Source organism: Microtus oregoni, unplaced genomic scaffold (genome assembly GCF_018167655.1).
Source record: "Microtus oregoni isolate MIOR12 unplaced genomic scaffold, Mior012 000001F_ref0000356, whole genome shotgun sequence".
NCBI lineage: Eukaryota > Metazoa > Chordata > Mammalia > Rodentia > Cricetidae > Microtus > Microtus oregoni.
The window spans coordinates 1,305,910-1,370,593 of record NW_024543060.1 but is presented as its reverse complement, the minus strand read 5'-3'; the positions used below and the strand labels follow the sequence as shown (position 1 = coordinate 1,370,593).

Genomic DNA, 64,684 nt, shown 5'->3' with positions numbered 1-64,684 from the left:
AAATACATAAAAGTACAGACAGGCATAGATTAAAGGAGTAACAAAAACAAGCCACACAAAGATAAAATATACACAGAGAGTCTGGATTATGTATATTATTGTGTTTTCTTTAAATTTTTGACTGCAGAAAAACATTTAATTCTGGGGGCTGCTAAGCTAAACCAACATAAAGGTAAACTGAATTCAAAATTTGGATCTAAGGATATGTTGCTTTGAGAAAGAGGTTCTGCTTTTGTTTCTACTTATTTATTTATTTATTTATTTATTTATTTATTTATTTATTATGTATACAACATTCTGCCTCCATGTATGCTCCCATACCAGAGAAGAGCGCCAGATTTCATTACAGATGGTTGTGAGCCACCATGTGGTTCCTGGGAATTGAACTCAGGACCTCTGGAAGAGCAGCTAGTGCTCTTAACCACTGAGCCATCTCTCCAGCCCCCTCTGCTTTTGTTTCTACAAAAGATGAGAAACTATGCCAGGCAGTGGTGGTGCACGCCTTTAATCCCAGCACTTGGGAGGCAGAGGCAGGTGGATCTCTGTGAGTTCAAGGCTAGCCTGGTCTACAAGAGCTAGTGCCAGGACAGGCTCCAAAGCTACAGAGAAACCCTGTCTCGGAAAAACTAAAAAAAAAAAAAAAAAAAAAAAAAAAAGATGAGAAACTATGGATTCCTTCCAGGCTAATATGGTGTGATAAAACAAGACCTCCTGAAAGGTCTCTATAAACCCTAAAAATACTTCACCCAACAAACAGAAGAAAGCAGTTTGAAAAAAAACTGTGACCAAGTTCCCAAAATGATTGTTTATAAATGTTTATTTTCATTTTAGAAGGGTTGGTTGTAAATGTCTAATGATCTCTGCTAATTTCTAAAAAAGAAAAAAATATGGGGGATATGATATAGAAATGAATACTTTGCATTGGTATGGCCTTTGGTTTATTGATACAAATTTAAGGTCAATTTTGTTATATGTATATTTCTACTCTTGCTTAAGGTATCATGTGTTTGTACAGCTCATTTAAAAATACAATGTATAGGGAGCTGGAGAGATGGCTCAGTGGTTAAGAGCACTGCCTGCTCTTCCAAAGGTCCTGAGTTCAATTCCCAGCAACCATATGGTGGCTCACAACCATCTGTAATGAGATCTGGTGCCCTCTTCTGGCCTGCAGGCATACACACAGAATATTGTATACATAATAAATAAATAAAATATAAAATAAAATAAAATAAATAAAAATACAATGTATAATTAAAAATATGGATTAATAGTCATTTATAATAGTCAAACTTGTCATGGTAGTTAGGTTTTCTAGATGTAAAGAGATGTATAGGTATACTAAGAAATATGGCATTTAAAATGTTTTTAAAATTTAGACTTTTCTCAATAATGAGCTATGTCTGCTTCTAGCAGCACCAGTTACTTCAGAGAGGTTGATGGGCAGCTGGGAAATGAAGGAGCAGTCTCTGTTTACAAGGGAAATTAACAGTAAAAACTCTTTATAAAAGATGAGATACACAACTGGAGAGATGGTTTAGAACACTTGTTGCTCTTGCAGAGAATCAGGTATGATTCCTAGCATCTACATGGTGGTGGCTTACAATGTTGTAATATTTTGTTTGTGTTTAAAAAATAAAACTTGCCTTTACTAAAGATCATAGTGCAGAGCTAAGCCACTAGAGGCCACATGGTGGTGGCCCACACCTTTAATCCTAGCACTAGGGAGGTGCAGACACAAAAGGATATGGCTGGGCAGAGAGAGGAATATTAGGCGGAAAGAGACAAGAGCTCATACAGTTTGGAAACACAGTCTGAGGATAGCATCGCCCCTTTGGTCTGAGGATTTGGTAGAAGTAAAAGGTCTCTAGTGGCTCCACTGCTTCTCTGATCTCTCAGCTTTCACCCCCTAATATCTGCTCTGGGTTTTTATTAAGAACAATTAGAATTCATGCTACAGACAACCATCTGTAGCTCCAATTCCAGGGGATCTCATGGCCTCTTTTGAACTTTTTAGGCATCAAGCCTGAAGTGCCTCCTTATAAAGCCCTATTTCAAATTCTAACCATTAAAATAAGAAATAAGGTTTGGTTATGTTTATAAGGACTGTAAAGTTCTGACTTCTAACAAGTCTAAGCTCTTGTTTCTATCACTGTTATTTGTATTGTCACAGTAATAAAAGACAATCTTGTTCAAACAAATTAAAAGAATACTATATTCTTCTGTAATTTCTTCTACAATGTAGTTTTTCACTTTTCCAAATTAAATCTGGTATAATACCAATATAAAACAACGGCCAAATCAATATCCACAGGTAAGAATTAAGATAATTTAAAAATTAAAGACTAACTTTTTTCTAGGAGAGCTAGCTACACCACATGCAGTTATGTAGACAGAAGCTTCTTTCCTACCTAGTCCTGTAGCCATTCAGTTGCAAAGAAACATACAGAATCTTATATTAATTATAAACTGTTTTGCCTATTGCTCAGGCTTATTACTAATTTGCTCTTACAACTTAAATAAACCCATAATTCTTATCAATGTTTAGCCACGTGGCTTGGTACCTTTTCTCAGTAAGACATTCTCATCTTGCTTCCTCTGTGTCTGGCTGATGACTGTGTCTCTGCCTTTCCTCCTTTCAGAATTCTCTTAGTCTGGTCGCCCCAACTATACTTCCTACCTGACTACTGGCTAATCAGCATTTTATTAAACCAATACAAATGATAAATCTTTACAGTGTACAGCAGCATTATCCCACAACACAGTTACAACTATAAGATCAAGCTGAATGAAAGAAAAACTGAAATGAAAACCTAACAGTTTATTTACATACTCCAGTGTAAGTAAGATGATCTCTTACTAGCAACCATCAGGGTAAAGGAAGAGTGAGGGACCTCTGGGGTGCTGTTAAAAAGGACAGAAATTAGTAAAAAAAACTAATTCCAACATACGAAAACATTTGGAAAGTTAAGAAATAACAACACAATCCCCAATCCTTAACTATGTGTCTTAGTCGGGTTTCTATTGCTATGATAAACGAATGACCAAAAGCCACCTGGGGAGGAGAAGGGTGCATCTGGGCTTACACTGCCATGTCATGGGTCATCATTGGAGGAGTCACGGAGCGCATGTGACTGCAATGCAGGGGACAGAATCAGTCTAATCTCTTAAAGAGCTTACTTTTTGATTGATTGTTTGGGTGGGTGGCTGATTGTTTGAGACAGAGTTTTACCATGTAGGTCAGGCTGGCCCGCGTGGAGCCCGTGCAGTCTGGAGCTCACTGTGTAGGTCAGTCTGGCTACTCCATCCAGTAGTTTTTTTCAGTGTGCAAATTGTGGTTCTTTAAATGCCTGTTTCCTTTACTTGTTACCTTCACTCCATTAGGCCAGGCAGTATTCTTGATTATTTTAACTTTTGGTATATTACTCTTAATATATGTCATGTTATATCAAATCAAAAGAATTAAAAAAATACAATGTGGCCCACAAAGGCTGATAGATTTTAATGATATAAGCCAGAAGTTTCTTCCTTCATCATTTTACCAGTTATTCTTCCCTCCTGCAGGCTGCTTTCCTGCCCACCACTCGGCCTCATCTAGATGTAAAATGGATCATTCGTATTTGTCAAATAGTATTATATCTCCCCTGGCCGCACATGCCCAAAATGTGATGTCCACTGGGGATCAGAGAATATGAGCAGAAGCTCTGGGGCCTTCAGCTGACTGTTCTAGAAGACTGATGGACTCGTTCGCACTCCAGGGACACCAGAGGGGTTAGCATGCTGCAGAGAGCATCTTCATCCCCACAACCATCCCCACCCACCTGTGTCTGCTCCTCAGCTCACATCCTGTGCCTAAAAGATAAAACCCTCATTTCCACCAACCAGATGGTAAGAATGTAGCCAGACAGCACCTGAGGCAACACCAGGGAGTTTCTCTGCTGTGCTGTAACCTCCTACTTTATATTTCCACAAACGTATAGGAGAAGCACCTTGATTTCTTTGTTCTGTTACTAAAAACTTCATCAAACTGTTACCGTGTAGAAATATGGAATTTGAGGTAACCTGTGTTCCCAGACCAAGGCCACTCATATTTAGTTCCAGAATAAACTCTTTTATCTAACCCTCTGAGGCAGAGTTATGCTTTTTGTGTCAGTAGTTCATAAGGTAGGAAGTGATCAAGAAAGACACCCCACATCAACCACATGTACACCCAGGCACACGCACACATAAGCACACATGCATGTGCATGCACAAACATACACATGCACACATGCCCTAAGGCAACATCCCCCCAACCTTGCAAAGTCATAGAGGGATGTCCTTGACACATTGGCTCACGCCTTTAATCCCAGCACTCGGGAGGCAGAGGCAGGCTGATCTCTGTGAGTTCGAGACCAGCCTGGTCTACAAGAGCTAGTTCCAGGACGGGCTCCAAAACCACAGAGAAACCCTGTCTCGAAAAACCAAAAAGAAAAAAAAAGAAAAAAAAATAAAGAACTCCACAGACCTTGGAGGCAGAAAATCTGCAGTAAGGACCTGGGAATAGATATTTTAAGATAATGCCAGTTATCCTTAAATTCCTGTAAGCTTGAGTTTCACTAGCTTGGAAAGTAACAAAAAGAAATGAGCATGTTCTTATGGCTCTCTGTGGTCTGGCTCACAAGAAAAGCCTTCCTATGACTCCATGCTGGGATCTCAGCCTAGCCTGGCTTCCACGTCATCTCGGCACCTGCGAGCTATGCTCGTCTCCTCAGAAAAACCTGGGCCCACAGACAGGCCTGTTACCAAATTACAAGGTGGGAGGAGGAGGGAAAAAAATGCCTTTCTTTCCCAGTATTTTCAAAGAGGAAGTTCCTAACTAGCCAACAGCAACAGTTACCACAGGGATACATCCGCCACCCATCTGCTTCTTCCCTGTTCTCCAGCATAAGGGACCATACACCAGTCCCATAGACAGAGTCCTGTCCTCTGTCCTGTCCCGCAGCGTGTGTCTGCCATTCTCTTTCATTCAGTCCTAATGACAGTGAGTTAGAGTCAGGATCTGGACTTTAAACAGATGAGCTCTGCCAGGGACTCTCACCTGCAAGCTGCCCTGCGACAAAAACGCAGCCTTCCAGTTTACCACAGGGATCCCACCATTGGAGACACAAATTTCACAGATTAGGAAAGTAACAGGCCAAATAGCTTTCTGCCTCTGAGTGATCCACTTCAGGATGTTAATGGGACCTCCCTGACTCCTTGCTTGGGCTGTGTGTTCACCCTACTCCCAGGATCCTGTATTAAGAAATAGAACTTAACCAAGTTGGTTGGTTTCAATATGGAAGCTATCCTCTGAACATTCATGGTTTTCATCTTGTCTGGAAGAAGAATGCTTTCTGCAGCTGCAGCCCTTGGCTCTGGCTTCTGAAGCCTCTTTCAAGGAAGAAATACTTCCAAAAGAAGCAAACAAGTCTACAGAGACAGGATTCAAGTGCATCTAGCTGATAGCCCAGGAAAAGCAGCACCTGGAATTGGCTCTGCACTGAAGTAAGAGCAGCCTTAGCTCCCCCACCTCACCCCCACCCCGGGCCAGGAGCACCGAAGGAAGCTGAAGATGTCCTAGCAGGCTGGTGGGGTGGAGGGCACAGGTCATGGGAGGTTGGTGTTGGAGCCTCAATCTTCTAATCTAGGTTCTCTCCCATGAAGGATAACTTAAAGTCGCATCCTGTGTGTTTTCTTTTTTGTTTATTGCATTCCCTTGAAAACGAATCACACACAGGCCAACACTCAAGTCTCGGGACTGTACCCTGTCACACAGAGTGCTTGGTTTTGTTTGTTGTTTTCAACCTAACACAAAGCTAACTGGGAAGAGGAACCTTAACTGAGAGGAGGTCTCATCATTGATGATTGCTGGGGGAGACCCCAGCTCACAGTGGGTGGTGCCACCCCTCAGCCAGTATCCTGGCTGCTAAAGGAAGTGGGTTGAGCAAACCATGAGGAGCAAACCAGAAAGCAGCACCCCTCCATGGCTTCTGTGTCAGCTTCTATCTGAGTCCAATGATGAACTGTGGTGTGGAAGTAGAAACTGAAATAAACCCTTTCCTTCCCAAGTTGCTTTTGATCATGGTGTATATCACAATAGAAGGCAACTAAGACACATAGTTAGGGATTTGGTTTTAGTTGTGTTAGTTTGAAAGAAAATGGGCCCCATAGGCCCATAGCAAGTGGCACCATTAGGAGGTGTGGCCTTGTTGGGGGAAGTGTGTCACTGAGGGGTGGGCTTTCAGGTCTCAGATAATCAATCTGCACCCAATGCAACACAGTTGATTCTGCGGCCTGCAGATGAAGAGCAGAACTCTCAGCTCCTTCTCCAGCACCATGTCTGCCTGTTCCCTGCCATGATGATGATGGCCTAAACCTCTGAACTGTAAGCCACCCAGTTAAATGTTTTCCTTTCTAAGAGCTGCCGTGGTCATGGTGTGTCTTCACAGCAATAGAAACCCTAACTAAGACACAAGTTCTCTCTCTCTCTTTCTCTTTTTTTAATCTTTCCTACTGTTTTTGTCTTGGAATTAGTTTTCTACTTCTGTCTTTTCCAACAGCATCTCAGAGGCAGGAAGCTTCTGAACTCCTCGGCCTTCTTAGTCTTCTTTTAGCACAAGGGTGGCCTTTTAGCACAAGGGTGGCTGAGATCAAGGGCTGATAGGCAGCTGCATGAGCGAGCATCTTGGCTCCATCACTGCGGGCGGGGGTGGGGGGAGCAGCACAGACAAGTCATCTGTTCACTATGCTCTGAGCCACATCCCAGCCTTCTCTCCTTCCCCCAAACCACTCTGGCCAAGACACAGGTATTGCTCTGACTGACATGCTGAGCCTGTCTGCAGCCATGCCTGCCCTGCTTCACGATCTCACAGTGTCTCTGCTCAGATTCTCCCACCTCCCTCCAATTCAAAGTCCAAGGCCCTGGTTTGAGAGTGGCAGGAGGGACTGTAAGCTCCTCCCTGTTCTATCCTCTCTCCAGTGTGTAGCACGATTCATAAAAAACTCAAGGATAGAAACTGGGATTCAACTTGAAGACCCACAAAGCAAAACAGCCAGTCACTGGCTCTCACCTCTACCTCAGTCCAAAATGGCGATCCTGCCTACAGGAATCTCAGAATGATACTGTGTCTGAGAGCTGTCTCCTCTCATTTTATATCCTCTCTAGTTCTGGGATTAAAGGCGTGCACCTGGTTTCTGTAGCAAACTAGTGTGGCTACTGGGACTAAAGGTGTGTGTCATTGCTGCCTGGTCTGTAAGGCTGGCCCGTGTGGCTGTTTTATTTTCCCAGTCCCCAGGCAAGCTTTAATTATTAAAATACAAATGAAATGCCATTATATTTCCCCTTTTTGTCTAAAATAAAAAAGGCTATAACTAATAAATGAAAACTATATACAATAAGTACAATAACTATATACAATATATAAAGGCAATAAATACATCAACAATGTCACCAATTAAAGCAAGATTGATAAAACTCAGGGATAGAAATTGGGGTTCAACCTGAAGGTCAGAAAAGCAAAGTAGTGAGCCACTGGCTCTCACCTCACCCTCAGTCTAAAATGGCGATCCTGCCTCCAGGAATCTCAGGACGAGACTGTCTGAGGGCTGTTTCTGTTTATATGTTACTTTCTTGGGAAGACCCCCCACCTGCCACTCAACACTGCCCGTTCTCCCTCCGTGATCCTCACCTGCCACTCAACACTGCCCGTTCTCCCTCCATGATCCTCACCTGCCACTCAACACTGCCCGTTCTCCCTCCGTGATCCTCACCTGCCACTCAACACTGCCCGTTCTCCCTCTATGATCCTCACCTGCCACTCAACACTGCCTGGTTTTCATACCTGCTTCATTTACTTTGGAGGAAATGTTCTCAGTGGCAGTTGCACTTATCTCAATTCCAGTCTCTGCACCGGAACGGCATGCCCGTGTCTGGAACAGCACCGGAACGGCATGCCCGTGTCTGGAACAGTACCCGGCACAAAGCAGGCCCTCAGCAAGCATCTGGTGAGTGAAGATGCTAATGGACTAATGAGGAGGAGTTCACACAGCAACAGGAAGCGGCCTAGAGGAGAAATCCTCACAAATGAGACAGGACAGAAAAACAGGAAACTGTGGAAATATGATAATAAAAGGGCTTCCTCTGGGGTCCTAGGAGAAGCCTCTCTTCCGCTGGACTCTCCAAAACTGGAAAAGTCTAAAATAAATAGATGAGTTTCTTGATATATTCAGCCTAGCAAAGTTAAATCAAGGTCAAATAGGCCATTTAAAGAGACCTATAATCTCTAGTGAAAGCAGAGCAGCAAGGGAAAGTCTCTGAAGGAAACAAAACAAAACCCAAGGCCAGATAGATCTAGAGCAGAATTCTACCGGACCGGACCGTCAAAGAAGAATTAGTGCTAATACATCTCAAGTAGTCTGCAAAGTAGAAACAGAAGGAAAATTTTCTAACTCTTTTTAAAAGGCCACAATCACCAATATCTAAACCACACAATGGTCCAACAAAAACAAAGAAACTTATGGACCAATATCCATTATGAACACAGATGCACAAATTCTCAACAAGATTCTTGCAAACAGAATCCAAGAGCACATCAAAACAATTTTCCACCATGAACAAATAGGCTTCATGCCAGAGATATTGGGGATGGTTCAACATATGCAACTCAGTAAGCATAATCTATCACATTAAACAGAAACAACACATGAACATCTCATTAGATGCAGAAAAGACCTGTGACAAAATCTCATACCTCTTCATGATAAAAGTCCTAGATAAGGATTCAAGTGACATACCTCAATATAATATAGCTGATTCAATTCCATAGTTAAAATCATCTTAAATGGATAGAAAATCAAAACATTTTTACTAAGATCAGGAACAAGGCAATGTCCACTCTCTCTACCTATTCAATGTAGTATTTGAAGTCTTAGATAGAGCAATAAGACAATGGAAGGAAATCAAAGGGATACAGATAGGAAAGAATGGAGTCAAAGTATCTTTATTTGCAGATGGTATTATTTATACATAATAAAAGACTCTGAAAATTTCACCAGAAAATTTCTATAGCTGATGAACTCTTGCAGCAAAGTAGCAGGATACAAAATTAGCTCACAGAAATCAGAAATCTTATATAAAAGATAAGCATCCTGATAAAGAAATCAAGGAAACAATACCTTTTACAATAGCCTCAAAAAATATCTTGGGATAACTCTAACCAAGCAAATGAAAGACTTATATAATAAAAACTTAAGACTTTGAAGAAGACACCAGAAGATGAAAAGATCCCCCATGCTTGTGGGTCAGTAGAAAGCATATAATAAAAATGGCCATTCTACTTAAAAAAAAAATCTGCAGATTCAACACAACCCCAACAAAATTCTAACACAATTCTTTACTGAAATTGAAAAAACAATTTTCAATTCACATAGAAACATAAAAAAAACCAGGATAGCTAAAACATTTCTGAATAATAAAAGAATTAATGGAGAATAATAAAAGAGCTAATAATAAAAGAACTATCACCATCCCAGATTCCAAGTTGACTACAGAGCTATAGTAGTAAGAATAGTATAGCATATATATAAAAACATACATATTGATCAATGGAATTAAATTGAAGACAATACATAAGTCAGTACATCTATGGACACCTGATTTTTTTTTTACAAAGAAAGTAAAAGCTACACACTGAAGAAAGGACAGCACCTTCACCAGATGGTTCTTGTCAGCCTGAATGGCTGCATGTATATGTATCTGAAAAGATGCATACTTATCACCATGCACAAAACTCAACTCCAAATGGAAAATCCTCAACGTAAGACCAGACACCCTGAATATGACAGAAGTGAATAAAGGGAACAGTCTGGAACTCACTGGCACAAGAAAGGGGTTTCTTAGCAGGACACCAGTAGCACAGACACTAAAACGTCATGAAACTGAAAAGCTTCTGAAAAGCAAAGAACACCATCAGTCAGGCAAACCAACAGCCTACAGAATAAGAAAAGATCTTTACCAATTATACCTCTCACAGAAGGTTAGTATCTATAATATATTAAAAAACTAAAAAAGTGAGCATCAAAAACCCCCAAATAACCCAATTTAAAAACAGGGTACAGAACTAAACAGAGTTCTCAAAAGATGAAACACAAATGGCTCAGAAATATTTAAAGGAATGTTCAACATCCTTAGTCATCACGGAAATGTAAATTAAAACTATTTGAGGATTTTATCTCACACTAGTCTGAAGCACGCTTAATAAAAACTCAGAGACAGAAATAGGGGTTTAACTTGAAGGTCAGAAGAGCACAACAGCCAGCCACTGGCTCTTACCTCTACCTCAGTTCAAAACAGAGTCCCTGCCTCCAGGAATCTCCAAATGAGACTGAGCCTCAGAGCTGTCTCCTCCTGGTTTATAATCCTCTCTAGTTCTGGGATTAAGGACATGCGCCACTACCAACTGGTTTCTATGGCAAGTTAGTGTGGCTACTGAGATTAAAGGTGTGTGTTATTGCTGCCTGGTCTGTAAGGCTGGCCCGTGTGGCTGTTTTACTTTTCTGATCCTCAGGCAAGTTTCACTTATTAAAATACAAATGAAGTACCAGTCAGAATGGTCAAAGCCACTAAAACAATGACAACACATCCTGGTAAGGATGGGGGGGGGAGAACAACATTTATCCCTTGCTGGAGGAGTACAAACTTGCACAGCCACTAGGAAATCAGTACGGTGGTTCCTTGGGAAGGATGCAGCTGTACCACTTCCGAGCACCCAAGGACTCCACATCCTGCTATAGAGACACTTGTTCATCCAGGTCCATTGCTGCTCTACTCATAACAGTCTGGAACTGGGAACAGCCTAGCTCTCCAACTGAGGCATGGCTAATGAGAGTCTGGTGCATTTATACAACAGAACACCACTCATCTGTTGAGGAAAACGGGCTTATGAAATTCGTAGGTAAATGGAAGGAACTCAAGAAAATCATCCTGAGTAAGGGAGCACAGAGCCAGAGAGCCATTATCGCATGTTTTCTTTTGTATGCGGACATTAGATTCTAAGCTTTAGAGACGCGTGTTACAGTCCAAATAACTATGGAGAGTAGGTGCATAGGAAGGGACTACAAGGGATGAGAGAGTCTCCCGGTGACGTGGAAATGGAATAATATTGTTACAGAACTAGAATAAGGGGACTGAATAGGGAGGGGGTGGGAGAGCAGGATAAAGGGGAAGACAAGTGCCATTAAAGAGCATTTGAAAACCACATGAAAGCCGCCTACTCCATAGTTTCCTAAAACATATGCATGTATGATAGGAATCTAAATGGACTCACCAAATAATAGGGGTGACAACGTACCAATCAGACATTTTAGGCCACAAAGTAAAACCTCCAGTGCCAGGAATAGGTTTTGTCTTGTTGAGGTGCTGACCAAAGGAGCCCCCAAACATCACAGGATATTGCCAAGCCTACTGGTTACTCTCCGCAACCATAGGTAAGGCCCTACTGCTGAAAACAACACAGATGCCACCGAGCATGGGCAGTAGAGCTAATAGGGCCTTACTATGAGCTTCACCCCTATTGACTGGTGTTCACAGTACTGGACGGTACTCTGCAGATTATGAGAGGAAAGGGTAATCCTCAGTACCTCCCAGCTACAAACCCTGTAACCTGCAACAGTGACTAGGTTGCTAGACATACTGGTTCAATAGTGACACAAATGTTATTGGAGCAACCAACCACTTTCTGACTGGATTGAAGGCCTACTTCATGAAATAGAGTCTATACCTCACACTGCTACGGTGGTCAAGAACCTGAGACTAGATAGACACAGGCCTAGGGGAAGAGCTAACACCACTACTCTACTAAAGGGACATAGCAACAGAACAACTCCTAATGAGATTCTGATAGAGCCATAAATGAAGGCTCCACTCAGCCCTCACCAGAGAAGCTTCTCCTTGCCGTAGATGGCAACCACAGAGACCCACATCTAGACACTGTGGAGAGGGAGGGACTTTGGAGCACTCAGTCCTAAACGGAATGTCGTCATCAAAGCCCTCCCCTCAAGGACCTATGTAGAAGAGGAGCTGGAAAGACTTCAAGAGTCAGGTAACGGATGACCTCAAGGAGACAGCGTCTTCCAGACACAGCAGGACACATACACATATGGATTCACAGAGTCTATGGCAAGCGCATAAAAGGCCTACATGGGTTCAAGACACTAGGGTCTTAGCACTGAGGGAGGAGTAAGCACGGGCTCCCACCTCAACCAAGAAGCAATCTCCAATTGACATCCACTGACAAAGAAAAACTCATTTTTCTGCAATGGAATCTCACTATGGATATATATGGGATCTTTCCAGACTTTAGGGCAGATCCCATGCCGTGCAGGAGACGGACAACACAAATGAACTCAGCGGTATTTCTGTAGACTTTTTGTCTCATATTGCTTGGGGAGGGGTATTTTTTTTATCTTATTCTTTTGCTTGTTTATTTTTATTTCTGCTTTTGAGTTTTTGTAGAGATTTGTATATGATTGATTAATTTTGTTTTTTTTAAGAGAGAAAAAACAATATAAAGTTGTGTGGGTAGGTAGGGAGATGAGAAAGATCTGGGAGCAACTTGGGGAGGGGAAAAACATGATCAAAATATGTTATATGAAAAAACTTTTGTCAATTAAAAAAAGAGTAGTAGTAGATTAGAAGAAAATTCCATACAATTATCATTTGTTGTGACGGTTGCTGACACAGAGATAGTGTTTCTTTTATATATAGGTAGGTATTTTATATTAAAATACTAACAAAACAGGCTTAACACCTAAATGCACACAACCTTGAGTGGGGCCTCACTCCTTTCCCCAGGAATTTCCTGGAAAGTTTGAAACCATTTGTGTGTGTGTGTGTGTGTGTGTGTGTGTGTGTGTGTGTGTGGTCAGTTTTCTCTTTTCACATACAGGTTCTAGGAATGGACTCAGGCTGCCAGGTTTATGTGGCAAGTACCTCTTACCTGCTGAGCCATCTTGTGAGCCCGAGACGGCTTCCAACTAGACATGTCTCCTTTCTGCATCCCTGTGAGCAAGAGTGTTGCACTAGCAGGTGTAACTCCATCAGACGCTCCTCTGGAATTCACTCTGTGATCTCATTTAGGTTCCGAACAAGCCATTGAAGACAACAGCCTCAAATCCTTTATAAGGCCCTGTCCCAGAGAAGCCCATGCCCATGCTCTGACATGTCACTTTCTTCCCAAAGCTTCTCTCTTTCTCCTAATCTTCATGCTTAAAATCCAGATTAAAAATATTTTTAAGGAGGCTGGAGAGAAGGCTTAGCAGATACGAGCAACTGATGCCCTTGCATAAGATCTAGGTTTGCTTCCCTGCACCCACGTGACAGCTCACAACCCCATTACTCCAGTCCCGGGGATCTGATGCCTTCTTCTGACTTCTTTGGGATCCTGTACACATGTGGTGCACAGACATATCAGGCCAAGTTTGCGTACAAGTAAAATAAAAATAAACATCTGAAAAAATCTTAATAAACCCCAACACACTTCACACTGGCTCATCTTGGAGTTCTTTTCTGTGTCCAAGCCAAGGAGCCAGTTCTACTTGGTCGAGGGGCCTAAAAGATGAAGGAGCTTTTCAGGCCACCAGGCAACAGAGTGCTATGTCTGTCTCTCACCCTTCGGCCCTGTTCCTATTGATGGCTTTATTTTTGCATGTGAAGGAAGGTATCAAGGCAAATGAGCAGATTACAGCTTAAAAGACCTCTCTGGCCAAGGGGAGAGGGGATGCTGAGGGCAAGGGCAGCATGAGCAGCAGCTTGGAAAATCGGAAAACAGCAAGAAAGGAAGGAAGGAAGGAAGGAAGGAAGGAAGGAAGGAAGGAAGGAAGGAAGAAAGGTGAAGTCCCCATGTTGTGTTTTGAGGTGGCGACTGCCAGAACTTGTGAGGATGTTGACCGGGGCCTAAGAGGAAGAGAAAGAGCTACCGCCATCTTCCAGCTGGGTCTCCTCCTGAGCCTTGATGAGCTTGACGCCGTGAGAAAGGAGGTGGGGCACACGGGCCAACCTTCCCTTCCGGAGATGCCGCTGCCCCAAAGAGAAATGTGTTTTCCCTGCTTTGTCAGTAAACAGGATGACAGAAATACTCATCCCACACTGGCTGAGGGGACAACGCGGCTGTTCTGTGAGCCCTCCCCTCCTGAGGAGGACATTTCTGCTGTGTAGTCGGGGAACACGGAACTTTCATACAGATAAATGAAAGGCCTCCTCACATTGCAAAGGGCTCTGGAGGCTCCTTCAGGTCATGCTTGTTCACTGAGCACTTCGGAGGGATGACTCAAAGCTGAAATTACAAACTTCTGCTGATTAAAAAAAAAATCAGCCAAAACAGATAACATACACCTGGAATCACAACGAGACTTTAAAACAGGCCTCGGCTGCACTGAGTAGGCTAAGAGCTAAAGCAGCCCCGGCCAGGTCAATACCGGATAGCTACCTGTTCCTGAGAATCTGCCTGCCTGCTGCTCTCCATCGCCCAGCCCTCCCTGGCTGCTGTTGTCCTCATTTGCCCTGAACGCTGGTCTAAAGTTAGTGCAATTGCTTGCAGCCTGTGTTGCCATTAGCTCCTTCTCAGGAGGCAGTCTGGCTCGGCAACAGTTGACTGGGGTAACCCTGGAAGTTTCAAACCTCCCCACGGTGGCCTGTATGGACTTTTAGCAGTATTTGGGCCCTTGAGGGATTTCCTCTCTCTTCCATTCTTTCTTTCTGAGAGACGGCTCTTGAAAGGGCTTTACCCACTCCCTCTATTTTGGAGACAGGGTCTCACATTACTGTCCAGGCTGTCCTCAAACTCTTGATCCTCCTGCCTCAGCTCCTCTCTCTTCTCCCAGCTGGGATTGCAGACACCAGCCAGCACGTCTGGCTCTGACATGTTTTCTCTGTCTCACCAGATCTCGCCGATTATTGGAGATCTGGGCCCCCACTGCAATGAAAGATGCTCTTTTTCTTTTCAGCCCCAGGGAGGTGGCAATGGGACTCAATAAATCTAGGATCCCTTCTTGTACTTGCTTGGCCCTCTCAAATCTTTTGAAAATGGCCGGTTAGAACCGGCTTTGGCTGGAAAGTGCTGATTCCTTACAGGAACCCACGAGGCTGAAAACCTGACGTGGCTGCCTTCATTTTTAAATCTCTGTTTAGGGTCAGTCACCTGCCTGTCTGCCTGTAGCATCTGCCTATACTGCTGGCATGCACTGAAAGCTAGGCTGCCTGTCCCGGAAGTTCCTCCTTCCTCAAGGCTGGCTTACCTCAGGGTTTTCAGGGCTGCACTTACCTTGGAGTGTAGGAGTAGCACAGCCTCACGGACAGATCTCCATATTCTATCAGACAGATCTCCATATTCTATCAGCCCAAGCTGCACAGTCATCCTACGGGAACCAGGCTGCGCCCCAAGTGATGACAGAGACAGCCTCTTTGGACCACGTGCGGAGGATCCACAGACCACACCTTGAGCCGGGCTGCTTACTTATGCGCACTTCTTGCCCCTGCGTCTCATCTTTAAAAACAACTTTTAGGTACCATCTCAAAGTTGGCACCTTTACGGAGTCTCGGCCTTTTGACTGAGATCAAGTCCATACCGCGTCCATGTCTTATCTGGGGTCACTGTCCTTCACTATCAATCCCCTCTTTAGTGGCATAGTGGGTTGGGTTGGGTGCCGCGCCTGCTCTTTTGGGACTCCTGGAGTTGGGGCTTTCACGCTAAGACTCCTATAATCCTTTTGACTATTTGGGACTTTGGAAGGCAGCCTTGAGTCTGTGCTTCAAGGTCCCCCCTCCACATATTTGCTTCGTGGCTGAATCTCTATCATGGCCTCTATCGTTCAGTTCTCTCCATCCTGAGGTAGGAACGACAGGAGTTTAAGAAGCAGCAGCCTCAGGAGTTTGTTGGCAAAGCAGTAATGGAGAATTCTGGTTCCTCCTCCCAGCATGGCCATTTACTCTGGCCCTAGAGAGTCAGAATCCTAACAAGATATTAACACCATCCTCAGGGGATTCCTGGACGACACCCCAGGAATGTCAGGAAAGGGCAGGTCTACTTAAATGCACATATATAGAGAAACAGCGGGAGAACTTGGTTGACTTCCTCTCCCGCTAGCCACCTCTCCACTTCAGAGAGCAGCTTCTCTTTTTTTGCACTTATATCCTTTCGAGTCTAAAGGACCAGTTTCATAAACCCCATTTCCCTCTGCAAGATGAAGGGGCTCACCAAGAGAACCTCGAGAGCTTTCCAACTTAGAAATTAAAATCTCCAGGAGGAGTGACCTGGAAACTTCATACTGCACTTGGTGAGATGTTATGGCTTTGTGTTCTCTAAGATAATCCTATGAGGGTCTTGTGTCTTTTAGAGGAATCATAATTTGGGTTTTTTATGTACACAGATTATTCTAATGCATTTGTGAAGGTTTACGTTGGACAGCCTCAGCCTGTTGGATTTGACCTGCTCAAGTAGCTCCTCCGCCACCGGTGCAAGCGCGCCCTCTGCCGGCCACGAGCACACACTCGGCAGCAAGGGTCCTCGTTCCCTGTAGAGCAAAGAATTTTCATTTTGCCTTCAAGCAACAGCGACTTACTGCTCCCAAAACTAGGAAGGCAGATTTAGGGCTGGGCATACAAAGACAAATTGACAGCTCCCCAGCTCTAAGAGGTCTCATAGTGTGATGGGGAACGCCCAATCCAAGCATCCTGACACTTGAGAGTTAGGGCGAGCACTGCCTCGCGAATTCCCATTAGTTTTCTATCCCAAGTTATACAAGAACCATACAGCTCAATACAGGGCTCTGTCGCTAGGAATGACTCATGCTGCCTAAGGGCAACACAGTTCATGGGTGCTACCCTGCAGACCGAGGCTACCCTGCAGACCGAGGCAACCCTGCAGTCCTGGCAGCTGCCCCCCAGGAAAGACAAAAGCACTGCAGAGAAAGGTTAGATGTAGGCTCAGTCATTAAGAGTTGTGTGAGTGGATGATGAATAATCTTGGTGTCAACTTGAACATCTGGAATAAACTAAAAGGTAACCTGGGCACATCTTGATCAGATTATTTGATGTGGGAAGACCCTTCTTAAATGTGGGCGGCGCTTCTGATGGCAACCCTGATCAAGACATGGAAGACAGAAAGTGTTGCTTTTTGCCTGCTTGCCCTCACTCTTGCTGGCAAATTCATCTATTCTGTTGTGGCTGCATCCTTCCATAGATGGTAGAACCAACTTCTTTGGGCTTCTACATAGACTAAAGATAAGCAGCTAAGGATCCTCCATGTCGTCAGCACAATATTGGGACTTCACTGGCTGTGGCTTCTCGGCCTCTCAGTGTGAAACAACCATTGCACGACTGCCTAGACCACATTGTGTAAGCCTTTAATGTATGGATTTATCAGTTCTGTTACTCCAGAGAACCCTGGCTAACACACTTTAAAAGGGAGAGAGAACAACTGGGTATGATGATTTACATTTTAACCCCAGGACTCCAGAAGCAGGAGCAGGTGGGACTCCGTGAGTTCAAGGCTAGCCAAGTCTACAAAGCAAGTTCCAGGCCAGTCAGGGAGACACAGTGAGACCTGTCTGAAAAAAAGCCCCCAAACACCTTTTTTTTTTTTTCAAAAAGAGAGAGTGTCAAAAATAAGGAGAGGGTTGGAAAATAGAAAGGTAGGGATATGGATAGTTAAAGTAGGAAGGAAGGAGAGAGATGGAAAATAGAGAAGTGGTAAATACAGGCAGTTAAAGAATGAAGAAAGGAGGGAGAGAGCTGCCAAACAGAAGAGTGGAGATACATCAGCAACATCTTAAATTTACAATTCAAATGTAAGACATGCATGCATTTAAGAAGACAGACATTCTGAAAGAGTGGAAGGTAAAGCACAAGAGCATCTGTCGGACACTCCTACAGCGCAGCCACCAGAGATGCACAGAGGGAAATACATGTTCACACATCTTCCTATTATCTACCTATCTATATACCTATCTACCTACCTGTTTTGCCCTATAACTTTTAAAAACAGTAATATAAAAATACGGGAAAATACAAAGACAAAGGGGTAGTCCTGTGCTGTGAGATGTGGGGTCTCTATCGGAGAAGCATTTCGTTTTCTTCATTGTCACTGAGATGAATACAGCAGAACAGAGGTGCAAAGGGTTATGAAGATTCAGAGTCAACTCAGCGTTTATAAGGAGCTGTCGTTAGTCTCCTTTACATAGGAAAAGGATACCAGTACTGTTTTTCCTAGGGAGCTAGACCTCTGTAGTTAACAAAGCAGTTAGTCATAAGACTGTTAGCTGCTTGAGAAGCCACTGTAGCGGCGACCAGAAATAATCAAGGAATACCACTTCCTTTTCTGGGAATCAGAAGGACCTTAGTTGGTGAACAGGGAACCAGGCGGTGCACATACAGACAAGCAGGCAATACACATAAACACGAATAAAAACGTGTGTGGATAACCTCACCTGGATATGCTGGAGCTGGTGTTACAGACAGTTGTAAGTACCCAACTAGATGCTGAGAACTGAACTCAGGTCTTCTGCAAGAACAGAATGTGTTCTTGTCCACTGAGCCATCTCTCCATCCCCAAATAAAAATAAATTTAATTATAAAAGATGGTTCTGTCTGTCAAACAGATTCATTTAAAAAATATAGCAACCAGCATTCCTCTGTTTCTAAGGAGTCAGTGGTACTGGTCACTGGGTTAACCATAGACAGGAGTACAAACAGAACCATATCCCTCATCCATACCCATGGTCTTGGTAATGGTCAAGAGCCACTTCAAATTAACTATCAGTAGATAAACCAGAAAATCCAAAACAGAAAGAGGATAAAAGATCAGTGCTCGGAATGCACTAACTATATAATGTTCCAGAGCCCTTGTAAGCAGAAGACAGCCTACTTCCATGACCTCTTTTTCCTGCTTATCTAAGGTGACATCATACTTCTAAATCTTTTTCCAACATTTTAATGTGATGTGGGAACCCCCTCTGTGTGCTGTGATTACCATTAATGAATAAAGAAACTGTCTTGGCCTGTTGATAGGGCAGAAATCAGATAGGCGGGGAAGATGGAACTGAATGCTGGGAGAAAGAAGGGCAGAATCAGGGATGCTATGGACCTGCCTCGGGAGACAACCTCGTGGTGATACACAGATTAATAGAAATGGGTTAAATTAAGATGTAAGAATTAGCCAATAAGAAGTTAGAGCTAATGGGCCAAGCAGTGACTTAATTAATAGAGTTTCTGTGTGATTAATTCAGGTGTAAGCTAGTCAGGTGGCTGGGAAGAACAAGCAGCCCCTCCCTGCTACATGAATATAAATTTGCAAACATAAGCCAGGCTGGGCCATTCACACGTCATTCCAGCTCCGGGGTAGCACAGGCCAGAGGATCAGGAATTCAAGGCTATCCTTGGCTACATACTGAGTTCTAGGCCAGTCTGGACTACACAAGACTCTGTCTCAAGACCAATAAAAAAAGTTACAAATAGGCAAAGTTGAAGGAATTTTTTGTGCATACCATCTAGCCGACAAACATAACTCTTCTTGCACTAGCATATCTATTAATTTCCCTCTGCATTCGTCAATCCATATTATGTTATACATTCAAAAGTCAATTATAGTCATCAGTAGACATTTCCCTAAATAATTAATGTATGTATGTTATAAACTAGAGCTAAATATATGCTGCAATTATTTCTACTAAAATTATATTTATATATACCTAAGTGTATAACTCTTGAGTGTAAATTCTCAAGTTGTCATAAATGTTTGTATCTGCGTATCCTGATTTCCTGCTACGATACTGAATGTTATTACTATTATGTTAGAACACCCCAGTAATTTTATTCATCCATCCATCCATCCATCCATCCATTTCGGCAGTGCTAACCATCAAACCTAGAGTTGGCTAGGCCCGTGCTCTTCTACAGATCTACAACCCAAGCCTTTCCTAACTGTTAAGAAGGTAAGGTTCTGTGTGGGAGGAGGATGACAAAGGTTTGGAATGTCAGTGCATCTGGAGCGCAGGTTTAAACATCTAGGGGAATTCACAGTGTCACAGTAAAGGTAAACAGGACTATACGGGCACTGTCTTATGAAATCACCCTAAGTCACTACATCAAGGCAAAAGCTGACTGCAGTTCTCAGGCTGCACAGCTTTAGCAGAGCCCTCCCCTTCCCTCTCACACCCTCCACTGACCCTGACCGGCACTCAGGAGGACATGTACTCCTGCCTTCCCATCTTCTGCTTGCCCACTCAGGCGCATGTGACTGGCTCCTGGCCTGGGGTATTTTCTGTATTTTTTTCTAATCCTCAGGCTAGTCAAATTTCCAAGACCAAAGGGGCCATTTCTCCTAAAGATACATTAGAAACCATTAAAAAATGTTTTCTAACATCTCTCATAAAATAATATAATTATTTACACTAGTATACTTGTCTTCATTTAAGTTGCAGTTTCTGGCTTTAGAACATGCGACTCCAGTTGTTATATCTGTGCAGTGCCTAGACATTGTGATGTCATTAAAATACCATTTAAATGCTTTTATTTTGCAAAATTTTCATCACATACAAAAATAGGATAATGATTAACCCCCACAGTCCCATCTCCAGCCCCCCAAATGGTCTTGCTATCTTTAAGATGTCTTCTAGTAGATGAATTAACCTGTCTCTTCACTGACAATTTCTACTGTGTGGATTGCCAGTTTCCGTGTATAAACACTGAGTATTTTATGTGACCACAGCCACATAGCTCAGTGCACTGGAGGAGATGCAACTCCTTGTTCCTCCCAGTTTGAGACTTCTCCCTTATTTTTGACTCTAAGTGAATATCTATGCAGTAGATGCAAATGCATGTATAATGTAATACTATTTCATATTGGGTAATATTTATAAGTAAGCATAGAATATCCTTCATGCAATTATAAAAAGGGCTATTGCTTTGTAATGCTTCTTTATAGGAAAAAATTAATGAATTATTAAAGTATCATTTGGCCTCTAATTGGAATAGCTACAAGAGACCTCAGTATGGTGGCATACCTATAACCCCAGCGATTGGGGGACTGAGGCAGGAGGATTACATGTTTGAGGAGGATTACATGTTTGATTACATATTGATTAGGAATAAACAAATATGTAAGTGCCTATTACCTATCAATTGTTTATCTTCATAAATACATTTCTATCCCTCATGTGGGCCCATGGATTTTTGTATTATATTTTCTATGTCATATAGACAGGGCTCCATAAAGTATTTACCCAGAGCCTCACAGTCCCTGGAGTTAGCCCTGCCTAGAATGTATTTTAGTAGAAAGGCAGGAAACACAGCTTCTTCAACAGTAGTGAGTGCTGGGGAGGTTGACCAGTGGTCGTGTATTTGCCTAGAATACAATAAAACAAAACAAAACAAAAAAACCCAGGTTTAATTTCCAACACCACTAAAAACCAAAACAGCAACAAAAAACAAATAACCAACTGATGCCCTAGCAGTAGTCTTTGTGAGCAATTGACTCTTAGTATCATTATGAACAGTAACAAACAGGACTTTATAAAGTTCGTGTTTCCATCAGTTTCTCTCATTCATCCTTTTTTCATGTTTAAGTTGTTACACCAGTGGGAACCATTGTGAATTTGAAATACCACTGTGGTCCTTTTAATGTGAATGGCTCTCATAGGTTTGTATATTGGAATGCTTGGTCCACAGCTATCTGTTTGGGAAGGATTAGGAGGTGTAGCCTTGTAGGAGGGGGTGTGTCCCTTGGGGTGGGCTTTAATGTTCAAGAACCCATGCTCTTCAGAGTTAGTCCTCTATCTGCTTAATGGTTGTTGTCTCAACATGTTAGGTCTTAGCTATTGCTCCAGCCCCATTCCTGCCTGTTGCCATGATGGTCACGGACTCACCTTCTGAAACTGTAAGCCCAATAAACTCCTTTTTCTGTGAGTTGTCTCAGTCCCGGAGTCTGCACAGCAACAGAACAGTAACTGAAACAGCTCCTTTGGTGGGTAACCTTCTTTGCCATCTTGTTTAGGCTCACCAAGAAAACATACCAGTCTAACTACGGTAACACTTTGAGAAAGGATTAACTGAAGCAGGGAAACCCATCTTGAATGTGGATTCACTCCCTACTATAGGGGCAGCAAAAGTTAATACAATTATTTGACAATTTCTCATCTCTGACAGATTATAGAACACACACATACACCAGACATAAATACACGTAGTACACATACACACAAACACATGTACATACACACATACATACACAACTTCATGCTGCTTTAAAGTGTAACTTTGGATTTCTGTAGTTGCGCATAAAAGCAGGTCCAAAGGGGTTTACCAGCTTGCATTCCCACCAGCAATGCAGGAGTGTTCCCTTTACCCCACAACCTCTCCAGCATAAGTTGCCATCAGTGTTTTTGATCTTGGCCATTCTGACAGGTATAAGATGGAATCTCAAAGTTGTTTTTATTTGCATTTCTCTGATGACTAAGGATGTTGAGCATTTCCTTAAGTGTCTTTCAGTCATTTTAGATTCCTCTGTTGAGAGTTCTCTGTTAAGGTCTGTACCCTATTTTTTTTATTGGATTATTTGTTCTTAGGATGACCAATTTTTTGAGTTCTTTGTATATTTTGGAGATCAGTCCTCTGTCTGATGTGGAGTTGGTGAATATCTTTTCCCATTCTGTGGGCTGCTATTTTTGTCTTATTGACCGTGTCCTTTGCTTTACAGAAGCTTCACAGTTTCAGTAGGTTCCATTTTTATTAATTGTTTCTCTCATTGCTGGTGGGAATGCAAGCTGGTAAACCCCTTTGGATATCAGTGTGGCAATTCCTCAGAAAATTAGGAAACAACCTACCTCAAAACTCAGTAATACCACTTTTGGGTATATATCCAAAGGATGTTCAATCATGCCACAAGAACATGTGCTCAACTATGTTGACAGCAGCTTTATTTGTCATAGCCAGAGCCTGGAAGCAACCTAAATGCCCCTCAACTGAAGAATGGAAAAAGAAGATGTGATACATTTACACAATGGAGTACTACATAGCAGAAAAAAATAATGACCTTTTGAAATTTGCAGGCAAATAAATGGATCTAGAAAACATCATATTGAGTGAAGTAACCCAGATGCAGAAAAAAAAATATAATATGTATTCACGCATAAGTGGTTTTTGGACATAAAGTAAAAAAAAAAAACCAGCCTACAATTCACAGTCCCAGAGAACCTAGACAACATACATGCATCTAATCTACATGGTAAATAAAAAAAGACAAGATCTCCTGAGTAAATTGGGAGCATGGGGATCAGGGAGAGGGTAGAAGGGGATGGAGTAGGAAGGGAGGGGAGTGGAGAAAAATATATAGATGAATAAAAACAATAAAAAAGAATTTTAAAAAAAGCAGGTCCATTACCTGAGTTTGTCTAACAGTCTTAGACTCCCCTTGGATTTTGTTATTACCTGATGAATTCAGTTGTGGTACCTGAAGTGGTTCTAGAGAAACAAAATTGTAAGGATGAATTTCTTTCAGTTATCTGGCACAGGCTTTGCTATTTGCCAGTAGCCTCTCCTGGGTTCTCTTCGGGGACTCTGCCTCTGCCTCACGGTGCCAAGCCTTAACCTCTCCCTCTAAGACCTTAAATCCTGGATCTCCACTGCAACTGAGGGTTGCATCTTCTTCAGTGGCCTCTCCTGGCCTCCCAGAGTGCCAAGCCTCAATTATCATTCAAGACCCTTCTCTGCTTTAAAGACCAGTACCACAATCATGTGGGAGACTCTTACACATCACTCAGCTCAGCTCTGAGTACAAGATGCAGCCTTGGCCCACTCTGGACCACAGCTCCAGGGTGCTGACCCCGAGGAAACACTCAAAGAAGATTTCACCTCAGTGATGTTGGGTGCTTTTTGTTTGTTTGTTTGTTTGTTTTGTTTTCGTTTTTCAAGACAGGGTTTCTGTGTAACCCTGGCTCTCCTGGAACTAGCTCTGTAGACCAGGCTGGCATTGAACTCGGAAATCTGTCAGGATCTGCCTTCTGAGTGCTGGGATTAAGGGCATGCACCACCACTGCCTGGCTGGTGCTGGACTATTCTTAATCACACCTGATTCTTCAGCCTCAGCTAATCAGAACCATAGATTCTTAATTCAAAATATCACAGGAAGGGCTCCAATAGGGTCTTTGAAAGGTTCTCAAACGCCTCTTGTGAAACATCACAAACCACCCTTTCCACCGCTTTCAGTGTTCTTATCTTTCAAATTCCCACAAACGTTCATAAACTCTGAACACTCTCTGGCTTTTCCAGCCCAAAGTTCTAAACTCCTTCGCAATTCTACCACCATACCATGGTCAGGTCTGTCACGGCAACAGTCCCTAGCACCAATCTCTGTTCTAGCTTGTTTCCTATTGGGATAAAACACTGAACAAAAGCATCTCAGGGAGGAAAGCATTTATTTGGCCTTCACAGCCCAAGCAAGAATGCAAGCAAGGCAGGAACTAGGCAGGAGGTAGAACTGAAGGAGAGGCCATGCAGACGTGCCGTTTACTTAGCCCGTGTTCTTACACCCCAACCACCAGCTCAAGGGTGGCACCACCCACAGTGAGCTGGGCCTTCCCATATCAATCAATTATTTCATTAAGAAAATGCCTTTTAGAGCTGCCCACAAGCCAATCTGAAGGAGGAATTTTCTCTACTGAGGTTCCCTCTACCCAGATGACTTTAGCCTGTTTCAGTTTGACAAAAAACTAGCCCAGGACAAACCTGGAGTCTAAACACCACAGAAAGTATATGTTGCAGAAGAAAACTTACTGTCTCTCCACCCACAACATACTGATAATGCCCACCCACATGGTGAGGGCACATCGTCCTCTTTCCTTTTTATTTAAACAGAAAAGGAAAAATGGTGTGGGAAGTTCTTCTGTATATATATATTGCTTTTATTTATTTATTTATTTTTGGTTTTTTGAGACAAGGCTTCTCTGTAGCCTTTGGAGCCTGTCATGGAACTAGCTCTTGTAGACCAGGCTGGCCTCGAACTCACAGTTCCAGGATAGGCTCTAGTTTTTGTGTGATTATTTTGGGAGTCTGGGCGACCAGGAAATGAACAAGCAGCCTCCTACTACAAGACTATCTCTAAACAAGTAAAGAAAAATGCCTGAATAGAAACTATTTAAAGATACATGAATACCTGGTCAGTACATGGAAAGCTACTTGGTGTTAGTGGTCACTTAGGAAAGGCAAATCCACAATGGGATACTCTTGGATAGATACCAGGGTGGCTGAGATTGTAAAAAGATGATACTAAGCATTAGCAAGGAGGGTAGAGAAAGTGAAACCCCATACATCATTGGTGGGTTATACCTAGTGCACCTACACTGGAAAAATAGCTCTGCAGATCTCCAAACATTTATATACGAACTTACCATGATTCAGCAATTCAGTTCTTATGTATACAATCCAGAAGACTTAGAAATATGTTCACTCAAAAATCTACACAATTAACGTTCATAGCAATATTATTCATAATTGCCCCAAAGTAGAAACTTGGATGTACAACAACAGAGAAACAAAAATATGGTCTTACACACAGTAGAATATTGCTTAAGTATAAAGAGGAAGGAACCATGCTACAACACAGGAAAAAATGAAAACACCATACTACATAAGCTAATACTTAAAAGATCACACATTATATGAAATGTCCATGAAAGACCTAAACCCTCTGAGCTTGGAAGTCTATTGGTGGTTACTTGGGGCTAGAGTAAGGAAAATGGGGAGTAGCTACTGATGGGTCTTACAGAGTCTTACGAGGCTGATGGTACCTACTATGTTACTCTATACTGGAAATCAGGTTCAGTTCCCTAGCATGAGAACTGTAACTCATGAAATTGCTTTTGTTAAATTTTCTGTATACAGGATTCCTTTATACAGCAACCTGCCTCAGTGTGTTTAATGTGGAGTCTAAGAATCTGCTCATGCGCTCCTTTGCTATTTGAGTGAAACGAAACATGACTATCTGTTTAGTTATCTAGGGCCTCATGAATTCACTTAATATTTACTAATGCTACAGGTGGGCACTCCGGTGACTGCTCAGCCTGCTGCCCCCTCACAGAGTACTCAATGTTTTCCTTCTAAAATAATTTACTGCGTGACGACTACAGTAGGCAACAATGAATTAAGATAGATAAAATGGAAGTTTTTTCCTTTTTTCCCCTCAGAAAGTGGGAACTTCAAGTGTCCTCCTTTCGCTTCTCTTGTCTCTTCTTATAGACTGTGCTACATGTTTAATGGGAACTGATAGGTACATTTACTAGACATCATACCTACAAAACCTGGGGGTTTTGTTAGTTCTCAGCAAATCCATGTATTCAGAAATGAGCTCAAGATGGACTATGGAAGGATTCCTCAGTTAGATAAAAGCCAGCATTCCTCGGGAACTTATGAAATGGGTTTTCTGTCCCCAAGAGTCCCTCTCCCCAGCTATTCATTCTCCTTATGATCCACAGGATCTGTCCACCCCAGCTCCCTCACTGTCTCCTACTCGGTGCTCACTCACTCGGCTCCGTCTCGCTGTCTGCACTGCTCTCCCCCACTCCCTACCCCTGGCCATGCTGTCTGCTTTCTTGCACTGTCTTGCTATGCTCTGTCTCTTGTCAGCTCCACGATTCTCTCCTGCTCTCCTGCTTCCCTGTGCCTTCCCTCCAGGTCCAGTCTGCTTTCCTTCCTGTGCTCTGAACTCGTCCAGGGGCCTCTGCATATTTTCTTTCTCCTTTCCATAATAAAACCTTTCCCCCGGTGGAGCAGTCATGTCGGCAGTTTCTATACTATGCCCCTTGCATAAAATTTTGTTATTGTTTTTCCAGTCCCAGGGCTCAAACCATGATTGGCAAGAGCTTGACCACTGAGCCACATCTCCACTCAGGGCTATAAAATAATTATTAAAGCATGCGATTACATTTCAGAATAGAAAAAAAAATTGGTGTTACTGGAAATTGAACCAAGAGCATGCTGGGTAAGCTCTCGGCCACTGAAAAAGTTCTTAGCATTGGATGGCAGCTGCAGGCATATTGCTGTGAGTTTGAGGCCTATCTGGTCTACATAGCAAGTTCTAGGCCAACCAGGGATACACAGAAAGACCCTCATCTCAAAAACAAAAACAAAACAATGATGACAACAGTAAAGAGGAGGAAGAGGAGGAGGGAGAAGAAGAAGAGGAGGAGAAAAGGTTTTAATAGCATTGGCTCTTGGCAGCTCCACTCACCACTTGCCACAGCAAAGCTCTCTTGGCCAAGCCCCAGAGCATCTTCTCACTGTTGATGGTCTCAGGGCATTTCATGAGTATTTATTTGTTCAGTAGTTTTCAAACCTGTTAGAGTTATGGTTCTGTTGTGTTTTGTCTATAGATCACACCTAGGGCCTTGGTCACTAAAAAGTTCAATCACATTTAACAATTTCTAGTGGTCTCACACCCTCTGACTCAGGCCATACAAAGTGACCGCCCGGTTCCAGAGAACTGCACCTCTCTTCCCAGAACATCTACAACATAGACAACTGTCCTCACAAACATGACAGCATCTTCTCAACAAAAGCAGGCCTCTGACAAACCTCAAAATTTAGATAGTCTGTATTTTTCACATTTCCAAAATAGAATTATAGATGATGAGATAGTTACATATCTTAAGTTAGCAATGTTTGATATACTTTTAACTAATAATCCATGCGCCCTTCCTTGTTATCAGAAATATTTTAGGAGTTTTTATAATCTCAATCATCTATATATGGTTCTGTTTTTATCATAAATATCATATATACACCAAGAAGTTTTTTTTGTTCATTTGTTTGGTTTTGGTCTGCAAATGTCAAAAGAAAAATTTTTGAGACAGGATCTTGCTATGAAGCATAGGCTGCCTCAGCTTTTTGAGTACTGGGTTACATGTACAGACACAGTGACCTCTTGTCACTGGCCCTAATGTAGGTCAAAGACACATATTTGAGTTACTATGGGAAACCTTTATTTGGCACATTTGTAGATTTCCCTGAAATGCTAGATTGTGTTATAAAAACTGTCCAGAACATTATCTGCTCTTTGCAGGCAAGCTGCATGTTGAAATGCCCTCTCTACCCATAGACGAGGGGTGCATACCTGAGCATCAGCTTTACTGAGCCCTACCTAACTGCCTTATTTCTTCTGAGAATGTAAAACCAACTTTGGAGTTACTTGCTTTGTTTCCTGTATTTATTAGTCAGGGTTCTTCAGAGTAACAGAACTTCTAGAATGAACCTCTTTCTATGTATATAAAGGGGATTTACTGAAACATCTTACAGGCTGCAGTCTCTTACAATGGCTGTGAACACACAAAGTTTCAGAATCCAATAGTTGCTCAGTCCACAGTGCTGGATGTCTCTACTGGTCTTCAGTATATGCTGGAGTCCCAAAGACGTAGGCTCCAATGCCAGTGAAGGGATGGGCGTGCTGGCAAGGCAAGAGCAAGCTTCCTTCTGCTATTCCTTATATCAGTAGGAGGCCTTGGCCTTCTCGCCTCAAGGTCCGGATCACAGGCCCGTGTCCTCCCACTCGAAGGCCTGGATTCCCTCTTCAAACCAAGCAGAAAGCTCTGACAGCTGTGTCCTCCATTTCTGGACTCAAGCTGTCAACCAAGAACAGCCATTGCGCTTCCCTCTGTCTCCTCAGCAGCCTGCTCCTGACGCTGTGCTCAGATCTAAACTGATGACAGAGAGGAGGTTTAGAGAAGGGCGACTGCTGGCTGTACAGGGACATCACAGCTCCCTTTGGTTTGCAACAGCCTGCTTTACCTTCCGCTGGAGGGAAGATGGTTTACAGTTCAGAGCATTATAAACACTTCATAGGACTCTCCGTAAAGAGCCTTTGCTATTGCTTTCTTAGTTTTTATACTAAAAACATTTTGCGATAACCTTTAACTTTTATACACCCCTTTTAAATTCCTGTATTACCCAATCTTCTCTTTTATTCCTAGTGATTAATCTTTGAATTTTCCAAGTCTCTAACCCTGCTTAATGATTTTAGCCATTAAAATTAAAACTACTAAGTAACCTTTAAAGACATCCTGTGAGGAGTGAGTAAGGTTTAATGGTGCCTGCTAATAGAGAACTTTTGAGTCAACTAGGGACAGTAATTTTAACTACGGTACAAAAATCTTCAGCTAAAAATGTATATTTTGGGACTGGAGAGCTGGCTCAGTCATCAAAGGCTAGGCTCACAACCAAAAATCAAATTTATATTTTTGGTTGTTTTATATACACACACATATATAATACACTTTATAAATTCAGTAAATTTGAATTAATTGAGTATAATTAACACCAGATAAATTTAAATGTCAACATTTGGGGTAAAGACTGGAAGGGAAAAAGATAATAATAAATGTCATACTCATCACCTATGTTGCTGTGACAAGATCCCTGACAGGCACAACTCAGGAAGAAAGGGTTTATTTTGCTAAGGTTCAGAAGGGTACAGGTCTGAGTGGTGCAGGAGAATTGTCTGTATTCTGTCAATCATGTTATAAATAAACGCTGATTAGCCAGGCAGGAAGTATAGGCGCGAAAACCAGACAGGAAGTAGAAATGATGCAAAGAGAACAGGAGAATTCTGGGAAGGAGGAAGTTGATTCCCCCCACTCCTGCCCAGACCACCAAAGCAGCAGGATGTGATCTGCCCCACTGAAAAAGGTACTGAGCCACATGGCTAACATAGTTCAGAAAAATGGGTTAATCAAGATAGGAGAGTTAGCCAGTGAGAGGCTAGAGCTAATGGGCCAATCAGCTTATAATTTATGGAGACCTATGTGTGATTTTCTTTGGGGATAAATAGTTGTGGGGTACCGGGAGGGACAAAAACCCTAACAACAAGCAGGACCCCTTCATGTTACATCTGGGCAGCTCCATTTATGGTGGCAGGAGTTTGAGATACAGAGGAGGAAAAGGGCAGTTCGAGCTGGAACCTTCCAGTACCTCCCATAGTAGCCCACTTCTGCTTGCTGGGTCAGTCTCAAAGGTTCTACAAACTCCTAAAGTGGAGCACCCAATTGGGGGGAGGGGGGTAGTGGTCAAACATATAAGACTGTGGGGTACATTTCATATTCAAACAATGGAAGAAAGTATTCTTACTCAGAGATTCACCTGCGTGTCCCTCCCAGCTGCTGGGACTAAAGACATGTGCCACCACTACCCAGTGTTATAGAATGTCTTTTTAAACACAGTACTCTAGGGAGACAGTTTGCTAAGCGCCTAAAGGTGTAAAAGCCAAACCGCATGACCTGAATGCAGTGCCAGCCATCCCTCGGGGAGCAGGGCTGTGGGTATGCTTCTCAGACTCCTCATCTGTAAAATACAGAATAACTTCTCCCTCACAGGGGCTGTGATAAGGGTTCATTTGCAAAAAGTACTTGGGAAGTACTAGATAAATGTCAGCTAACCTTATTCCAAAAGGTTAACTGTGAGTGGGTCACAGTCATCAGAAACTTGCTAGCTTACAGGAGGGCTTTGTTACTATTTATAATTCATGGTTTGGATCAGTCTAAAGAGTTAAAACCTGATAAGTGAAGAAAACATTGTACGATCCAGTGCAGAGTGTGAAACTCAACAGATGTCCGCCTTCTACAAAATCATCAGAGAAACCCCGAGCACATTTAAATTCGGCTGCCAGCCACATGCTGACATTGTTATCCTATCAGTTCACCTGTCTGCAGCAGACAGAATTTTCTGCCTGGTTGTCATTCTTTGTTACTGCTTTTGACTCAGACAAACAACTCTCTAACTGCTGAAAAACTTGTGTGTAGGCTTTATCTGTGATTATTATTTGAAGTGATGATGCAGACTGTCAAAATATCCAATTTTCAAAACAAACTGGTAACACCTTTGAAAGGAAGAAGAACAGAAGCCAGCTGTAAGGAAGTCTATGAGCTCATCATCATCATGTGCCAAGACTGGAAAGTCCGCTCCTGGTGCTAACCGGTTCTGCTTGCTGCATCCTGCTGAGTGCATGAGTTTCGATAGTGAGGACAAAGGATGCTGGGCAGCGCCCTGACAAATTTCTTTTCCAACCAGAAAAGACTATGGGATTTCTGCCTCTCTACGTTAGCGGCCTAGTCACAGCCATTTAACAGTCTTTAATTGATGATGTGACATTATTACAAACCTAATACATGTACTACTTTTAATAAGATTTCTAAGCAACAGGTTTAATCTATAAAAACAACTTTATTCTTTACACATAAGTTACAGCAGATTAGCTAAATTGGAGACTAATAAACACACACAAAAAAATGAAGAGCAAATCTGCATTTTAAACTGGACATTTTCAGTGGGTTGTACCTTGAATTGTATATTCAAACTTCACAATTCCAGAGGCAACAAGATCTGGCACAGTAAACACAGGCTTGGAGTCAGAACCCTGGGTTTTGATTCCTACTGTGTATATATTCTACCTTGTTTGGTTGCAGTCTTCTAATCTAAGTCTATTTCTTCACCCACAAAGTGGGGACAATATCTGCCTTGAAATCTGGAAGGATCCTGTCACATATGTGTTTGTGTGTGTGTTGTGGGGGGGGGGGGGATTACCAAGAGAGTACTTCAGAAGTACATGGGCAAGGATGGCCCTCAATCACTTTACCAATTACTCTGGATATCAATTCTGCAGTAAGCCTTGGAGATCCTCCTTAGTGTTATAATGAAAATATTTTTTATAAATAGAAAAGAGAACAAAGCCTGAAAATTTCCCTCATTCTATGAATAAAAATCTCCATAAAGTATATTTATACCCAGGTGACTAAAAAGTTAGGTATGGGAAACTATTACTTAAGAATTGGGAATTTACCGGGCGGTGGTGGCACACGCCTTTAATCACAGTGGACTCGGGAGGGAGGCAGATGCAGGTAGATCTCTGTGAGTTCGAGGCCAGCCTGGTCTACAGAGTGAGTTCCAGAGATAGCCAGAGCTGTTACACAGGGACACCCTGTCTCGAAAAAACATAAACAAACAAACAAATGGGAATTTCTGTTTAGTTTCCCAGCATTTGATGAACCCCGGGAAAACTTTCAGGGTGGAAATGTTATTTCTGAAGAGAGTTTGAGCCAGATTCTGTTGCACATCAGATGGTGTCTGAAGGGTGATGATCTAAGTGATGAGGGAGATGACGAGAGACCACCACGAGGCCTTCTATGTGGTGTCAGGAAGCAGCAAACCTTAGGAAGAGCTCCAAGTTTCCCTTCATGAAGCCTCCCTGGATTCCTTCCCAGTTCTAGTGACCCTCAGAGCAATTCCATCCCCGGATCCCCAGGGTGGGAAAAGAAAACCTGTTCCGAAAGTCGTCCTCTGACCTCGCCGTGGCTGGAGAGCACCTACACACACACACACACACACACACACACACACACACACAGAGAGAGAGAGAGAGAGAGAGAGAGAGAGAGAGGGAGGGAGGGAGGGAGGGAGGGAGGGAGGGAGGGAGAGAGAGAGAGAGAGAGAGAGAGTGAGAGAGAGAGAAGCATGTGTACACAGTAAAAACTTTTTAAAAAGTCGTCCTCCGGCCTCCGGCCTCTGCACGGATGGTGGTCGACGCCAACAAAGAGCCAGCCCTGCCACACGTCCACAGCGCTGTGCACAGGCATGTGCGCGGGTCAGGTGTCAGGGTGCGGGAGCCCGAGCGCTCGCTCGCGGGGAAGACTCCTGGGCATTTATTAGCTCCTTCCCCAGGCAGATCTGCTACCGTCAATCCGCCCTAGAAAGTCACTGCAGGGACACAAGCACCACACCACACACACTGCGGGGACACACATCACACACACACACCACACACATACAGCACACCACACACACTGCGGGGACACACATCACACACACACCACACACATACACCACACCACACACACCAAACCACACACACTGCGGGGACACACATCACACACCACACTACACACACTGCGGGGACACACTCCACACCACACACTGCGGGGACACACATCACACACACAGACAGAAAACACCCCCCCAACCACACAGCGGGGACACACATCACACACACACAAAACACACCGCACACACACTGCGGGGACACCCCCTCACACACACACTGCGGGGACACATCACACAAAACACACATGCCACACCACACACACACACACACATACAGCACACCACACACACCACACCACACACACTGCGGGGACACACATCACACAAAACACACACGCCACACCACACCCACCCACACACATACACTGCAGGGATACACACACACAAAACACACCACACCACACACACCACACCACACACACTGCGGGGACACACATCACACACCACACTACACACACTGCGGGGACACACTCCACACCACACACTGCGGGGACACACATCACACACACACAGAAAACACCCCCCCCAACCACACAGCGGGGACACACATCACACACACACACAAAACACACCGCACACACACTGCGGGGACACCCCCTCACACACACACTGCGGGGACACATCACACAAAACACACATGCCACACCACACACACCCACACACATACACTGCAGGGACACACACACACACCATACACACACACCCCGGGCAGCTAACAGTATGGAACGCGGCGTCAGCACGAGTTCCAGAACCTGGGCAGCACAGCAAGCAGCCTCCGAGCCGGGAGAACCGGAATGACGCTCCTCCACTCACCTGTTAGCGTGACCGAGGAGAGGACGCGGAGCGGCGGCGGAGGGTGACGCCGCAGCACGCAGGCGCACGATGCCCCGCCTACCCGCCCAAGTCCTTCAAGCCCCTGGCCCCGCCCACCTCCGGAAATACAGCAGCCCCCACTCTCTACCATCCGTCAGGCCACTGGCCCCGCCCTCCCCCAGCCGTCAGCTCACTGGCCCCGCCCTCACCCAGGCGTCAGTTCACTGGCCCCGCCCTCCCCCGTCCGTCAGCCCACTGGCCCCGCCCTCCCCCGTCCGTCAGGCCACCGGCCCCGCCCTCTCCCCGCCGTCAGGCCACCGGCCCCGCCCTCCCCCGTCCGTCAGGTCACTGGCCCCGCCCTCCCCCGTCCGTCAGGCCAGCGGCTCCGTTCAGTTCCCGACACCGCCTTGCCCGCCCGCCACGCCCTCCCTCAGCCGGTCGGCAGCTGGCCCCGCCCACCTCCCGGTCCCGCCCCGCCCCTCCCTGCCGGGCGGTCCTCTCTTCTTGGCCGGGGGGCCTTGCCTCAACCTCGGCTTCGCCTCCCCGCCGACGCGTAACTGCGCGGGCTGCGAAGCTCCCGCGACCCAGAAACAGTCGGGCGCGGGCGGAGCGGCGGGGCTGTGTAGCTACGCCATGGCCGCGTCGGCGTGGTGCTGCCTGCGTTGCTGCAGGGACGGCGGGACCGGCCACATTCCTCTCAAGGAGATGCCGGCCGTACAGCTGGACACGCAGCACATGGGTAAGGGCCTCTCAACCGGACCCAACGGCCCGTGGGGGCGGAGGGCAGGGGGGCGGGGACCACGTGACCACGCCGCCACCCGAACACCCTGTGGCCTGGCTGGCTGCGGCCATCGGACCCGGGGCCCCATCTCCTCCTGAGCAGTCAGGTGTTCCCAGGTGAAGAACGCGGGGGCGCCCTCCATCCGTGCCCGGGTGTCGGGTGTCACCCAGCGTTTGCAGAATCCTGTCTTCAGCACTATCACGTATAGGCTGAAGCTTGTTCTGTACCTCACTTCCTGAAGCCCCAACAAGGCCGGTTGCAGGAGGCAGGAGTAGCACCTCAAGTCCTAACATACCACTCCCACCAAAATCTCCATGGCTGGACTCCTTAGTCACTGTTGGGATCGCTGTAATTTCATCTGACTCTCTCCTCTTGCCATCGGATCAAGCGATTGCAAAATAGAACAGCGCCTTGCTTTTTCTCATCTACGTTTTTTCTTTCCAGTTCCCAATGACTTAATAGTTTCTCATCCAACATTCCTCTCCCCCTCTGTAGCATCTTTTCCCACACACCATTACTTCACATTTTAGACACCCCCCCCCCATATATTTCCAAGCTTCTGGAATATTGTCCAGGCAGGAGAGATTTCCTGGTATAATTATTTCAGTTAGAGTACTGCCTTTTTTGTGTGTATTATTACAATAAACCAATGTACTTTCGATTTCCCCAAATACCTCACTGTCTAAAGGACAGTGTATTTGAGGAACGCATACATTCTTAATACGTATAGCAAAACTCTCTTCTGCCCAGATAATCCACAATTCTGGGAACATTGCCCATGCTGTTTTCTATCGCAATACTATATGCAGTCATTGTTTAGTGTCTTGTACAATACTATTACAAATTTACAGTACTTTAATTCTTAAAGTCTCTAGCATCGTACATAATCTCAGTACTTAATAAATACCTTTAATCTCTGTTTGTTTTCCAGACCATCTGTTTTCCAGATGGTGTGTCTTGTAGTCTTGGCTATCCTGGTACTGATCTGTAGACCAGGTTGGCCTTGAACGCACAGAGATCGGCCAGCCACTGCCTCCCAAATGCTGGGATTACAGGTGTGCACCACCACTCCGCTGAACTCTTTCTTTCCCATCCCTCTAGGTGGTGGATGTTCAGATCTTGTACTTCCTTTCAGGAAGCGTTTCTAGTTGATTTCCCCACCACTGAACAAAGGTGCTGATGAGGTACTGTTTTGTGATAACAGTAGAGGACTATAGTGGACCTTCGAGCCCTGCCCTGCCGTCTGTTCTGTAGCACTTTCCTCCTCTCTGGTCTCCATCTTTAGGAAGAACTAATTAATGTGTTGAATCAGTTTGCTGTTTCTGTCTACAGGCCTATCTAGCACCCTCAGGTGTTGATCGTAGTACAGAGATACCAGCTTCCAATTTCTTTCCTCCCACGGAAGCTTTTTTTTTTTTTAACTTGTCTTCCAGTAAATTCAGATTCTTCAAACCCAGAAAGGAAGCTTTTTTTTTTTTTAACTTGTCTTCCAGTAAATTCAGATTCTTCAAACCCAGAAAAACTTGCTATGAGAACCACAATGAAAAGAAAGAGGAGTGTTGAACTAGGAGAATACTTCAAGTGTGAGTTGCTCTTAAGTCGGAAAGATGAGAAACATATTGTATGCATTTGGATATGGAGAAGTTATATAACCTAAAGAATATATTTGGGCTTTTATTTGTTTCAAGCTTGTTTTCCTTTTTGTTTGTTTATTTGGTTTTGTTGTTGTTGTTGTTGCTGCTGCTACTGTTTTGTTTTTAAAGGGGACAGTCTCTCTATATTGCTCAAGTTGTTTCCAATTCCTGGGCTCAAGCCACCCTGCCAGCTCAGCCTTCCACATTCCAGGTATCTATGACTACCGGTGTGTACCACTGTGTCCAACCTGATTGCTTTATTATTATTACTATTATTAAGACAGGGTTTCTCTGTAGCTTTGGAGTCTGTCCTGGAACTAGCTCTTGTAGACCAGGCTGGCCTTGAACTCAAAGAGATCTGCTGCCTTTGCCACCTGACACCTCCCCACCTGTTTTTGTTTTGTTTTAGAAAATTTACAAACGTTGTTGCCTTACTTAAGGCCATTTTGGAGTTTTGTAAATATTGTCATTGGTTCTTTTAATTGTAAATTAGTCTTTTAGAAAAGCATGCCTTTCAAGGTACCTATTTTGAAAGGGACAGTATTTATTCTGGTTCTGTTTTGTTATTGTTATTTATTTTGGCAACTTGAGACTAGCTAAAGTTATTTGGGACAAGCTAAAGACCTTCAGCTGAGAAAATGCCTCCATCCAGATTGCCTGTAGGCAAGTTTGTTGCCCCCCCCCACACACACACCTTTTTTTTTTTCTTGACCAGTGATTGTTGTGAATGGGCCCAGCCCACGGCAGGGTGACATCAGCCCTGCAGAGGTTGTCCCAAGTTGCAAAAGAAAGCAAACTGGTAGGAGCAGGCCAGTAAGCGGAGCTCCTCCATAGCCTCTGCTTCAGTTCCTGTCTCCAGGTTCCTACCTGTCTTCCTTCTGTGTGGATTGGAAGGGTACTGTCCTTCCAACACATGGAAGATTGTTAGACTTGGTGGCTTGTGCCTAAAACTGCTGAGTCATCTCTCCAGCTCAGAAATTGGGTTTTAACATTTTATAAACTGTGTGTGTGCATGTGTACATGGAGGTCAGAGTACTACTTACAGGAGTTAGCTTTCTCCTACTGCATATGTTCCAGGGGTTGAACTCAGGTCTCCTCAGGCTTTGTGGAAGGTGTTAGCCCTTAATATTTTTAATTAAACAAATAAAAAAAATGTACTTACCCTTAACAGTGTCTGATCTTAGAAGGACCAGTTTAGACTGTCGTTAAGTAGGAACTCAGCCTTTTATTACTATTGTCTAGCTTTATAGCCCCTTCTGGAGGCGTGCCACCTAGTCCTAATACTTGTATCTGCTTGGCTTATGGCTTTATCACAGGTGAGGAGATCTAATGGCCACAGACCTTGGAAGTCACGTGTATTAATGTTAAAGGATTTATCTTACACATAGGAATTGTGCCGGCTCTTCATGATCGCAGATGGGCTTGCTTTCCTAAGCTAAAATTCAGAACCAAAGTACTAGTAGGTCCACATTTCAAAAGCAGTATTTTTCTTGCTGTTATCTATGAAGTTGTTTGAGATGAAACTAAAATTTTCTCTGAAAATAAAGTGTGTTTAATGATGGTAAGATCTTATTTATAGTGGGACTCTGTGGCACACATCTGTAATCCCGTTCAGGAGAGCGAGGAAGGGGAGTCAAAAGTCTGAGGCTGGTACAGGCAATACAGAGAGACCCTGTCTCAAACAAACAAAACACGCTAACAGAAGCTCTCTTAGTGAATATGTCAAGATCCTGAAACTAAGTCCTGTTCAGTGTCAGCCATTTCAGCGTGAAGCTGTCCCTTCCATCATAGCTGTCCCCACTCTGTGCAGTGTCAGCCATCAGCGTGAAGCTGTCCCTTCCATCATAGCTGTCCCCACTCTGTGCAGTGTCAGCCATCAGCGTGAAGCTGTCCCTTCCATCATAGCTGTCCCCACTCTGCTTTCACTCGACCTCTCCAGCCAGTATCAGACTGGCGGCTAATGGCTGCTATCTAGTAGACCTTCTGCTGTCTTGTAATAGATTGTCTTAATTCGTTTGGTTAGAATTGAAAATTGTACCAATATACTAAGTGTTTTTGGCTCAGCTTAAATGAAAATTGTTAAAGTCTGTTTATTGGTTAAAAATTAAATTAGTTTCCTTTTACTTATAAATGTTTCACATTTTATTTATTTTGTGTGCATTTATGGGGGTGCATACAAACTCAGGTGGTCATCAGGCTTGGTGGCATAAGCTATCTCATTGACCCCTTACAAATAATTTAAATATTCAGCATAGTTTAGTTTATTTTTGGAACAACTTAATTGAAAAAGACTCGCTATAAATGAATAGTGTATATAATCAGTCTCTTAAAAGTGGAAAATTAAGTATTTAAAATAATTTATCAATATTTGCCATATTTGAAAAGACTTATATTATTCCTGGTTTGTTGTTGTTGACTGAATTAGTGAACAGGGCCTGGGGCAATGGCTTCATGGGTAAAGTGCTTGCTGTGTTAGGACTCTCCAGCACCCACACAGAAAGCTGGGCATGACAGTACATGACTGTAATTGAGGCACTGATTGGCCAAAACGAGAAGGTCCAAGGACTCAGTGGTCAGCAGTCTAACCAATTGGTGACCTCCAGGTTCCATCTCCAAAGTAGGGTGGGAAGCTATGGAGGTGGACCTTTGACAATGACCTTTAGTAACCACACCTGTGGACTTACCTCCCTCTCCTCACCCCCGGCCCCTCTTTTACACACACAGTACACATATTAACCGTGGTTGGTATCTGTGTTTTGTTTAGGAACAGATGTTGTCATTGTGAAAAATGGAAGAAGAATCTGTGGCACCGGAGGGTGTTTAGCCAGTGCACCTTTACATCAGAACAAAAGCTACTTTGAGTTCAAAATCCAGTCTACTGGTTAGTATGATTTATAATTGTACTTAACTATTAAAAGTCAGTTATTTTGCATATTAAAAATAATTTTGATTATGAAAAATTCAAGAGACGATTAAGAAAAAGTCCCACTCTTTCTTAAGTGCCTAAGTCTTCCCTCTTTGTGATCTAGGTTAAATTAGCCAGTTTGCTAAATTGTGACTTTGCAACACCCCACCCCAGGAGACAGCTTAAGAGGAAGATTTATTTCATTCTCCATTTCTGAGGTTCATGGTCACTGGCTCTGTTGTTCCCAGTCACAGGAGACAGAAGATCCTGGGGGAAGGCTGCGGTGTTGCGGAGTTGCCCACTCCATGAGAGCCCGGAAACAGTAATGACATGAGAGTGGCGGGGACAAGACTCTCCAGAGTGTGCTCCCAGTAGCGTCCTCCTCCCAAACACGCCCCACTGCCCACCTTCTAATAGTGCCAAGGGATTAACCCCTTGTATTGAATCCACCAGCAGGGATCTATGTGGGCACTGGGAGGGACACCTCACATCTAAACCATAGACTTCTCTTTTGCAGTCTTATGGAGTTTCTTGAATTGTATGGCAAGCCTGTATGACTGTTAGGATCATAACTGTAGCAGAGTTACATATGGGGACCTAGTGGGTTTTGTTTTTAGAAAAGCCGGGAAGTCTCCATGGGTGACATAAGTGGAGAACAAGAAGACTATAATGGGATAACTGAGTCTGTTCCCTGGACAGCACAGTGCTTCTGGAGCTGGGTTCTTAAACTAGTTTCATACTGTTTGGTTTGGGTTTTTCGTTTTGTTTTGTTTTGTTTTAAGTGAATGGCATAAATCCAAGTCTGTCCACTGTGCTGTATTGTAAGATACCTCACTGATTGTGGACTGTCCTAATTACTGTTGTCTTCCCAAATATATATTTTCTTCTGAAAAGAAGTAAATAGTGTTTGAGCCTTAAATCTAGTAAGAAGTGTTAGTAATCCTGTACACGGTTCTGCTGGAATAAGGAGACAGCAGAATCCTGCCTGCAAATGTCATGAAAATATTATCACCTGCTGCCATTCTCATTGTTGTCTCTTTGGGGAGAAGAATTATTCATAGGTCTACGTATTTCTGATATCAAGATAGCCAAATCCAGACATGTGTGCATCAGACTTTCTGATGGAGTCAGACAATCTAGGAAGTATTCATAGCATTGAATTCATACCTCCTTCCATGTGTTTCTTCTGATTTTTCTTTTTTAATAAAAACTGAAAGGTAGCAGCTTGAGAAAAAGTCCAGGACACTAGATATTTTGTTTGGCTGGAGAAAAGAATACCTGCTTCTGGGGATACAATCTGGTGGTAGAGCACTTACTTAGTGTTATGTGAGGTGCTGGATTTAGAGCCCCAGCATTGGGAAAATTATTTTGTCTCTTCTTCATGTTCAACCTTTGTGTTGTTGTTTATAGCATGTGTACTTGTCACTCATTATAAATATAACTAAAGACAGTAACCTGCCATTTCTCAGAAACAGCAGAGAGAGAAGGGAGAAAGAATAAGAGAGCGTGTTTTGCTGGGAATTGAGTCCAAGGCCAAGACTACCACAAAGCTGAACTCCCACCCCTACAATGCTTTAAAAAAAATTAAGAGAAAATAGTAATGGTAATAACTAGCATTTTTTAAATATTGAGCGTGAGCTTTACTTGCTCATTAAAAACCAAAAATTTGTAACCTATCCTAAGTGCTGTGTTTGAGCAGTCCTGTGTCTTTTCTTTACCTTGTGTTCTAGCTACTCTTCTATTGTTGTGGAGAGACATCGTGACCAAGGCAGCTTATAAAAGTAGGTAGTTAGTTGGGGACTTATAGTTTGAGAATGGAGCATGGGGACTTATAGTTTCAGAGTGGAGCATGGTGACAGGCAGGCAGGCAGGCATGGCGCTGGAACAGTAGCTGAGAGCTTACATCTTATCCACAGGCAGAAGGCAGAGAAAGTCTAGGCCTGCTGTGAGCTTTTGAAACCTCAAAGCCTGCCCCCCCCCCCCCCCCACACACACCTCCTCCAACAAAGTCACATTCCAGGCCTTCTAAACTGCCTAAACAATCTACCAACTGCAGACTGAGCATTCAAATATGTGAGCCTGTAGGGGCCCTTCTCATTCTAAGCACCACACCTTGTAAGTACTATTAGAGCCAACAAATGAAGAAACATTTAAGTTTTATGTTAAGTATGTAACCCAAGATAACATAGCTGTGATTGTTTAAACCTAAGCAGTACAACTCTTAGCCTCCTAGTTTCCCTATGGAGGACATTGTATACTTTGTCGTTATTGTGTGTGTGATTCTGGTGGGCAGGTGTGAAAAGCAGAGTTCAGCTTTAGAGAACCCATGGGTCTTTCCTTCCACTTTCACTTGGGTTCTGAGGATAAAGTTAGGTTTTCAGGCTTATCATTTTCTCTGCTGAGCCATCAGGCTGGCCCTGCAATCTGCTTTTTTAAAAGGTTTGTTTTACAAAACAAAACAAAAACAAAAAAACAAAACAAACAAACAAGGATATATCTTTAATTACTTAAGACTCAACCCCTAATTCCAGCACTCCAGGGAGCCAAGCCAGGTAGTTCTCTGAATTCAAGGCCAATTTAGTCAGTAAACTTAGTGAGCTCCTAGTTCAAGCCAGCCAGAGCTACGTAAGTGAGACCTGACTGGAAGTGGGAGGGGGGTGAGGGGAGGAGGGAGAAGTAAAAGAGTTGCTATTCCCTTTTGAAATAACTTCAATGTTTGTGTTCTTCAGATTTGTGATGTATCTGACCTGTATTTTTAGGAATCTGGGGTATAGGTGTTGCAACTCAGAAAGTGAACTTGAACCAGATTCCTCTCGGCCGAGACATGCATAGTCTCGTGATGAGAAACGATGGAGCCCTGTACCACAACAACGAAGAAAAGAGCAGGCTGCCAGCCAACAGCCTTCCTCAGGAGGGCGATGTAGTGGTGAGTCTCCTGGTCGCGGTCCTGTCCTCCGTGAATGACTAAATTCGAGCTGTTTTGATTTTTATTTCAAAGCCCTGTGCTTGGATCTAGTGAGGTAGTGCCGTTTCCAGATAGATTGCTTGCCAAACACCGCTACCTCACTTCGCTGCCCTGTCTTTGCTGGAATCGCTGGCACACCAGGACATGAGGGTTACTGACCCTATACTTCCATGTAGTAGGATCATTTACAGATTGGCTGCTAAACAGTGTCCTACTGTCACAAACCTTGGCACATAATTGTATAAGTTTTTCTGATCATATTACAGAATGTTAGGGGTTTTTTGGGGGAGAGGGGGCAGGTTGGAGACTGATTTTCTCTGTGTAACAGTCCTGGCTGTCCTGGAACTAGCTTTGTAGACCAGACTGGCCTTGAACTCACTGGTTCCTGCCTGTCTCTGCCTCCCAAGTGCCGGGACTAAAAGTGTGTGCCATCGCAGAGTTTCCCTGTGGTTTTGGTTCCTTTCCCGGAACTAGCTCTTGTAGACCAGGCTGGCCTCAAACTCACAGAGATCCACCTGCCTCTGCCTCCTGAGTGCTGGGATTAAAGGCATAAGCCGCCTCCCCCCCCCCCCCCCCCCCCCCCGTGCCCAGCTATGTTAGGTATTTTTAAGGCCAGAGGTCTCTCAAAGTATTTCACGTTTATTAATGTTAGTTTGAATGTTAATTGTCCCCATAAGCTCATAGGAGTGGCACTATTAGGAGGTGTAGCATTGTTGGGAGTAGATGTGGTCTTGTTGCAGGAAGTGTGTCACTGTGGAGGCAGGCTTTGAGGTATCTTTCTTGCTCAAGCCACGCCCACTGACTCATATAGCTTCTTGTTGCCATTGGGTCAAGATGCAGGACTCTTAGCTCCAGTATCCTGTCTGCCTGCACACCACCATGTCACACCATGATAATAATGGACTAAACCTCTGAAAACGTTAGCCAACCTCATTAAATGTTTTTACTTTATAGAGTTGCTCTGGTCATGGTGTCTCTTTACAGCAACAGAAACTCTAACTAATACAGAACCATTAGAAATTGCAACATTTTACTGCAAATATTGATCTTTGTTAAATTTAATCTTGCTAAATGCCTCTACTTTTAGAACCTTTCAAAGAACTGCATTCAAAAATCCCAAGATTTAGAACAGAATATGGTGACACACCCCTTTAATCCCAGCACTCAGGAGGCAGAGTCAGGGGCATCTCTATGAGTTTGAGGACAGCCCACCCTACATAGTGAGTTCCAGGACAACCAGGGTACATAATGAGACCTTGTCCAAAACACAGTCTCAAAGGTTTTTTTGTTTGTTTCAGTTTTGGTTGTTGTTGGTGCGAGTAGTTTTAGGAAGTTTCAGAACAGCCTGGCTTATATAGCAAGATTCTGTCTCAAAAGAGAGAGAGAAAAAAAAAAAGGCTACCTACTAAAGAAAAAGAAACAAAAGGCATCAGCTATCATAAAATCTACTTGTCTTTTTTTAAAGTAGTTGTATGCTGGTTAGTTTTTTGTTGTTTTGTCAACGTGGCACAAACCTGGATCATCTGGGAAGAGGAAACCTCAGTTGAGGCTGTGCGATGGTGGTGCTCCAACACACGTGTTCCTGGCCATGTATCTCGTATGCAATGCAAGCTGAGTGTGCCATGGGAAGCAAGCCAGTAAGCAGCACTCCTCCATACCTCTACTTCTGTTCCTGCTGCACCTTCCTGCCCTGACTCCCGTCATGGTGGAGTGGAAGCTGTAAAATGAAATAAGCCCTTTCCTCCTCAAGTTGCCTTTGGTCACGGTGTTCATCAGAGCAATGGAAAGCAACTAAGACTAGTTGATTTTGTATGTTAAGTCATTAGCAGATATCCATAATATGGAGCATCATAGAAATAATTTTTTTGGGTAGTGTCTCACTAGGCAGTCCTACCTAACTGGCCTGAAACTCATTGTGTGGACCAGGCTAGCCTAGAAATCATAGAAGTCCACCTGCCTCTCTGCCTTCGGAGTGCTGGCACACATCAAAGAAGTTTGCCACCATGCCCAGCTAACTGATTATTTCTTAAAAGAGAATTTTGTTGTCAAGTTGAGGCTGTCAAAGTAGTTATAATAAAAGATGAAATTGAAACATGTTTTCTTCCTTGTGATACTGAATTGATGCATATTTTGTCTTCCTGTACCATCTTATTCATTGAGATGACTGATACAACAAATGAACAGATCTAAGAATGCCACTCTAGTCTGTCAACATTGTTATTAGACTGAGTTTTCATGCCCATTCTGATTTTTTTAAAAAAAAAAAGACCTAAAACATTAAGTATATGCAGACTCAAGAAAGCTGACCATTTCATCGTCCTGATCTGAACACTTGGAGTGTTCAACGTTGTCAACAGTGGCAGCAGAAGGAGCAATTATAAGACAGGAAACTATTCTTAGGTTTTATGGGACAACTGTGACAGACTCAAACTTGGTTTTGATGTCATATAAGAAAAAGACCAGGTTTGAACAATACTTGAACTGAACTTGGCTGTAGGGGGTGGAGATTCTTACATCCTCCTCAGTTTTCTGAGATTTGTTATCTGATAGTTGCCTGGTTCATAACTTAACTTGCAGTGGATTTTGGTGCCACAAGGTGGTGAAGGGTGCCTGAACTACAGTCCCATAAAGAGAGGATCACATCGTTCTTTTTTTTATGTAATTTATGTTTTGAATTTTTTGAAAATGAGAACAGACCTATTGACAAAAAAAAAATGACAAATGCATTTTCAGTGTTTTTAAACTAAAATGAAACAGAAGCTGTAACTAAGTCATAGTTTAAGGTAGGATTGATGGCTCCCACCTGTAACCACAGCACTGGAGGGACAGATATAAGAGGATCGCCTCAAATCCAAGGCCAGCCTAAGCTCTGCGTAGGGAGTTCTAGGCCAGCCACAGCTCCTGGGTGAGACTCTGCCTGAAATCAATCATTCGGTGTGTATTTGCGTATTTATTGAGAGAAGGTCTTATGTAGCTCAGGCTGGCCACAAACTTGCTCAGTAGCTACATAAGATAACTTTTAGCTTCTGAGAGACTGCCTCACCCCAAGTTCTAGACTTGCAGGCGTTCACTACCACACCCAGTTTTGGTGGTGCTGGGGATCAAACTTTGAGCTTTGGACAGACTGAAAAGTTCTCTGCCAGCTGAGCTACGTTCCCAGCTCTAAAGCCATTGTTCTTTAGCATTGCTAAACTTGGAATAATCCTTATAGCCCTCACTACACTGACTCTCCGGAACCTTTCTGACTTACCTAGGTACGCATCTATGAAGTCATTGTCCTAGAAAGCATCTGAGTCGTGTCTTTATAGTTGGTCCATACCGACTTACCAGAAATCCACAAAAGCAATCTGCTCCTTGGTTTTTTTGTCCGTTTGTTTTGTGGTTTATCAATTGGAAGAGCTCTCTGACCTCTATGCTTTCTTTTTAAAATACGGCTGTTATTGTTGGGTTGGGTCTCAAACCTCAGGTCTCACATACACTAGGCTGCCTCCCCAGACCATAGTGTTTCTATTCTTAACTTTTCAAGACAAAGATTCGGTGTTGCCACTAGTTAGTAACTCTAGGTTCAATATGTCTTATCTGAAATGCTTGACTAGAGGTCCAGCTCCAGGGTTTTGTTTGATGTTGGGATTTTTATATATACACAGAGTTCTTGATATGATGGGACCCAAGGAAGGGTAAGCATGGAATCCACATATACTCAGCTGGGAGATAATTTGTACTATATATTTTTGATGGAGGAAGGTCATTGGCTAACAAAGGAACTGCGTTGGCCCATTTTATTGGTTAGAGGATAGGTGGGAGGAGTAAACAGAACAGAACGCTGGGAGGAAGAGGAAGTGAGCTCAGAGACTTGACAGCTCTCCTTTAGGGAGCAGACGCCTCAGAGAGACGCCATGCCCCAGCTCCCAGGCAGACGCACACTATGAAGCTCCGACCCAGGATGGACATAGGCTAGAATCTTCCCAGTAAGACCGGTTCTCACAGATTATTAGAGATGGGTTGATCAGGATGTGAGAATTAGCCTGTAAGTGCTAGAGCTAAAGGGCCAAGCAGTGCTTAAAAGAATACAGTGTCTGTGTAATTATTTTGGGGCATAAGCTAGCCGAGCAGGCGGCCGGGGTGCTGGGAACGCAGCCCCGCCGTGGCCCTTATTACTTCATATTTTGTTTTGTTTTATTATGTGTCTGGGTGTTTTTCATGCATGCATGTGCACATGTATATGTTTGGTACCCGTGGAGGCCAGAAGAGGGTGACAGATCCCCTGGACCTTGAGTTAAAGCTGCCAGCGTGGGTGCTGGGAACTAAACCCAGTCCTCTGCAAGAGCAGCTAGTGTGACCACTGAGCATCTCTGTAGTTTTTTTTTTTAATTAATTATTTACTTAAAGACAGGATCTCAAAACATAGCCCTGACTGTCCTGGAACTCAGCTTCAGCTGCTTCTGCCTCCCAAGTGCTGGGATTAAAGGTGTGTCCACCATGCCCAGCCGCTGTAAGGTTTTTCAAACTTTATTTACATTGTATTATGGGGTTGCTAGCATTGTATTATGGGGTTGCTAGCACGTCACATAGAGCTGGTGGCCATCACAGGGCAACTTGTAGGAGTTTTCTCCTTCTACCATTTGGTCCAATATCAGACTCAGATTCTGTGGCAAGTACGTTTCCCCTGCTGAGCCATTTTGGTGGCCTAATTTGCACAGTATTTTTGTATGCCCTTGTTTTGACTGTGATCCATCATATGAGATGAGTTTTGAAATTTTCCGTGTGTTGTATAATAGTGTAGTCTTAGGACTCAGAAGGCTTCAGGTTTGGGAGCATTTCATATTTCTGACTAAGGATTCCAAATTGTACAAAGTTTTAAAGAAAAGTAGTATATGGCATGGTGAATTAGAGTGTCCTGAAGCCCACCTCAGGGGTCAAATCTCAGTTCTCCTACTTTCTAGCTGTGCAAGCCCAGGTGAGTTACTGCACTTGAGCTGCCCCATCTCTTACGTGGATCTCACTGTCTTGTGAGCACTGAATGACTAAGTGTGAAATGCCCAGCCAATGCCTCACAGTGCAGCTGTCTCAAGTTGACCTCCAGCACCTTCTCAACATGCTTAGCAACCCTGTAACTGTCATCAGTATATACAGCAGTGCCCTTTATCCTGGTGTTTAAAGTCTTTTAAACTGTTGTTTTTAACTGGATAGCCATCATCATTCATATTAAATTGTACATATTGGTTTTACCTTGAGACCAGAGTAAAAAGATAGAAATACATGATTTCTTAGAAACAGCTTGTCTGGGGGGACTTTGTGGGTCAGAGCACTTGCTCTTCTAGAGACGTGATTTAGTTCCTAGTGCCCACATTGGGGTAGCTTACAATTGCCTCTGACTCCAGCTCCAAGGGATTCAACACCCTTTTCTGGCCTCCTTGGATACCTACCCGCATGTGTGAACATTCACAACCAGAAACAAAAATAATAAAAAATATTTTTAAGTTAAAAATTATTAAAGTTTAAAAAAATAAATATTATTTTTTTAAATAATATTTAAAATAATAAGTATTATTTCACCTCTTCATAGTTTGAAAAGATTGGCAGGTAGTCCCTAATGGGAACAGTGTTTTCCCCATCAGATAAAATTCTAGAGAAAGACCAGGGTTTTCTTTATAAAATAGTCTTCATGACATATGGACTTACTCTTTCTATTTAAATAATAAAACCCAGGTTATCCAAATATAATACTATAATTTAAACTCTTATGTTTGTTTTAGCTCTAACTGGAATTTTGCATTGTAAGCCTCCCTCCCCAATAATCACTAGTAATGTTTTAGTCAAAGTTGTCTGCCAGATCGTCAGCCCTGATCAAAGCTTCTGTGACCCCACACTTAGCTTCTGTGTGCTGTAGCTTACTTGGGTTTCTGTGCAACGTTTATATCTTTATCCTTTACTTTTTTCTTTCATAGGGTATCACATATGACCATGTAGAATTAAATGTGTATTTGAATGGGAAAAACATGCATTGTCCAGCATCAGGTATACGAGGGACAGTGTATCCAGTTGTGTATGGTAAGCTAATGTATTACTCATCTGTTAGTCGGTATATGTTACCTGTTATTTGGCTTTATGTTAATTTTGTAGTTATCATTCAGAAGTCTGAACAAGTTGCTAATAAGGACATTTCATGTGGAATGTACTCAGGCCATTACATTATTTCTACAGAATTAAAAATAATATTTATTCCATACATATATATATATACACACACACTATATATATATATATACATATGTGTGTGTATATATATATATATATATATATATATATATATATATATATATAGTTTTATTTTGTTTTTCAAGACAGGGTTTCTCTGTGCAACAGCTCATGCTAGAATTCACTTTGTAGACCAGGCTGGCCTCAAACTCACAGAGATCTACCTGCCTTTGTCTCCCAAGTGCTGAGATTAAAGGTATATACCACCACCCAGCTTTATTCCCTACACATTAGAAAGTTTGTTAAATATAGTGGTAGTTAATTACCCACAATCATGTCCCCTTTTATTATATCACTTGTTTGTTTGTTTTTAATTTCATGTGATCTGTGTTTTGACTGAGTGTGTATCTGTGCACCACGCATGTGCCTGGTGATGGAGGACACCAGAAGAATTGGAGTTACACATGGCTGTGAGCTGCCAGCTGGGTGCTGGGAACTGAATGAACCCTGGTTCTTTGGAAGAACAGCTAGTGCTCTTAACCACCAAGCCATCCCTCCAGCCCCTTATGGTGTAGCTTTATGTTCTAGAAAGTTCAGACGTCACTAAATTTACAAATCTTTTTCTATTAATTATTAGTGAAGATTTGATTACCAGGAAATGAAGTTAGAGCAGGTATTTTGAAGTTAGGGAATTTTATGTGAATTGAGCATTTCTTGTCTTTATAAAATCAAACATTATCACTCTTCTGAGAGAAATTTTAACTTAGAATAGTTTCTGATTAACTGCTTTGCTTTGATAGATGAGTAAGTATAAGATCTATCATTTCTGTATGAGTTGGTTCCTAAGAATCAGTCAGTGTACATGACTCTTAATTCCTTCAGTTTTTTATTATGCAAAATTTCAAACTTTCACAGAAGTAAAGGGAATATTATAATGAGCCCTAGGTACTTGATCACCCAACGGTTTCCTCCACCCAATACTTCTTTCCTTCCTTGGATTATTTTGAGGAATAAGTCAGACACATCATTTTGTTAGTAAGTATCTTATACTTATCTTTAAAATAAGGCCTTCAGGCAGGCAAGGTGGCATACACCTTTAATCTCAGCACTTGGGAGGCAGAGGCAGATGGATCTATCTCTGAGTTCCAGGCCAGCCAGAGACACAGGGAAACCCTGTCTCTTTGAAAAAAATGTAACTAATGTCTTTATCATTTTATTCTGCTTTTATTACTTCTCTTGACAACTTCAGATCAATAAATATATGACTTTTATATCTGTGGTTTACTGTCTAAAATATTCCCTTAATTATGTAAGTTCTTAGATTTAGGTTATAATAAAAGCTATTATTAACCTTTTATAACAATGGTAGGCTAGTGTGTGAGAATGGGTGCAGTCATGAGGATAAATATTTAATGATGACCAAAGCTGGTGATTTGCTTTTCAGTTGTGTCCTAGTAGTCTTTTCTTTTAAAAACTCATCTTCAGTGATTTTTATCTTTTATATCTTTGTATGCAAAAAAGTATGTGTGCTTTCCTTCCTTTTTATACCTTGTTAATTTCATGTACATGTATGTGCATTTAATTATTTTTACTCCCCATTACCCTCTGTTGTCCCCTCCCACTGAGTCTTTTTCCCAGCAAGTCCACTTCCTACTTTGATGACTTTCGTTCTGCTGCTGCTGTGACCCATTGAGTTTCATTAGGGTTGCTTACATAGCATGGGCTGTGGGTTAGAACTTACCCATGGAACACCTCTGAAGAATGCCTTCCCCTTCCGGATTCATTCACTCACTATTGGTAGCGTCTCACGGAGAGATGGGGACTCATCTTTAGGATAACAGAATGCTTGAGAGTTTGCATATTGTCTTTCCACAGGGCCTTTCTAATCTCTGTATCTGTCCAAGTTACCCATGGCCCTGTGGAAAGACAATGGCGTTCCACTGAGTACAGAAGGGTGCCACTGGGCATGGTGGCCCAAGCTTTAATCCTGGCGTGTGAGAGGTAGAGTCTGGAAGACCTCTCTGAGCTCAAGGCCAGCCTTATCTACATAATGAGTTTCAGAACAACCAGGACTACATAGAGAGAGACCCTGTCTCAGTGAAACAAAACAAAAATTGTGTTTTTAAATTTAGTGTAGGGCTGGAGAGATGGCTCAGCGGTTCAGAGCATTGCCTGCTCTTCCAAAGGTCCTGAGTTCAATTTCCAGCAACCACATGGTGGCTCACAACCATCTGTAATGAGGTCTCGTGCCCTCTTCTGGCCTGCAGGAACACACACAGACAGAACATTGTATACATAATAAATAAATAAATATTAAAAAAAAATAAAAAATAAGTAAATTTAGTGTAGGTTAGTGTTCTTTCATTATTGAGTAAGCTTAAAAGAAATTCTTTATTGATTTAAATGAATTTAAATGTAGCTTAATATTTTAAACAAGTTAGCCTGAGAAATTAAAAAATGAATAGGTAATTAATATAGGTGAGTGTATGAAATAAAATTATTCAAAGCTGGAGAATTGACTCAGCTGTTAAGAGTGCTTGCTGTTCTTGTAGAGGACACAGATTATGTTTCCAGCACCTATATTGGGTGGCTCACAACTGCCTGTAACTGCAGTGTCACGGGGTCTGGTGCTGTCTTCACAACTGCCTGTACTGCAGTGTCACGGGGTCTGGTGCTGTCTTCACAACTGCCTGTACTGCAGTGTCACGGGGTCTGGTGCTGTCTTCTGGACTCCACAGGCGTGGACGTGTGTACACACACACATACACACACAATTTAAAATAATAAATCTTTCAAAATATAAAGTGCTCATGAAGCAAATTATTTTATGTAAAAAATATTTTATGGTTTAGGTTGAGGAATAAATCCAGTTAAACTAGTTATTTTAATAGTCTGATGCTACTTAAGGTAAAAATAGAACTAATTTCCCCTTTGTCCTGCATCTTTTCTCGTCCTTAATCCTAGAATAGTCTGCTTTCATTCTCTACTCTTATTTATTTATTGAGGCAGGGTTTCTCTGTGTAGCCCTCGCTGTCCTAACTCACTTTGTAGCCCAGGGTGTTCTCAAACTCACTATGTAGCTGAGGGTGACTTTGAACATATGATCTTCCTTCCTCCACCTCCTCAGTGTTGAGATTATAGGTAAGTGTACCACCACTCATGGACCCAGATCCAGGAGTTTGTACGCAAGAACTTTGTCCACTGAACCACAAGAAAATAATTATAATAAAATAAAGTAAAAAATTTTAAATAAAGTAGTACATCATCATATAAAATGGAGAAAAACAGGCAAATAAAGACTTGAGATTATTGATATTTATAACTTTGAGAGATCATTATTATTGTTTGTATTTAAGATGATATGTCAGCCAGGTGCTGCCTTTAATTCCAGCACTTGAGAGCCAGAGGCAGGGAGATCTGATGGAGGAAGGTCATTGGCTAATAAAGGCACTGCCCTGGCCCATTTTATTGGTTAGAGGATAGGTGGGAGGAGAAAACAGGACAGAACACTGGGAGGAAGAGGAAGTGAGCTCAGAGACTCACAGCTCTTCTCTCGGGAACAGACGCCTGAGAGAGACGCCATGCCCTGCTCCCGGGATGAAGCTCCAACCCAGGATGGACTAGGCTAGAATCTTTCCGGTAAGACCGGTTCTCACAGATTGTTAGAGATGGGTTGATCGGGATGTGAGAATTAGCCTGTAAGTGCTGGAGCTAAAGGGCCAAGCAGTGCTTGAAAGAATACAGTGTCTGTGTAATTATTTCGGGGCATAAGCTAGCCATGTGGGCGGCCGGGTGTGGGGGACGCAGCCCTGCCGCCCCATACTACTACATTTGGCGCCCAGACGTGTGAACAACTAAACCCACTTTAAAAACCTGAGAAGGCTTAAAAATAAGGGAGCGAGAGTTTAACACAGATTTTTGCTGTTGGTGGCGTGCTGTAGAGAGATTTCCTGATTCGGCAACAGTAGCAGAAAAAACGCTGTGTCATTTTAAAGCGCGACTTCCTGGGGCTGTGCCACCATTGCGATCTCTGTCTGACTCCTGCAGGAGACAGAGCTTTTGAATAGACCATTTGGAGTAAAGTGCTACGATTTGTTTGATGGCAACTAGACTCGCTGTGTTCTCGGGTCTGCTCTGCTTGCTAGAGGCAAGCATGCGCTTTCTTCTAAGAGAGGCTTCCTGACTCAGCTTTAGCTGCAAAGCCTGCAGCTCATTAAGAGGTCCTGCCACGAAACACTTAAACGGTGTTGACGAAAAGCTGAGCGCATGCTTTTCGGTTTTCAGCCGTAGCAGGAAAAAAGCTGCACCATTTAAAAATGCTGGCTTTCTGGGCCATCCTGCCAGGGCAAACTCTGACTGTTTGAGGCAGGAGGGCCGGCTACCGAGAGAGAGGACTTGAGTGTTGTCTGTTGTAGCTCACTTGCTGGCAGGGACCTTGAAATGCCATACAGTTGTTGCAGTAAACATGGCTACAGCCTGTATATCCGCCATGAGGCTGGAAAGCTAAGGAATGGACTGGATCTAGCTGGCAAAGCCACGCCTTTAGTCCTACTGATATTACTTGGTAAATTAAAGACTCATGTGGTCAGAAAAAGAGAGATATACAGTAAAGAGAGATTCAGAGACAAAGAAAATTTTTAAATGGTTTAAAGTGTGTTAAAAATATATGCAGACTAAAAGTTGAAGTTCTTAAAGTAAAAAACAAAAAAAGGAAGAGAGTTGTTGTGTGTGGTAACACACGCCTTTAATCCCAGTGCCTAGAAGGCAGAGACAAACAGATCTCTGTGAGTTCAAGGTGTAGCAGTGTACACCTTTAATCCCGAATGCCTGGGAGGCAGAGACAGGCAGATCTCTGAGAGTTCAAAGACAGCCTGGTCTACAGAGTTACTTCAGATCAAAGATACAGAGAACCTGTCTCAAAAAGCAAAGAGTTAAAAGTAAAAATAAACAAAATAGAGGTTAAAACACAGCTGCACAAAGATGGAAAATACACAGAGAATTTTGATACTGTATGCTATTATGCTCTCTTTGAATTGTTTGAATGCTGAGGAAAGAGCAAAAGCTACTAAAAGATATTTGTTTATAAATGCTGCTGAACTAATCCAACATAGATATTTTGAATTTGTATCTAAGGATATGATACTTTGGAAAGGAGTTTCTTATTTTGTTTTCACAGAGGATGAGACGCTGTTCATTTCTTCTACTCTGATATGGTATGATGGACCACGTCCTCCTGAATGGTTCCTGTGCACGCCTTCAAAAAATTGCTTTGCTCAACTGCCAACTGAGATGAAATTAGCACACAGGTTATGCCATGAAAGACCTAATTAACGACGCCCCCATTCAGCAGGAAGCAGTTTGGAGAGAAAAAACTGCGTCCATGTTCCCAAATATGGTTTATAAACGTCCTTTTACATTTTAAGGGGGATATGATATAGATATGAATAATTTATATTAGTATAGATTTTGCTTTATTGATAGAGATTTAAGGTCAATTTTGTTATATGTATAAGTGTTTCTGATTTTGATTAAGGTATTGTGATTGTGTAGTTCATTTAAATATGTACTGTATAATTAAAAAATATAGGTTGTTAATGGATAATCATCGATAATAATAAAGCTTGTAGTCATGTTAGTTAGATTTTCTAGATATATAGAGATATATTTTAGATAGACATTCTTCATGTCTTTCAAAGATTACAGAATATGGCATTTTAAATATTTTAATAACTTAGGACTTTTCATGACAATGAGACACTCTGCTCCTGGCAGCACCAATCTACTTCAAGAGGAAGATGGGCATCGAAGAGGATCCTTATGGAGTTTGATAGCCATTTGTGCAAGAAACTGTTCTTGCCTGGACTATTGCATAAACTGGAAACAGAGAACCCGCAGAGAGAGGACTACTGAACTTGCCTAAATGTGAGATGATCTTTCTGGGTTCCTGATTCATGAGAGAGTCTGCGAGACATACTTCAGGACAAGCAGATAGTGACTGCCTTTGGAATTTCCTGCTTGATGAATATGTCTGCTGGATACTATGGGCCTGAAGGCTGAAGATGGATGCCCCAACGGTACAAAAGAACTTTGGGTGACTGTCCAGACAGCGAGATGTCTTTGTCATTTCTAGAGTTTGAAGTTTCTTAGTTCTTGTTTACTTAGGTAATATATCTTTCTGGAGTCTTTGATGGAGTTAAGAATAGTTAGTTATAGTTATAGTTTTCCTTAGTTATGATAAAGATTATTGTAACTTTTACTTGATAACTGTTTTGTTATATGTAATTTTGCTATGTTAAAGCCTTTTTTTTGTTTAAACCGAAAAAGGGGAAATGATGGAGGAAGGTCATTGGCTAATAAAGGCACTGCCCTGGCCCATTTTATTGGTTAGAGGATAGGTGGGAGGAGAAAACAGGACAGAACACTGGGAGGAAGAGGAAGTGAGCTCAGAGACTCACAGCTCTTCTCTCGGGAACAGACGCCTGAGAGAGACGCCATGCCCTGCTCCCGGGATGAAGCTCCAACCCAGGATGGACTAGGCTAGAATCTTTCCGGTAAGACCGGTTCTCACAGATTGTTAGAGATGGGTTGATCGGGATGTGAGAATTAGCCTGTAAGTGCTGGAGCTAAAGGGCCAAGCAGTGCTTGAAAGAATACAGTGTCTGTGTAATTATTTCGGGGCATAAGCTAGCCATGTGGGCGGCCGGGTGTGGGGGACGCAGCCCTGCCGCCCCATACTACTACAGAGATCTTTGTGAGTTTGAGGCTGGCCTGGTCTACAGAGTTCCAGAACAGCAGGATAGCCAGGACTGGTTCACAGAGAAACCATGTCTCAAAAAATAAAAACAAAACAAAAAACAAACAAAAAGGGAGAGAGTAAGAATTAGTGAGAAAGATGGAGTCTTACCACCTTGCCTCAGATGTCCTCTCAGGAGATTCTCCTGCCTCAGCTTTTCACATAGTTGAGACTGCAGACATATACCGCCATATGTGGCTAGGATCGTTATTAATAATGTTTTGATAACCTCCTTTGTATGTTTTGCCAGATTTTGTTGTGGATATTCTTACCTAAAGATTTTGCAATTCAAGGCCAGCTAGATGGCTCAGCAAATGAAAACATTTGTTGCCAACCCTGACAGTTAAGTTAGATCCTCAGGACCCATATGCTGCAAGGGCAAACTTTGACTCCTGCAAGTTGTCCTCTGACTTGTGAGAGAATGCCATGTCATGCACACATAAATACATACACACAATAAAAAATAACTTTTTAAAGACTGTATAGCCCAGATGGCAGGTGTATTTACACTTATTGACAATTAATATGATATTAAGAATTGCATAGCTGGGCAGTGGTGGTGCACGTCTTTAATCCCAGCACTCGGGAGGCAGAGGCAGGTGGATCTCTGGGAGTTCGAGGCCAGCCTGGTCTACAGAGCTAGTTCCGGGACGGGCACCAAAGCTACAGAGAAACCCTGTCTCGAAAAACCAAAAAAAAAAAAAAAAAAAGAATTGCATAGATGGTTCAGTGGTTAAGAACACTAGCTGCTCTTGCTAGAACCTGGGTTCAGTTCCCAGCATCTAAATGGAAACTCACAGCCATCTGTAACTCCAGTTCCAGGGGATCCAGTGCCGCCTTCTGGCTTCCTCGGGCACCAGGCATACACAGTGGTACACAGACATACATGTAAGCCATGCACATAAAAAATATTTTAAAAATTAAAATATTATAACATTAAAAAATAGTTTATAATTAAATTGTTTTGTGGTGCTGGAACTCAGAAATGTTGCTAAGCAGGTGCTTTACATCCCTGCCTGAAAACAGTGTATTGTATAACTTTGTGTGCATTTGAATGTGCTTCTAACTTAGTTTCTTTCTTTTTCTCTCTTCTAGTTGATGACAGTGCAATTCTGGATTGCCAGTTCAGTGAATTTTATCATACTCCTCCACCAGGTTTTGAAAAAATATTATTTGAGCAGCAGATCTTCTGAATGTGTTTGTTTTCAAAACTGGCGCTTCTGCACAACCACACAGCGCTTGCCACTTAATAAAGCTCTCTCTGACCTAGAGAGGGGAACTCATCCTGAAAATCGCTCCTTCTTACTGTTGTCTGAGGAACCCGTGTCTTCATTATACCATGCTGAAGTTTGATTTGCAATATCTAGGCATTGTGAAATCAACATTTGGGGCCACTTATTTAATCTTATTTAAACTAATAAACCATGGGTTTGGTTAACAGTATTACATGGTAACATGTATATAAATATTTAAAGGGAATTTTTCTTATATAAAGTATTTGTTTGACAGTGATGTGTAATTGAGTGTTTTTTTTTTTTTTTTTGCATTCTGAACTTGAATCATCACATCCGTAAGCCAATAATTTTGTGTCTCCTGTCCTTTTTGATGAATTGAACTGGCAGGAACTTATATACCTGGCAGCTTAGTTTCGCTAATATATTTCCTCTGTTCATGGACCACTTTTTTTAAAACATAAACTGCTTCTTTTGCTATGTTATATATATCACTGCTCTCTGTTGCCGTTTTGAAAGGTGAGAGACTAGTTATCAGACCATCAAGTGAGTAAGTCGTGGTTGATTATGTGTAGTACACTGGCCGACATTTACAAGATTTATGATGCTTTAAACATAAATGAGCCAGGTGTTGTGGCACACAGCACTTGGGAGACAGGCAGGCAGATATCTGAATTGAGGCTAGCCCGGTCTGTATAGTGAGTATGAGTACCAGGACAACCAGGGCTGTGTAGGGAGACTCTGTCAAAAAAAAAAAAAATCTAATTGTATGTTTGCTGTAAGGAATAATAAACACTTATTAAGTATTATTCAGTATTGTATTTAAAACATTCTCTGTTTTGTTAATTACATGGTAATAATTTTAGAAGTTTTGGGATAACTGAGTTCTGATGACCCTGACGGACCTTCAGTGAGTCCCTGTCCTTTAGGTAACACGCTGACGGAACTAACCACATCTTCAGGGACATCCTTTTTCTCAGATAAGCACAGTCAGGAAGCATCACCACAGCTGGTAAGGCACATGGGTGTGGGACAATGAACACACGGGCGCTAGAATGCAGAGAGCAGGTGCCCAATCTCCTGCCCTCTGTTGAGTTTTTTAAAGCCTTGGGGCTCTGGTGGTCCTCCCACCTTACACAAAGGGCAGGTCATCATACTGATTTTCTGAGAGCCTGTAACTAGTTGATGGTTGTATAAAATGCATTCATTGTCGAACACTTAATAATCATAGCTGCCTTAGCTGTGAAGTAGTAGTTTTCATTGTGTCGCAGACCAGCAGGAGCAGCTGGGAACCTCGTTAGAATAGGGGACATTCTCATAACCAACCTAGACTTCTGAAGCAGAGAGTTAGGGTGGCATTCAGGAACCTGTTCATACTAGATTTGAGAGAGATTACATGTTCTAAGGATTTAAGGTAGGCTGTTTTGTTTTTATCCCAGAAGCTATTGAGTTACAAACAATGCATATTTCTTATTTGGTAGACAAACATTTGATAATGTGTTTTGTAAACATATATTTACTAATCCCACATTTTACCTCTGAAGATATATAGGATTCAGATTGGTATGCCTTTATTCATTTTCATCTGACTTCCTGTTTTATGAATTTTGATTCACAAAACAAAAACCAAAAGACATGTTTGGCTGGATATAGTGATACAAGACAGTAACCCAGAACTTGGGACACTAAGGAAGAAGGCTAATAGATTTAAGGCTAGACTAGACTTTGTACTGAAATGCTCCATCTCAAAAAAAAAAAAAAAGGAAGGGTGCATATGGAAAAGAATATACTACCTTCTTCAGTGATCCTAATATATCCACTTCTAGTTATGTTTTTAGATTTCTTTTGATTTAGGTGTGTGTGTGTATGTGTGTGTGCACTTGCATGCAGGTACCCACAGTGGTCCAAAGAGTACATCAGATCCCCTCAAGCTGGAGTTACATGCAGTCATGAGTTGCACAGTATGGGTCCTGGCAATCAAATTCTAGTCCATTGCAAGAGCAGCAAGTGCTTTTAATGCTTGAGCCATCTGACCAGCCCCAAACTCTTAGTTATATTTTTAAAGTTAACTTTTAAAATTAGTTTATTATTTTTCTTTTATTTATTTATTGTTTTCAATAAATTTCAATACATTCCAACTGCAGTTTTCCCTCTCTCAACCCCTCCCAGTCCCTCCACCTCCCACAGGTCCACTCCTCCCAGGGAGATCCACTGAACATGGCATAATGAGATACATTAAAACTGTGTACAAACCCTTAGAACAGAGCAAGGCAACCCAGTAGGAGGAAAGGGGTCCCAAGAGCAGGCAAAAGAGAAACAACCCCACTCCCACTGTTAGGAGTTCTACAAAATCACAAAGCTAACAAACCATAACATACAGAGGACCTAACTCAAACCCATGCAGGCTCTGTGACTGCCACTTCCATCTCTGTGAGCCCTGCCCCTATAAGCCCTACTTAGGTGATGTCTGTGGGCGGGCCGGTTCTCCTGGTGCTCGCCACCCCACTGGTTCCTTCAATTCCTCCTTCTCTTCCACAGAGTTCCCCAAGCTACAAGGAGAGGAACCTGATGGAGAGCTCCAATGTTTTGCTATGTAGCTTTGCATCTGCTCCCTTCAACTGCCAGAGGAAGCCCCTCTGATGATGATGATTGGGCTAGGCACCAATCTGGACTTCTGGAGGCCTGGAGTGGTGTCTGGTCTCTTTCTAATACTGTATCTATTCTTTGGCACTTGTCTACATGTATATATACAATGTATCTTTCTTGTCTTTTTTTTTAAAAAAGATTATAATATAATCACATCATTTCCCCCTTCCTGTTCCTCCCTCCAAACCCATTTACTCTTCCTAGCTCTTTTTCAAATTCATGGTCTCTTTTTCTCATTAATTGTTGTTACATGAAGATGTGTGTGTGTGTGTGTGTGCGCGCGCACATGTATATTACTAATTATAACCCACTCAGCCTGTATAATGTTAACTCATCTGTGCATGTTTGCAGGGCTGACCATTTAGTACTGGATAACCAGTTGGTGTGCTCTTTCCTCGGGAGGACTGTGTCTCCCACTCTCAACATTCCTTAGCTGCCTATAGTTCTTTGTGTAGGGTTGAGGCTGTGTGGTCTTTCACCTGTTCACCTTGGCATGTCTGTTGCTCTTGTTCAGCTCATACTGATGAGACTTTCAGGGTGTAGCTTCTGACGTGACTAGGAGACAGTCTCAGAGCAAACTCCCCGATCATCAGACTGTTAACGATCTTTCCACTCCCTTTTCTCTCAGTGAACAGTGTCCACTGGGACTGTATCCCACAGCTCTGCGTTTCGATTGTTGTAATTTTCCACAATGGGCTCCATCTGTTGCAAAGAGAGGTTTCACTGAGGATGAGTATTATACTCCTCTCTGAGGATTTAGAATTAGGAGCCTCCAGTAAGTGAGAACATGCACCATTTGTCTTTCTGGGCCCCAGTTACCTTCTTCAGTGTGGTCTTTCCATCCATTTAACCTGCAAACTTAACGATTTCACTTTTTTAACAGCCAACTAGTGTTTCGTAGTGTACCACATTTTCATTATGCACTCGTTGGTCGAGGGCATTTAGGTTGTGCCCATCTTCTAGCTAATGTGAATAGAGCAGCAATGAACATGGCTGAGCAAGTACCAGTGGAGTAGGATGGAGAGTTCCTTGGACCTATTTGCCAAGGAGCTGGGTCATATGGTAGCTTTATTTTGAATTATTTTTGAGAGTTTTTCATACTGATTTCCATAGTGGCTGCACACCTTTGCCACCCGACCAATGGTGGATGAGAGTTCCCTTCCCCCATATCCCCGTCAGCATTTGCTATTGGTTGTTTTGTTGATCTCTGCCGTTCTGACTACTGGGATAATAGTTTTACGATGTCCTATCTGCCCACTGTTGGCCTTAATCCTTGGGTAAATGGAGTCCCACTCAGGAAGTTCTTTCCTACATCTATAACATGGAAAGTATTGCCTATTTTCTTCTAACAGCTTCAGTGTGTTTTACTTTTAGGTCTTTGATCCAGTTGGATTTCTATGTGTGATGCTGGTCTAATTTCATTCTGTATGTAGACATCCAGTTTTCTCAGCACCATTTGTCGAAGATGCTTTCTTTTCTCCAGCTTATGTTTCTGGCATTAAATGGCTGAAATTACATGAACTCAGGTTTGGATCTTCCATTGGTCTACATATCTGTGCCAATACGATATTGCTTTTATTACTATGGCTCTGTAATATATCTTAAGATCTGGAATTGCAATCCCTCCAGCATTGGGTTTTTCTTGGTGGTGGTTTTTGTTTTCTCTAGTTTTGTTCAGGATTGTGATTCTGTATGAGTTTTAGGTGACTTTTTCTATATCTGTGAAGAATGAGATTAGTGTTTTGGTGATTTGGGATTGCACTGAATTTGTATGTAACTCTTGGGAAGGTGGTCATTTTCACAGTATTTCTTCTACCATGTATGAGAATGGGGTGTCTTTACATTTCTAGTGTCTTTCTCTACCTCTTTTTTCAGAGGTTTAAGTTTTCATTGTAGAGGTCCATCACTTCCCTGGTTAGGGTTTTTCCTAGATATTTTATTTTGTTTGATGCTTTTGTGAATGGAGTGTGTCCATGATCTTGTCTGTATGCTTGTTGGTGGTGTATAGAAATATACTATTGACTTGTGCAAACTGATTCTGTATCCTGTCACATTGCTGTATTTGTTTACCAATTCTATAAGTATTGTGGTAGAAAGGGTTAATGTTAATCTGTCTTTAAATTCAATAGTAGACTTTTTTTTTATTGCGAAAAGGAGAAAAAAAAACAAGTTTCCACCTCCTCCCAGCCTCCCATTTCCCTCCCCCTCCTCCCACCCTTCTCCCCCCCCTCCCACCCTTCTCCCCCTCCCCCCACTCCTTTCCCCCTCCCTCTCCCGTCCAAAGAGCAGTCAGGGTTCCCTGCCCTGTGGTAAGTCCTAGGTCCTCCCCCCTCCGTCCATATCTAGGAAGGTGAACATCCAAACTTGCTAGGCTCCCACAAAGCCAGCACATTAAGTAGGATCAAAACCCCGTGCCATTGTCCTTGGCGTCTCATCAGCCCTCATTGTTCGCCATGTTCAGAGAGTCCAGTTTTATCCCATGCTTTTTCAGTCACAGTCCAGCTGGCCTTGGTGAGCTCCCAATAGATCAGCTCCACTGTCTCAGTGGGTGGGTGCACCCCTCCTGGTCCCGACTTCTTTGCTCATGTTCTCCCTCCTTCTGCTCCTCATTGGGACCTTGGGAGCTCAGTCCAGTGCTCCAGTGTGGGTCTCTGTCTCTATCTCCATCCATCACCAGATGAAGGTTCTCTATGATGATATGCAAGATATTCGTCAGTATTGCTCTAGGATAGGGTCATTTCAGGTTCCCTATCCTCAGCTGCCCAAGGAACTCACTGGGGACCTCAGCTTGGGCACCTGGGAGCCCCTCTAGGGTCAAGTCTCTTGCCCACCCTAAAGTGGCTCCCTTAACTAAGAATTGTGGTTCCGTGCTCCCCTATCCAACCTTCCTTTATCCCAATCCTCCTGTTTCCCAGGTCCCCCCTCCTTCCCTTCTACCTTTTCTTTCCCCATCTTCCCTTACCCCCATCCCACCCCACCCCCAAGATCCCAATTTTCTCCCCGGCAATTTTGTCTACTTCCCTTAGCCAAGAGGATAACTATATGTTTTTCCTTGGGTTCACCTTCTTACTTAGCTTCTTTAGGTTCACCTATTGTAGACTCCGTGACCCTTATTTATGGCTAGAAACCAATTATGAGTGAGTACATCCCATGTTCATCTTTTTGGGTCTGGGATACCTCACTCTTGCATGCAAATGGATGGAAATAGTAGACTTTTTTTTTTATGCAATTGAGTGCACCAGAATTTGGTGTGTATATGTTTAGGACAGTAATGTCTTCTTGGTTAATTGTTCCCTTGTTAAGAATGAAGTATCTCTCTTCTTCATCTGATTAGTTTTAATTTGAAGTCTGTTCTGTCAGATATTAGGATAGCAATACCTTCTTGCTTCCTGATCCCATTTGATTGGAGAGTCATTGTTCTTTCTTTTACTTTGAGGCCGTGCCTATCTTTAAAGCTAAGATATGTTTCCTGTAGGCACTGATGGATTTTGTTTCTTGATCCATTCAGTAAGCCTGTGACGTTATATTGGAGAATTGAGGCCACTGATATTTAAAGTTATTAAACTATGTGTGTTAATTGTGGTTATGGTGGTGTTGATTTTTGGTGGTATTGTTTCTATTCTCAGTAGTAGTTTTTGTTATAATAATTATGGCTTCATTTTTCATTTCACAGTCTCTTTGCTGTGCTCATTCCTCTTTTCAGCCTAAAATACTGCTTCCCGTATTTTCTTTGGGTTTAGTTTGTTGGGTATAAAATGTTTAAGGTATTCATGCTAGATAGGTTTTGCTGGCTCTATTAGCCTGGCATGGCCATCATAGTCTTTGGACTTGTTTTCCTTTGTATGTGACTTACTTTTTTTTCTCTTACAGCTTTTAATACACTTTCTTTGCTCTGTATACTTAACTTAGTGTATGCCAATACACTAGATATGCCATGTGGACTTTCTTTCCTGGTTTTGTCTATTTGGTGTTCTATGTGCTGCTTGTATCTGTATGGGTTTATCTTTCCTTAGTTTGGGGAAAATTTCTTTATGATTTTGCTGATGATATGGTCATTTCCATTGACTTGGAATCTTTATTTTGTTGTTGTTGTTGTTGTTGTTTTTTCATGGGGATCGCACAGTTCCTGTTATGTTCCTTTCTGTGTGTGTTTAATTTTTTCATATTCTTTGCTTATTTGATCTAGATACTATATCTTCCAGTCCCAACATTTTTGTTGTTGTTTTGTTTTTTGAGACAGGGTTTCTCTGTGTAACAGTCCTGGCTGTCCTGGAACTCACTTTGTAGAGTTCAGGCTCGCCTTGAACTCACAGAAATCTGACTACCTCTGTATCCCAAGTGCTGGGATTAAGGGTGTGTGCCACCACTACCCAGCCTGACAGGGACTGGGAAGGTAGCTCAGATGGTACAGTGCTTGTCACATAAGCACGAGGGTCCTCTGAAACCATGAGCCCAGCTAAGTGTTTCCTCCTTTCAGGTTGTAAGTATTTTGGTCAGAGGGCTGCAGAAGTGACCCAAACAGTCTCCCGTGTGTTCTGACTTCAGGGAGAGGTCCTGAAGCTGCCAGTACATCATGTAATGATCATTCAAAGTATCCATTAATCACAATTAGGAAGGAATTTTGTAAATTAAGCAGAGAATCTTACTAACCATTATAAATAACAAAACATTCCTGGACTTATTTTACGGCATTTCCAGTGAAAACCCAGGGGGGAACAATCAAGAGTGTTTGAAAGAAGTGTAGGCCATTAGGCAGGCAGAGCGTTTACTCTAGTGCCAAGACCGAGAAGGATTCTGAGCAGATCTATGGGAGCCTATGAGTATATTTGTACCTTTCCTGTTGCTATGACCAAATACCAGGCAAGAAACGAGAGGAAGGGTTTATCTTGGCTCACACTCGAGGGTTCAGTCCATCCTGGCAGGGAGATGTGGGGGCAAGGAGGCTCCTTGCCATGACAAATGAGCACAAGTTCATATCTCATTTCAGGGCGCCAGGAAACAAAGACAAGGAAAGACGGTGCTCAGCTGGATTGTTCCTCTCCCTCTTTACCCAGGCTGGGACTCCAGCATGGCATGCTGCCATCCACACTCAAGACAGGCACCTCCCCTTAGAATAGTCTTCTCTGGAAGAGACACACCAAACTGTATGCTGCATTAAAGTCCTGGTTGTTTCTTCTTCCAATCAAACTGACAATTGGAATTCACCACCGTAAGTGTTGACGAATGAGTGAACTTATCAAATACCTGAAACTAAAAAAAGTGACAAATCTTGGGTCTGGAGAGATAGCTCAGTCGTTAAAATCACATACTGCCCTTGCAGGGGATTCAGGTTCAGTTCTCAGCACCTATGTTGGGTGACTCACAGTGGCCTGTAATTCCAGCTGTAGGGGATTCAATATTCTCTTCTGGCCTCCATGGGTACCTGTACTCACATGAACTTATATACATACATTCACATAAATAAAAAGAGTGAAAGAGCTGGGTGTGGCACCATATATCTTTAACCCTAGCACTCAGGAGGCAGAGGTGGGTTGGTGGCTATGAGATCACCCAGCCTGGTCTACATAGTGAAGTCAAGTCCAGGAGCGACCTAGTGAGACTCTGCCTCAGTAAAATAAAACGGTTCTTAGTGGCTGAGGCAATAGGAGTTCTAGAGGATAGCTCTGCTAGTAAGGAGCTTTCCCTGCAAGCTTGAAGACCCGGGTCTCCAGGACTCATGTATAAAAGACAGCAAAGTGATGCCTATCTGTAATCCCAGTACTAGGGAGGCACAGACTAGAGGGTCCCTGAGGGT

The 64,684-nt window shown here is 42.8% G+C and overlaps 1 protein-coding gene across 1 annotated transcript; it reads left to right on the top strand.

Moving 5' to 3' along the window:
• The first annotated feature begins 34,196 nt into the window (after positions 1 to 34,196).
• On the top strand, positions 34,197 to 57,062 carry Spryd7 (SPRY domain containing 7). The gene is made up of 5 exons (XM_041671036.1): positions 34,197 to 34,475; positions 38,916 to 39,032; positions 41,816 to 41,982; positions 47,970 to 48,072; positions 56,108 to 57,062. Exons 1-5 carry the CDS (start codon positions 34,370 to 34,372, stop codon positions 56,203 to 56,205), a joined length of 591 nt encoding a protein of 196 aa, XP_041526970.1. The 5' UTR covers positions 34,197 to 34,369; the 3' UTR covers positions 56,206 to 57,062.
• The last annotated feature ends 7,622 nt before the right edge of the window (positions 57,063 to 64,684 follow it).

Excerpts from the sequence above, each read along its gene's own strand:
- Spryd7 (XM_041671036.1), top strand. The coding sequence starts at position 34,370 with ATGGCCGCGTCGGCGTGGTGCTGCCTGCGTTGCTGCAGGGACGGCGGG. Across the intron at positions 39,033-41,815 it reads GTTCAAAATCCAGTCTACTG|GAATCTGGGGTATAGGTGTT; the intron begins GTTAGTATGATT and ends CTGTATTTTTAG. Across the intron at positions 48,073-56,107 it reads AGTGTATCCAGTTGTGTATG|TTGATGACAGTGCAATTCTG; the intron begins GTAAGCTAATGT and ends TCTCTCTTCTAG.